The sequence below is a fragment of the Pollicipes pollicipes genome, unplaced genomic scaffold (genome assembly GCF_011947565.3).
Source record: "Pollicipes pollicipes isolate AB1234 unplaced genomic scaffold, Ppol_2.1 Scaffold_5724;HRSCAF=6776_pilon_pilon_pilon, whole genome shotgun sequence".
NCBI lineage: Eukaryota > Metazoa > Arthropoda > Thecostraca > Pollicipedomorpha > Pollicipedidae > Pollicipes > Pollicipes pollicipes.
In genome coordinates, this window is record NW_023596746.1 from 43106349 (window position 1) to 43177534 (window position 71186).

The 71186-nt window shown below is 55.5% G+C and overlaps 2 protein-coding genes across 8 annotated transcripts in view; one reads left to right on the forward strand and one right to left on the reverse strand.

Moving 5' to 3' along the window:
* Positions 1-3618, forward strand: part of LOC119103285 (glutamine synthetase) — a 12025-nt gene extending 8407 nt beyond the window's left edge. Inside the window, exons 7-8 of the mRNA XM_037226749.1 lie at positions 1532-1671; positions 2333-3618. Coding sequence (XP_037082644.1) covers positions 1532-1671; positions 2333-2481 — 289 coding nt within the window. The 3' untranslated portion in view covers positions 2482-3618. The remainder of the gene's footprint in view (positions 1-1531; positions 1672-2332) is intronic.
* A 3743-nt stretch (positions 3619-7361) lies between these two features.
* On the reverse strand, positions 7362-43461 carry LOC119102567 (endophilin-A). Of its 7 annotated transcripts, none has more exons than XM_037225966.1 (12): positions 43335-43461; positions 33641-33765; positions 32973-33075; positions 30285-30398; positions 25482-25615; positions 21927-21993; positions 21458-21487; positions 13301-13401; positions 12216-12447; positions 11096-11194; positions 8801-8916; positions 7362-8581 (listed from the first exon to the last, which is right to left on the reverse strand). In XM_037225966.1, the coding sequence occupies exons 2-12, from the start codon at positions 33752-33754 to the stop codon at positions 8459-8461; spliced, it is 1233 nt and encodes a 410-aa protein (XP_037081861.1). In that variant the 5' UTR covers positions 33755-33765; positions 43335-43461; the 3' UTR covers positions 7362-8458. The 7 variants fall into 7 exon arrangements, with proteins under 7 accessions (XP_037081861.1, XP_037081863.1, XP_037081862.1 ...); XM_037225968.1 differs by having other exon boundaries at positions 43429-43450; XM_037225967.1 differs by lacking the exon at positions 43335-43461 and adding an exon at positions 39505-39541.
* Between the last annotated feature and the right edge of the window lie 27725 nt (positions 43462-71186).

Consider the following 71186-nt stretch of genomic DNA (forward strand, 5'->3'; position numbering starts at 1 on the left):
TGCTGGGGTCGGACAGCGGCGGTGTTTTGGGCACTTGGTTTGGACCGGATAGTGACGGTGTTTTGGACAGATGATAGGGGCCAGACAGTGGCGGTGTTTCGGACAGATGGTAGGGGACCAGTGGAAGTACAGCTGACCCGTGGTCTATAGCCGGTCACCTCAATGCCCTGGTCGTGGAGTACGGCGGTTCAGTGCAGCATCAGGCGTGCCGTGACTCGGAAGAAGAAAAAATCACCTTGTGGTACAGTCATCTGGCTAGCTACCTTTCTCTGCTCAGTTATGGACGCTCAAGCTAGCTAGGGTTTGTTCGGAGACCGCGATTCTATTCCACCTGGTGTGGCCTGCCAAAGAGTTGTGTTTAGTTAAGTTTGTAGAAACTTACAGCACACTCGCTGTATTTTGGAGCATTTATGCCACATATTTTCTATGCCAAAGCTTCCTTTTAGCCCTTTAACATTTCTCCAGAACGTCGGTTGAACACTCTTGTTGAAAACATGCAGTATACTCGCCATATTTTTCAGTATTCATGTCATATATTTCCAATCCCAAAAGTTTCTCTTTACTCTTAAACAAGTCTTCAGGATGTTGGCTTTAACGCTCACTACATATCACTACGGGACTATATTATTACGCAATAGAAGAGCGTGCCAGATAATTCCAGCTTCAGTTTGGCAGCGTCGTAGTCAGAATGCCGTTTTTTTTTATTTACTTCGTTTTGGTCGTAGCTCTTCACGTTACGATCACAAATAGAGATAACGTCAAGTGCAAAGGTAGCAATGGTGTTCGGGCGTTCGGGAATTTCTGGCGTTGAAAAAGGGCTCCGTTGTTGAAATAAGAATGTTTTATTCGTCCTTCAAAAACGCGTATGGTGAGGGCAATCCTTATGACGGTATTAAGCGACCATTTGAACCATAATTCTCAGCAGGACGCCACTCAACTGCTCCAAATCGTCACCTTGCATTTAAGTAGTATGTCTCTTGCTTTCAGCTAAAGATCGCTGCAGTGTACTATGTCAAAAATAGTTTAACACAGCTGATGTTATTAGAGGTCTGTTTTCCATGCGGAAGTTGCCTTGCAGTAACCGTTCATTTTTCATGCTGTGAAAGAAACATCTTAAACCGGTGCGAAAACAACTATGCAAAGATGCCGCAGTACTGTATTCCAAGGCGGGCTTAGGCGATCCAAATGGTGTTCGCTGCATTTCGGTCCTAACCGACGCCTGGACAAGAAGAAGATATCAAATATCAACGCCAGCCACCTGATCTATATGGGATCAGTCAGGTGTGGGTCAATGAAAGTTACCGGAAGGCAAACACCGTGCGCGGTACTCAAACGTGACGTCACATCTTGCTATTTTACGGCGGCGTCTCTCAACAGGCCCCAGGAGCCCCGACTCCATGCAGCTTGTTGATTTCCCTGTCGTGGCTGCGCTGTTTGACCTCGGGGCCATCTCCCCCCCTCCCCCCCCCCCTACTCGCTCGATCGAGCTCCGCGCCCCGCCAGCTCACGTCTTTCGCCCGCGTCCCGACAGCCACATCGAGAAGGCGATCGAGGCTCTGGGCGCCAACCACCAGCGCCACATCCGCATGTACGACCCGAAGGAGGGTCGTGACAACGAGCGGCGGCTCACCGGCCTGCACGAGACGTCCAGCATCCACGACTTCTCGGCGGGTGAGTGGCGACCGGCCGGCCCTCGCTGTCGCGCGTCTGCTGAGGCGACGGCCTCTGCCGCTCTGCGGCCAGCTGCTGCTTTGGAAAACTGAGCGCAGACCAAGCTGCTGCTGTTGAGCCACCGAGGCTGGCCAGAAAGCTGGCGCAGCTCCGTTATCTCTGGCATCCAGCCGTCCCGAAAGAGGGGGGGGGGGGGTGCACCCGTGTTGTGGTCGGCAGTCCAGACAGGCGGCCATCTCCCCGCCCCGCTGCTACAGGAGTCGAGGTCAAGGACTCTGCGCGAGCTCCTTTTTGTCTGCAGTGGCGTTAGACCCGCACGCTGAGCCCTACCGCCGGCGAGGTCAGGCGGAGCTTGAGAGTCATTTTCAAGGCATCGCCAGCGCGCTATCTCCAACGCGCGGTCGGCGACCCGAAAACTTGCTTGTTTTACCGTTCGACCACCCATTCAGCGGTGCCATCTGTCGCATTTGATTTGCTTGCAGCTGAACTGCTGCTGATGTTAGTGGCTACTTGTCATGTTGACATGTTTGTGAACCGGTCGCACAGGTCAACATACCTTGCGTTCATCCACTGTTTACGTCGCCCATGCTGCTGCCAGCTGAGCCGCTACTGCTGCCGCCACTACCGTCTGTGCCGACCGTCCGCTCTGCCCGCCCTCCAGGGGTGGCCAACAGAGGAGCCAGTATCCGGATCCCGCGCCAGGTGGCGGAGGAGGGCCAGGGCTACCTGGAGGACCGGCGGCCCAGCTCCAACTGCGACCCATACCGGGTCACTGAGGCCATCGTTCGCACCATCTGTCTGAACCAGTAGCACAACACGACGTCCTCCCCATCAGAGAGGCGCGGACGAGACGGGCCTGCGAGGCACGTGTGCGGAGGGCATGCCATTGACACGGACCCCCAGGGCCCGAAATGACACCAGTCCGCCGATGTTTATATGCAGCTACAGAGACATCATCCGCCCCCAATTCCCTCATTCTTGCTTTATTCTGCTTCCTCGTGACACCCCGTTTATCCGGGACAGGCTACATGCACCAGCCATGAGAGTCCCCAAGCGCCCCCTGGTGGAGGCCCGTCCGAGCAGCAAGCACAACTCCTGGGGAGGACTCCCTGCGCGGGCCAAATCTTGGCGGCAGGACCCCCAGGTGCGTGTAGTCGTGCCTCATCGCTACCCACTCTTCTTCATCCGATAGGCCTGAAATGGTCATGGCTAGCCGACTGGACCCTAATCCGAGCGACCAAATCCGACAGAGACTCTCACCATCATCTGCGTACGTGTGTTTCCGCTTTTTGAGGTGATACTTGAAAGGATAGTGAGCATTATGTAATATGTTGCAGCTTAACAGCCAGGCAAACGGGAACTTGCAGTGACCAGTGGTGGAGGATGAGACGAAGTTTTGCGAACAGCGTTTCCTTTCATGCTATCTGTGCAGCGACTGACCGCATTTTACAGTGCCAATACTTGTGTGCGTTGTTTTGGTATATAACACTGCATCCGTGGTGATGAAGAGGACATAAGCTACGCATAGCTTTGGTGCATGCACCACTGGATGAATCGGTTTATATGCCGCTGGTGGGGGCGTCTGAAATGATTTGGGAGGCACGGTTCGCTGTAGAAGCGTGAATCTCGTCGATGGATACTTATAGCAGCGTTGCTATCATATCCTCCATGTCCCTTAGGTCCCCCTGGTGTCTAGCACCAGAGATAGACAGTCTAGGAGCAAGTGCTGTGCGTAGAGGTCCTTTAGGCTTCCCACCCATTCCGGGGCTTGTCATTACCATTGGTTCAAGACGCCCGGACGGCGTCATGTTCTGTGGTGCGTCGTAGTCTTAGTGCGGCGTGTGAACATTTCGCCACCGCTCTGCAGTGTATGTCCAAACCGCAGTGATCGTGTCATCGCATGTTTAAACGCGTCAAGTGGAATGAATATATGAATGGTCCCGGTCATTATTGGTGGTCAGGCTCTCCAGAGGCTGATGCTGATGAGACCCAGAACCCAGAGGGGGGTGTTACCGAGGCTCAGAGCCCAGAGCGCGATGATAATGAGGTTCAGAACCCAGAGAATGATGCTACTGAGGCTCAGAGCCTGGAGACTGATGCTACTGACGCTCAGAGCCCAGAGAGTGATACTACTGAAGCCCAGAGCCCAGAGAGCAGTGCTACTGACGCTCAGAGCCCAGAGAGTGATGCTTCTGAGGCTCAAAGCCCAGAGCGCGATGATAATGAGGTTCAGAGCCCAGAGACTGGTGCTACTGAGGCTCAGAGCCCGGAGACTGATGCTACTGACGCTCAGAGCCCAGAGGGTGATGCTACTGAGGCTCGGAGCTCGAGAGTAATGCAACTGAAGGTCAGGGCCCAGACAATGATGCTACTGAGGATCAGAGCCTAAAGACAAGTGACTTGGATGCAGTTATACAGCCGGTAGCACGAGCTCGCTGTCCAACATCAGATATTTCCATTCTCAATAGGCTGATGCAATGACAGACGATTCTTATTCCTGGAAGATATAAACTCAATGCAAGTTCGTTTCAGGCGAATCTGAACGTAAAAATCAGAGCTTGTGTGGTCATCAGAAAAAGCTTTAACGCCCCCCCCCCCCGACACTTAGGGTAATGGGGTGGTTATTATGGCGTGCTCCCACAGTCAGCTGGGCCGTTTAAGGGATGTTCCACCTTTACAGATATTGAAGCAAGCATAGGATATGATGAAAATATGTTCATTTATTTTACTGGTATACTCTTATGTGGAGAAGTCTGCTATTACCTGTTATAAGCCAAGCTTTAGTTTTCTAGTTCCATCATCAGATTCCAGGACCACTTTGCATTGCTGTACAGGCCATTCATCAATCTAAAAACCGCATAGGTGAAATATACGCCAGGAATATCTCTGCATGTAAGATTTTGTGCATGAAGCGTTCAAAGGGACTTCTTTCGAGTGCATCATTATTTTCGTCCACTTGTTGGCTACGCCTGGTGTTGGCCGCGGGCCCGACGCTCTGCGGCTTCCGGATACTGCAACGCCTGGCGTCGAGGTCTTTATTGCTAAGATATGCGAGCGCTTGCTCAAAATTACGTTACGCAATTTGCATCACCAATAACGATTCTGGCGAAATGTTCAACATGTCCAGACAAACATGGCTTGACCATGTTAATGGAAATTGTTGGACCATTTTTATTTTCAAGCCACATTTGCGGGGCTCTTGATATTCCTGCACAACCTAGACAAAAATACCGACAAAGTTTCAGCGTTCTATATCGGCTTAAGAAGACCACTGGACTATTATAAAATGAAGAGCGCCATCGATTCATTTGATGCAGTCATTTAATGCATGACCTTTTCGGTTCAGTGACTTTAGAAACTTCAAGCAGAATTTATCTTGCGGTGGCGCCAGGCCTTCATTTCAGTTATAGAAGGTAAACGCGTGTAATGTATATATGCATATACATATACATACATATATATATATATATATATATATATATATATATATATATATATATATATGTCTAAGAACACAATGCCTCCACCAACAAATATCCCATACGACAGTTTTTTCCGGGGGGGGGGAGCTGTCACTTTCAGGGGCCCTTTGTCAACCATGTGCCCCCCTTGCCAAGGCTCTGGCTCCGTTTTGTGAAAAACGGCAAATCAGTGTGGTCGATGTTTCCAGATTGCATCTTGACGCTATTTTAAGACGTTGTCCTCTGCAAAAACGGTAGGCTGGGTCCGTTTTGTCCCGCTCCGTCTGATCCCTGATGGATTATGGTTAGGCGACAGCTGGGTTTGACAGGATAAAACTCGGTAGCATGAAGAGCACCTCGGTTCCCTTCATCCTGCCTTGCAGCATCTTGATTCATTGTCCCTCATTCCTCGCGTTCCTCACGTCTCCCGAGAGCTCAGCAGCTTCTTAATCTTTGTGTCTACTGTGTGACCTAGATCTTCGAAACGATGGCCCACTGAGCGTGCGACGCTGTCGGCAGTCTTGTTCTAGAACGAAGCCTTTCTGGACTCGTGTCCTAATTTCGGCGCCCGTTGAATCAGCGGACACCTCGGCTCCGGTGTGTGCCATGCCCTCTTCAGATCGCAGTCGGTGCCGCCTCGCCTCGCCGGCGCTCTCAGGTCACCGAACTTGGAGCGGTCCCGACTGGAGCCAACTGATGATTCAGTGCGAACATGGGTGGTGATTGTCCATGTCCATGTACTGGGCCCCAACAAAGGTGGTGTCGCGTAAGCTGGATCAAAGGTAAATATTTTTATGCCTGTGTTTGCGGCTTCCTAGTGTCTGTGCTACTAGTCACCATTGTGATGTTGTTTTGCACATGACTAGGGAAACGGAGCGGTCGGGTGAAGGCAGCATAAAACGGGCGTCGTGTGTTCATATCTGCTACAGGTTGGGGTGCAACGTCATGAAACACCCTCAGAGGACATATCAGATGGCAAACAATCCGACATCACTTCATCACTCCAACATTGCACAGCGGTAGAAAAATGGACTACATGTTCATACAATGGACTACAAATGGACCAAGCTCGGTTTTCCCCGCCCGCCTGACGCCAGTTCTGCGCATGCTACGCTTGAGTTCGCCACTTACATTTTGAGGTGACTTGGTGCTAGACTACTGTTCATTTCTGGATGAGTTAGCGAAGAAGCCAAGTTTTCTTGGAATATGCGTACATTCCCAAGTTGAACGGCGCGGTCCCGCGTGGATGCCATGCCTCCTATTGGTGTTTTTTTTTGCGCCCACTGATCACAAATTGGTGTAGTGTCGTGTCAAGCTATATAAATGACAAAGCATTTACACGTAAGTTCAGTTCTAACAGGATTGTGTTGCTACGACTTTTCGATATCACCATGATATTGCACCCGGAGGCGAGAACGGTGATGCGCGTTGCATACAAGCCGTCTTTAACCGCCTCGGGGCTGTTCAAGGCTTTAGTCAGATCTCATAGACCAGAACAGACGGACGGGACGCCAGCTGCGCAGTGTAGCTAAGGGGACCTGTCTCGCTTTACTGGCGGACAGCATCCTGTGCGACCCGCAGGTGAGTCAGAAGTTGATCAGAAAACGATCAATGTCGCCCCCAAAAAAGACGCTGGTGCTTAAACAGAGATCGATTGCACTGGGAACACCTCACAGACGTGCAGCTGTTACTGTCGCATGCCCCCCCCCCCCCCTCCCCAAAAGCGTATATTGCAACCTCGCCGCATTTGCCACGAGAGCAATCATTATAAATTTGTTGATGTCGCCGATTAAATTGTCAGGACGGACCAAGCCCAGAGTTTTCTTCAAAGAAGCAGGACCTTGAGCTATTGATTTTCGGCACGAGTTGGGAAAACTTACGGCGACAAAACACTACCTTCAGTATACCAGGAGGTACCGGCCAAATGACATTATCTGACAAGCAATGGTGCTATCGGCAAAGCCCCTCACTTCAAACTGTCCACGCACGGCTACTCGTGACCATGAGGTCGGCGCTGTTGGCTCGGCCGGCGGCCGGGCCGTCGGCCAGCGCCGCCTCGCGCTGTCTGCTGGCTCAGGTTCGGTGCCGCATCAGCGGTTCCGCGCTCAACCGCGTCGTAGCCGTCGTCGCAGCGGACAGCCGCGTCGCACCGGACGTCGCAGCGGATGTCGATTCGACGATTCAGCCCGTCGCTGTCTGGACGAACGTCCGCCGCCTGTCGCCGGTCGACACGGGGCCCGTCTCGGGGAGTGTATTGCCAGACATGGACAAGGTTAAACGACTCTGCGCGCGCGCGCGCCATCGGACACCGCCCTAGCGGCGAGCGTGTCGTGCGGCAGGCGCCCAGACACAACCGACGCCCAGCACACTGTGGAATATCGACGAGACTGCTCGGCTCCGCCGCCGGCGACGGAGCCAATCGGAATACGGGGCGCGCAGAGGCGCGAACGCACGCGACAACACAGAGAGACAGAGAGACGGAGAGAGCCGTCGGGAGACGAGCAGACAGCTGCGCCAGGAGACGAGCTGACGGAGACAGGGTCTGTCGAGGAGACCGACGACACAGAGACGGCTAGGCAGAGAAGTGGGCGACGCAGGCCCCCCGGCGACAGCAGCGGCGCACACTAGACGCGAGATTCTGAATCACCAACGGGGAGACGTACGAGACGCGGGCTGAAGCATACACATGTACACAGACTAGCCAGAGACAAACTGCCACAGAGTCTGGGAGGTGGCGCCGGACCAAAGCTCCGAAGATGCGCTCGCAGCAGAGCGCCGCAGACATGGCGATGAGAGCGGACGTCATCGACAGATAAGCACCGCAAGCAGCACAGCACATTCCAGAGCGGTTCTTCCATTGAACAGTCTAACAGTTAACACTCATAGATATATTGTAGATTTAAGCTTGGGAAATGGTTCGAAATGCCCCTCAGACACAATTATTCGGATCTTCCATAAACTCAGAGATAAAGATCCGACATGTAGCAGCGGTGCCAAAAAAACGGCAACTCATAAGCGGAGCACGGCGTCATGGGAAGCTACAGTTCTGTACTTACGGGTTTCCCGCAAAATCATAGCAGGGTCAACTGAGCAAAGGCTTTCATCCACACTTTGATACGGTGTCAAGCAACCAAAGGCACGCCACACCCACACGAGACGTGGCTCCCAAAACATCGCCGAACGCCTCTCCTACCCACCGCCGTTCGAAATCGGCCAGACCACAACATAATCGAAAGACGCATCGCTAGACTGGTCTGGAGCAGGGCGTTTGGCGAGCGGCGCTCAGATGACGGTGGCGCCGCCCCGCGGTCAGACGGTGCCGCCGCTTAGCGAGCTAGCGGCACCAGCACCGTGACGTAGGACACCGGGAAGTAGCCGCTGCGGCCGTCCAGCGTGCCCTCCAGCCAGTTTTCATCGATCTGCTGCGTCAGGGAGATGACGTTTCCCTCCTGGAATTACCGACAAGACGCACTGATTCCAACCGCACCCAGCACGCATCCACAACACAGAATGGTCGCGCCGAATCTGACGTCATCGGTACGAACGGCGACCGCGACCAAGCTTTGGCGCGGACATGCCTAGCATTTTCAGCGAAATCAGCCAGCTGGCAGAGCCGCCGCGCGCGGCCAGCCGCCCAGCGGAGTCCGGCCGCGAGCACCGCCGCGTACCTTGAAGCCCAGCTCGCCGGCGTTCTCGGGCTGAAAGTCGTACAGCGCCTGGGCGCTGGGTCCGGTCCGGCTCGGCGTTCGCGCCGGGGAGCGCATCGGAGACGGCAGCGGCGACGCTGCGGCACGGCACGGCTGTCAGCGGCGCCGGCCACACCGGCGACCGCGGGCGCGGGGGCAGCGGCCCCGCGGCGCGGCGCGGACTCGCACAGAAATACGACGGCGGGCACCGTCGCAGACGCAGGCATGGGGGCTCGGCCCATGACCCAGAACACGGACCGGGGATAGTTAAGACGGACGGCACCCAGGTGGCGTCAGTGATAGCCGCCATGTCCCGACACGTAAGCAAACGTGCTCACGCACGCAATGACGTACGTAGAGAAACCGCAACGCACGCTGTCGCACACTTTCACAAGGAGGAGAAATCCATTTTTCCTCACACATCCTAGCCACTCCTGGTGGTAGGAAGGTGATCTAATAGTCAACGTAGCTCAGTTATCGCTCAAGAAAACACACAGCACCACCGCAGATCAACCCGCTCTCGGGGTTGAGCGTTTACAGAACAGTTTTTAACAAGATCAAGAGCAACGCTACACACGACTTTGAACGTTTGTCCACGCCAATGTACAACAACCGTTTACCCACAATTGTTTCCAAGGCGACGACAGCTAAAGTGCGGGACATCGGCATAACGGCAGCTGTGCCATATGCCGCAACATTCTGCTCAAAAGACTTCCTCACACTGCGACGCGGAGGCCCATGAGTTCCAGCTCAGTCATCATTAACTCCAGCGACGGCAGATCACGAAAGTTATGAACATAAGTGCCGAAGCTGAAAGTTAAGTACACCGAAGACAACGTTGAAAGCCACGTATAGCCCGAGGACCGCAGCGTCATTGCTTGTGAAGCGCCAGCACGCTACGCTAGCTGGCAGGCCACCCTCCAACGCCGGATGCAGACAACAGTGAACTCTACACAAACAGACATCTATGGGACAACCGTGTGAGAGCATCGCATCAGGTGCGACCTTCCGACGCAGGCAGAAGGGGTTCTCCGCGACAAACAGGCCACGACAAAATGCATCGCAACATCGAGGTAACACCAACCGCCGGCAGCGCGATCGAGTGTAGCTAAGGCTTTCTACTGCAGACTCGAAAGGCTACGGGCTACATCAAGGGCAGGCCGATGCGACGCCGACCGGCCGCCGGCTGACGGCGGTCGAAACGCCTGACCACGGGCCATGTGACGCCGCCCAGCGGAGCACGGCGAGCGGCAGGTCCGCGCAGAGGGTGGAAGGCACGGTGCAGCTACGCCTTCGTCAGTGCGCGCCGTGCGATCTAACGACGGCTACCACTACGGCCCGCGAGCTGGCAGGTGCAGACTACCGACGTTACTGGAGCACCCCCGAATGGGCTGCCGGTGCCGCATCAGGGACCACGGCTGCGGCCGTCAGTACATGTCGGTATTCCTACGGGTGCTGGTGCACAGAGAGAGGCGTGCGGCGGACGTGACCGGCTGCCGCGAACCCGTCCAGCCGGCGGGGCGTTCTCAGTGTGGCGACGGCCCGGGGCGCCGGTCAGTCAAGCTCGGAAGGACAGGGGAGGGGTTGTCGAGGTTCGTGATAGCCCTCTCTCTCTCTCTCTCCTCTCTCCCTCTCCCTCTCCCTCTCCCTCTCCCTCTCCCTCTCCCTCTCCCTCCCTCTCCCTCTCCCTCTCCTCTCCCTCTCCCTCTCCCTCTCCCTCTCCCTCTCCCTCTCCCTCTCCCTCTCTCCCTCTCCCTCTCCCTCTCCCTCTCCCTCTCCCTCTCCCTCTCCCTCTCCTCTCCCTCTCCCTCTCCCTCTCCCTCTCCCTCTCTCCCTCTCCCTCTCCCTCTCCCTCTCCCTCTCCCTCTCCCTCTTCCCTCTCCCTCTCCCTCTCCCTCTCCCTCTCCCTCTCCCTCTCCTCTCCTGCGGTCCCTCTCCCTCTCCTCATCCCTCTCCCTCTCCCTCTTCCGCTCTCCCTCTCCCGCTCCCCTCTCCCTCTCCCATCCTCTCTCTCTCTCTCCTCCATCTCCTCCTCTCTCTCTCTCTTCTCTCTCTCTCTCTCTCTCTCTCTCTCTCTCTCTCTCTCTCTCTTCTCTGGCTCTCTCTCTCTCTCTTCTCTGGCTCTCTCTCTCTCTTCTCTCTCTCATGGCCTCATCTCTCTCTTCCCGTTACCGACGGAGAGGGCGGGGTATGACCTCCCCATCATAGGACGAAGCAGCCACCGCCAGGGGCGGACAGGATGGCTTCCGAGCTCCCGGAAGGGCGGGGCGGCGTTACCGGCAGGGGACGCTGGCGGCTGGCCGCTGGGAAACAGCGGCTCCAGTCCCTTGACCGAGTCCGGAGTCGGCAGCGGCGAGTGCTGCGGCGTTCGCGTACCTGTCCCGCCGCGCACACCGCCGTCAGCGCACCACCCACGCACGGGGACCGCGTGCGGCGGCGGGCGAGAAGCCGACCACTCCGATGGGAGGGGGGGGGGGGGGGGCGGGGGCCGCCGGGCGGAAGCCAACCACGCGGTGGTTGGACGGGTTGCCAGACAGACAGAGGGCTACTACCACACTGTCAGCAAGCACGCGTGGAAGAGAGCTGACGATGAAGACAGACACAGGAGGCCCACACACAGAAACTGCAGGGCAATCAAGTTTCACCGCCGAGTCTCACAGGGTAAGAATACAGCTGAGCAATAATTAGGGGAAATGCCTCAGGAGCGTACGTCGTGATTTGCATGAGGAAGACAGCGTGTCACGTAGAATGCATGTGGACGGGTGTAATCGACGGTATGGGTAGAATAGTTGGTGAGCGTGAGGTTAGGAGCCGAGGGGCGCGGGCTAAGTGATCGGATACAAACGTGATGTGTTACAATTGGATTGAGGCTGCAGTGAAAAAGACTAAGTGATGAGAGCGTGAATGACTGTCAAATTAGTGGACAACTAAGACATACATGTGTGTGTGTGTGTGTGTGTGTGTGTGTGTGTGTGTGTGTGTGTGTGTGTGTGTGTGTGTGTGTGTGTGTGTGTGTGTGTGTGTGTGTGTGTTGTGGTGTGCGTTGTGCGTGTGCGTGTGCGTGTGCGTGTGAGTGTGCGTGTGCGTGTGCGGTGCGTGGTGCGTGTGCGTGTTCGTGTGTGTGTGTGTGTGTGTGTGTAAATGAAGGACGCACGGGTCAGTGACAGGCGAGTACCTGCGATGGTGGACGAGTGCACGGCGAGGGAGTTGCCCAAGCCGACTAGTCTGTGAGCTACTAGCGGTCAATAGCATCCAGCGCCGAGCGCCGTTGGGAGCGGCGGTCACGGGAGGAACGCCCACACCGCAGGACACATCACCCACACGGCACCAGCGAGCGAGCGAGAGACAGCGGGACCATACGCCCTGCGTCGCCCACTGCCATCGGACCGGCGCTCACCGGTGAGCCCGGCGCCCAGGCCGCCATTGGTGCCGTCCGGCCGGTAGATGGCGCTGCTCGCGATCCCCAAGTCGGCCAGCGTCTTCGGCTGGAAGTCGGGCCGCGGCCGCGCCACCGCCTCCTGCTTCTTCTCCAGCAGCGTGTCCTGCAGCGTGCTCAGAATGTCGCTGCACTGGCGGTGGTAGTCGAGGAGCGACTCGGCGAACGTGGCCAGCTGGCTGATTTGCTCCACCTGGCGGCGGCGGCGGCACACGGCTCAGCGCGGCGACGGCGGCGGCGGCACACGGCTCAGCGCAGCGACGGCGGCGGCGGAGGCACACGGCTCAGCGCAGTGACGGCGGCGGCGGAGGCACACGGCTCAGCGCAGCGACGGCGGCGGCGGCACACGGCTCAGCGCGGCGACGGCGGCGGCGGCACACGACCCAGCCCAGCGACGGCGGCGGCGGCGGCACACGGCTCAGCGCGGCGACGGCGGCGGCGGCACACGGCTCAGCGCAGCGACGGCGGCGGCGGCCACGGCTCAGCGCGGCGACGGCGGACGGCGGCGCACGGCTCAGCGCAGCGACGGCGGCGGCGGCCACGGCTCAGCGCGGCGACGGCGGCGGCGGCACACCGCTCAGCGCAGCGACGGCGGCGGCGGGACACGGCTCAGTGCGACGGCGGCGGCGGCGGCACACGGCTCAGCGCGGCGACGGCGGCGGCGGCCACGGCTCAGCGCGGCGACGGCGGCACGAGCGGGAGATCAGAGAAGCTATGCTGCCACCGCCCCGCCACCGTGATGCCTGTTGTACACTGGGCTGCATTGGGGTACCACGTGTCCGGGGGGGGGGGGGGGGGCATCGAGTTCGCATGGCTCATCTCTCATTTCACGTGCTAGAGAAACTGCGCGGCGCTTAATTTTACACGCCCAGAAGGCACACGACACACACAAGTGGCAAGATTGTCGGCGCCTGAGCAACGGCGGACCACCTGGTGGCCTAACCGATCACGTCTGCGCAGCGTTTGTGCCAGAGCCGATTACCGTTCCAGTCTTTCCGTTCAGTCCCTAGGCACACCCCTCATCTGAGCCAGGCGGAGAGACTCACGTCATTCTCCAGCAGGTTGTGCATGCTCATCTGAGCCAGGTGGAGCGACTCGGAGAACTTCTCCTCGGCAAGGCGAATCTCTTCGTCCGGAATCTGCGCCCCTGCAAACGACGGTCACGTCATCGGCGTCATCAGCGCCTTACGACGCACTCCGCCCCCGGGGCTGCATCGCGTTGCCTACCTCTCATCCCGACAGGAGGGGCGGGCACCACGGGGAACCAAACTCAGTCCGTCTGGTTTCCCAGATCGACGGCAACATCACTGCAGACGGACGGTGCCACCAGAGCTGGACGGGTCGGCCCGACCGAGGCGGACCGGCGGCCACCGCCGCGCCTGCAGACGGACGGCACCGCCAGAGCTAGACGGGTCGGCCCGACCGAGGCGGACCGGCGGCCACCACCACGCCTGCAGACGGACGGCACCGCCAGAGGTAGGCGGGTCGGCCCGACCGAGGCGGACCGGCGGCCACCGCCGCGCCTGCAGACGGACGGCACCGCCAGAGGTAGGCGGGTCGGCCCGACCGAGGCGGACCGGCGGCCACCGCCGCGTCTGCAGACCGCAAGGCCGCATGGAAGGGGAGCCGCTCGCCTGCGGCATAGTGTCGGTCGTCGCAGCAGGAGCAGGAGGGTCCCATCAACAGGTGACCTCATGGCCCGGTACAGCCGCCGTACAAAAGGCGGATGATACATGTGTGCGCTACGGATTACGAGGTGGCGCGCGTCACATCAAATCATGACACAGCGCCGACGAATGCACGCCTGATAATTGGGCCAGCGTAGATAGTTGTAAGCCACAAAACCCCCAAAGTCAAGCGCCGCAGGGAAGCACTCGCGGCTCCTGCGCGACACGGGTGGGTTTGTGACCAGCTACGCAACGCCGCGCCACACCAAGCCCCCAAATCACTATGCCCAATAAGGGCGCATTAAACAGCGGCGCATAATTCGCCGTAACGTCGGACCAGACCACGCCGTCTGTTTTATTCAACCTCGCCAGGGGCAGAACCGCCATGGCGCTCCAGCCCAATCAATACCATGACCTTTTGACTGGTGGGGTTGGCTGGCGGGCCGTCGATTTGTTACTTCAAACCCGGCTGACTGAGTCCACGCCTGCCGAATTTGACGGGCCGAGAACGAACGGGCCTGGACGAGCACACAGACTGCGCTGTCGCCTCCCACCCACCGGCTGCAGCACGAAACCTGTCCGCCAGAGTGCCTCTGGCTGCCCGAGTGGGGCGGCGTACCTCTGGCTGCCCGAGTGAGGCGGGTGCCTCGGGGTGCTAGAATGAGGCGGGGTAGCTCTGGCCTCCGGAGGGAGGCGGAGTGCCTCAGGTGCTGGAGAGAGGCGGGGTAGCTCTGGCCTCCGGAGGGAGTCGGAGTGCCTCATGATGGGAGAGGCGGGGTAGCTCTGGCCCTGGGGGAGGCGGAGTGCCTCAGGGTGCTGGAGAGAGGCGGGGTAGCTCTGGCCTCCGGAGGGAGGCGGAGTGCCTCAGGGTGCTGGAGAGAGGCAGGGTAGCTCTGGCCTCCGGAGGGAGGCGGAGTGCCTCAGGGTGCTGGAGAGAGGCAGGGTAGCTCTGGCCTCCGGAGGGAGGCGGAGTGCCTCAGGGTGCTGGGGAGAGGCGGGGTAGCTCTGGCCTCCGGAGGGAGGCGGAGTGCCTCAGGGTGCTGGAGAGAGGCGGGGTAGCTCTGGCCTCCGGAGTGAGTCGGAGTGCCTCAGGGTGCTGGAGAGAGGCAGGGTAGCTCTGGCCTCCGGAGTGAGTCGGAGTGCCTCAGGGTACTGGAGAGAGGCAGGGTAGCTCTGGCCTCCGGAGGGAGGCGGAGTGCCTCAGGGTACTGGAGAGAGGCGGGGTAGCTCTGGCCTCCGGAGGGAGGCGGAGTGCCTCAGGGTGCCAGAGACGAGCGGCGGTGTGTTGCAGCGACTGGCGCTAGATCGATCGCGGGCGCCGTGCGATGAATGCTCTTACGTCTGTTCTCAAACACAGGCACAACCAATAATCGACCAGGGGCGGGCAAAAGCTAGAGGGAGCGTTAATCGGACCACAGCCCAATAAGACACCATCAATGGGCGGCGCTCAAAGGGCGCAGATCCCGCTCCGCTGATCCGAATGCCGGCCTCGTCTCACAAAACGAATCACGGCAGAATTGACGACTCTGGATATCTGACGTCCGCCGGCCAGCTCAAGAGCGGTCATTCAGCGTCCCCGTCACGGCCGCTGAACCGTCGACGAGTGGGATATCGAGCAGCTCGGCCGCTGTCACGGCCAGTTCTCAGCCCGAGCCGGCCGCGATCGCCGTCGGAGCGGAGCCGCGCGGCTCGCCTGCCAGAGCTCGTCTCCAGCGACGTACGCAGCGAGCCGCGAGCGACCGCTTCGCTCCGTCCGCGGGGGCGAGGCACGGACGGGCGCGCCGCGGGAGCTGCCTCTGAGGCCGAGTCGCCGCGACGGCGACACCGATGGCAGGGCGATGCCGCTCGCCGACGAGCCCTGGCGATCGCGTCCCACTGGAGCCGCCGGCCGAACGCTCCGCGGGCGCGCGGCAGCGGGGAAGGCGGCGCGGACCGGACCCCTGCCGTGCGTCCCACTGGTGCCGCCGGTCGGGCGCTCCTGGAGCGGGCGGCAGCAGGGAGGGGGGGGGGGGGGAGGATCGTGGCACATACAGGACCCCGATCGGCGGCGGGGTACCTCAGACTGAGACGACGGGAAAGTCCGTCGGACTATGACGTGCAGCCCTCGTGGAGGTCTCCCTAGCGGCTGTTGACCTACATTCTGCATAAAGTAGTGGGTAGCTATCTTGAGAGCGGGGACAAGCCATAAGCCCCAGCACGTCTCTCTAAGCCCTCATCAGCATGGTGAGGGCTCGAGGCCAAAACATCTGTTGATCCCCCGCTCTTATTCGAGCGGTTCACTGCCCCTTACGGGAAAATAGGCCAAAATCAGGCGGCGGAGCTCTGGCGTCTTTCAACTAATGTTAGGGCCGGGGGCGGGGGTCAGGAAAAGGTCAGCACGCGACAGGGCCGGACCAGACCAGGCTAGACCGCGAACTTCCAGCTGACATGTCATCCCAGCCCTATTGTGAAACGCGACGCTTCCCACTGGAGTATGAAGTTTTCATTCGCTCGCCTATCTCCAGCACCAGGTTTAATGACATTCGAGCCTTTTCATCTTTGCCAGGCTCAGAATGCTACACGTGCGTAAAGCGATGCACAATAGTCGTTCAGAATCGTTTGCTGACGCATGAATGCGATGGCAGCAACTGCAGTACTCCCCAACTCCTGTGATGAGTCGGAAGCCTCGAGCATAAGGTTCGACGCTTGGAATGAAAGGATAGATAGAAGCCAATCAAGAGCACCGACATACAAAATACACCACAGCTTGCTCATAACATCATTCCTGTTGGAGCGCTCTGGTAGTATGCTTATTCCAACTAACATGCGCGCACAATGCAGCCTGCGACGTACCTGAAGCTATTGCCGCTGGGCGGGAGCTCGCCATCGACTTCAGCGCGGCTCCTCATCAAACATGCGTTCCAATCCGAGTCTCATAATACAAAAATATCGTACACGGACTGATAAACAATGGCAATGCCTTCATCCACTGATGGCAAATGTCTACATGTTGCGATAAACGCGCGCCGTACATGACAGTGCAATCTTGCGTTCAAAATGGTGACTACAGCATACCTGTCATAACGTATGACATAGCGGAGAGGACGGCGCCATAGCCTTACGCCAAATGACCTCGACCCATGACGTGCGTGTTCTAGTGACTGACATGATCCGTTTTCTGCTACAAAGAAGAACACGCACATGCCACCGCCGGCCATTTTCCACGAACGTGGTATGCACATAAATCGACATCCAGGCAAAACTAAAAGCGGTCTTGTAAGTGGAATAAGGCCTATCTGGCCCCTTCAGTCAGACAGGACTGCAGTAGCACCTGAATAATGCCACCTTCGACAATGGTAAATGCACCCATGCAGCACGGGAAGAGACGTTGCCTTGTCACCAGCACTTAATTACCAAGCAGTGAAATTCCTAATATGCCCAGGACGCGGCACGCAGACTACCAGCCATATTATCAGTTTCAGAACACCGACGCTATCACCATGACGACCCCAGCCGGGGATGCGCACTGAGTTTCGTTAACCTACACATCGTAGCTCAGCCACGTACCAAAAACACCATACCTCCACGCTCATACCAGGCATAGCGATAACATACCCGGTCAGCAGGGCCATGTGGACTACCCTGGCGTTCCGACGAAAACCAGTTACGAATCCTCCATCTAGGGCCGGAGATCGGAGAATGGTTCATTCTTTGTCCGTGGACCTCGGGCGGCCGACGGGAGCCATCGCCAGCGCCGCCGACCGCGGCAAGCGTCGAGGAGCCCCCGGCTGTGACCCCGGGCCGGTCCGTGGACCTCGGGCGGCCGACGGGAGCCATCGCCAGCGCCGCCGACCGCGGCAAGCGTCGAGGAGCCCTCGGCTGCGACCCCGGGCCGATCCGTGGACCTCGGGCGGCCGACGGGAGCCATCGCCAGCGCCGCCGACCGCGGCAAGCGTCGAGGAGCCCTCGGCTGCGACCCCGGGCCGGTCCGTGGACCTCGGGCGGCCGACGGGAGCCATCGCCAGCGCCGCCGACCGCGGCAAGCGTCGAGGAGCCCTCGGCTGCGACCCCGGGCCGATCCGTGGACCTCGGGCGGCCGACGGGAGCCATCGCCAAGCGCCGCCGACCGCGGCAAGCGTCGAGGAGCCCTCGGCTGCGACCCCGGGCCGATCCGTGACCTCGGGCGGCCGACGGGAGCCCATCGCCAGCGCCGGCCGACCGCGGCAAGCGTCGAGGAGCCCCTCGGCTGCGACCCCGGGCCGATCCGTGGACCTCGGGCGGCCGACGGGAGCCATCGCCAGCGCCGCCGACCGCGGCAAGCGTCGAGGAGCCCCCGGCTGCGACCCCGGGCCGATCCGTGGACCTCGGGCGGCCGACGGGAGCCATCGCCAGCGCCGCCGACCGCGGCAAGCGTCGAGGAGCCCTCGGCTGCGACCCCGGGCCGATCCGTGGACCTCGGGCGGCCGACGGGAGCCATCGCCAGCGCCGCCGACCGCGGCAAGCGTCGAGGAGCCCTCGGCTGCGACCCCGGGCCGATCCGTGGACCTCGGGCGGCCGACGGGAGCCATCGCCAGCGCCGCCGACCGCGGCAAGCGTCGAGGAGCCCTCGGCTGCGACCCCGGGCCGATCCGTGGACCTCGGGCGGCCGACGGGAGCCATCGCCAGCGCCGCCGACCGCGGCAAGCGTCGAGGAGCCCCCGGCTGTGACCCCGGGCCGATCCGTGGACCTCGGGCGGCCGACGGGAGCCATCGCCAGCGCCGCCGACCGCGGCAAGCGTCGAGGAGCCCTCGGCTGCGACCCCGGGCTGGGCGCCGGATGGCCGCCGTCGCAATGCTGGCCCGCTGGCAGAAATAAGAGCCTGCCCGGGAACGAATCGACTTGTTTACCACCTCGGCAAGTGCGGCCCAGGCCGGCCGGCGGCGCCGGAACACAGCACAACGGAACGGACCGCGCGCCCACGTGCCGAGTCAGAGACGGAGCCGACCGCGAGCTGGGGACGAGCGAGCGCGCTCCGGAGAGGCGACACCGCGGGGACCGCGTGTCCATGGTGACATTTAGTGCCCAGAGCGACGCTCCTTCCACCAACGGCGCGCCAGCTTGAGGGCCGACGACTGCATTAGACGGCTGGGATTACACACGATCTGACGATGTCCGCCGAAGCAGAGCTTCAGGCGGAGAAGAATTCAATCAACGGGAGCAGTGAAGCGGGGACGGTCAATACAGGCCAGACTTTTAATGACTTTGCGGTACTTAACTCACTACGAGCCTGCTGATGCGCATGCGTGTGTAAACGGCGGGGTGGAGGGGGTATCCCATTCTGGTCTTCTTTAGCTGCGCGTGGGAGTGCCGAGCAACACGGCGCGCCAAACTCGGAACGCACACCGGAATGATCTAGTTTCACCTCCTACCCCGGACCAGGCGCCGCCGCTGAGACACCGTAGCAGCGAGCGTGCTAGGGCCGTCCTCAGTGTCCCGCCGCCAAATGGACCGTCGCCGGTGTGATCAATAGCCAGCGTGCCGGCCGAGGGTGCAGCCGCCAGCCCGCCGCCTGGTGTCAGATCCATACCCCGCGGCGCCCTTCAGCGCCACGGCCCGGGCGCTCCTCGGCTGGCGGCCGGAGGCGGGGGCGGCCGGCGCCAGCCGTCATCCGCGGAGAAGCCCCGCGTGGCGTCCGTGTCACGGCTGCGGTGCATGACACAGCACGGCACAACAGAGGCCAGGCGCCGGGTGGACGTTATGAAGCCGGTAGTCGGTGTTTTAGACACACGTGTTTGAGGTGCTCCAGCATGACGCAGGAGTGATTTGCTCATATGACGTATAGAAAAAAAACTTCTAAGCTCGATGACCGCCAAGTGGATCAGTTCCTCGTCGGCGTATCGTTTTTTATTCCAGCAATATCCCTGTGCGTGACAAAGCTCATTATCACAAATGTGTGTTGGCTGTGTGCAATGGTTTCTTCCACAATGGTAGGGATGAACACTTAAATGTGGACGCTTACCGATGCAAACTTTTCGAGAAGCTGGTTAACTTTTTAACCGATAGAAAGTTAGAAAACGTTCCATGGTAAATTTTCGGAATGTTGGGATTAACTTCCTCACTCAATTTTAAATGGACTTTTAAATGGACCTTTCCACGCGAATCATGGTTATTGGGTGACTACGGGAGCCCATCTCGACAAATGTCTGAAGGTATTCTACAGCGCAGTTGCTGATAATTGTAAACACGGTAATGTAAAAAGCTATCAGCTAATGCCGAAAAAGTCAAATTATTGTTAAGCATTCTCAAACTGTAATTATTTTCCGATGTAACTAAGGAAACTGCTCATTTGGGCAGATTGGCCAGGCCCAAATTCCCTTCTCTGCCGTTTGCTGCACACTGGCGAGCATCCATAAGTAAAGGTGGAGGTTTCTCTGACAGCGTGAAAACGTAGTCAACACGCATGGCCACTGGTATCAGCATGCACCAGTGGATACCAGTGTGAATGGGCCGGAACAGCCAGCACCACTGGTCACCCATAGCAGCAGAATACACGGTTTCCTCATTCCCATTCCTCAATTCGTTGCGGTCCTTTACCGGAAATAGGCTTTGCTTTGTGCGACAAAAGTTTCGAAAAATTATGGAAACAGAATTTTCCGTGGAAAATTCCCAGGCGGCAAAACTAGCAACTGGGAATGTTCCACTGGCAATTGTCACCAGACTTTTCGGTGAACATTCCCCTGTGATAACTTCCGAACGAGCCAAAATTTCCGGAAATTCACAATCCCAAGTTTACACTGGCAAACAATAACGAACGGTCTTGATGCGGCTTGTTTCGAAACGATGCCACGCACTTTCGCCACACACTTATAAAAAGGGAGCTAACGGGCAGACATCCGGAAGCTGAGACGGATGCACGCGCTTCACGCAGTGCTGGAGCCACGTGGACGCCGTCAGGACTGATCACCCCAACTTATCGCGTTATTGGACTAATTGGCACGTGCGCGAGCTGGCAGCAGACGTCATCATCCCCAGAGCGTAGGCATACCCAGGCCCACAGCCCACGGCACTAGAGAGGGTACCGGCGGCAGCGAGTGGAGAGCTGGTGTTCGGTATAAACACGCCACACGGAGACGGTGCAGGAGTGGTGCTCTGGTGTGTACGCTGCACACGGCAGCACATCAGCGCAAGCGAATGGCTACTGCCCAGGGTACCGAAACTAAACACAGGCGACTCACACAGAGGTCTAGCAGCATGACGGTGTGCGCCGATTCCAAGGACAGACATCCCACACAGACCAGGGCCCACCACCGCAGTAATGTGTGCTGGTTCCAAGCGCAGACACGACACCACAAAGCAGACATGACACAAAAGGGAGGTGCTGGAGTTGTGTACCGGCTCCCAATGCTGACAACTCGCACACAGCAGGTCCCAATAACGCGTGACGGAGCGTAGCTCCGCGGCACACACGCTCCACACGGAGGCGGACCCAGCGACCGGCAGCGGCACGCTGCCCCAGCGCGCAGGCCCGGCGGCCGGCAGCGGAGCCTGACAGCGGCGGCCGCCGGGGGCTCACGTACCTGGCGTTCGGGCGGGGCTCGCCGAGCGGCCTTGGGCAACAGACGGAAGAAGAAGAAGAAGCAAACAGACGGCAGTGTCAGTGACGACAAACGACCACACGCCCGGCCAACGAGTCGGCACCAACCGAGCCGGTCGGTGACGGGGGCTGACACGGAGCTTGTTAGCATTGCGATTGTAAACCCCGGAGCTTGTTAGTGAAAATGCCGCCAGGGATTAGTGGTGAGAGGCATGACAATGTTGCCGCTTCCGAGCTGGTTAGTGGGGACACCGGCGCGTGAGTTATTCGGACAGCTCATCACGCCAAGCATGGGCGGCCACGGAGTCCACACAATGAACCACGGCCAATCGCGCGTGACAACGGCCAGGGTGTAAGGACGGCAAACCGCGACCAGATGCAATCACCGGGAGCGACTCGGCCGCGCGCGGAGGTTCCCGCTGCCAGACGCCGCCGCTTGGCTGCGCGCTTACCACGGTCTCTCCTGCGACGTTTGCAGTCAAAGTCCAGGCGGCGCCCCTGCAGCTTCTTGCGGTGGTGCTGAGGACGGGGAGGGCCCGCGGCCGTGAGCGTCTCACAAGGCGTGACACGGTGAGAGCGGGTGGCGGTGAGCGTCGCGGCGGCGCGCACACCAGGTGAGCCACGGTGAGCACACATGAGGCGACAGCGGGAGGCGGTGAGCGTTGTGGCATCGCACACAAAGGTGAACTGAGCTCTGGCAGCGGCAGTTACCAGGATAGAGCCGGAGCTGATCGGTGACCGCCGTCGCGCTCCAGTGGTATCAAAGTGCGTTCTCAGCGGCGCACCGGGACACCAGGGCGTGTCGTAGCGACAAAGCCTTTACTCATGCGGCGCACCTGAGCGACAACACAGCCATACTCCGACAGAGCCTCAGTCAGTCCCTTGAGACGATCAAACGCGGCGCCCCTGATCGCCACCACGAGCGCCGCCCCGGCCCTCTGCCTTCGCTTGTTATGCAGCACGGGCGGCAGTTAGCATAAGCCGCCGATGGTGCCGAATTCGAATGCCACCGATCCCAACAGCCAGCGGACGCCACCGACAGCTGGCCGGGCCGCTCCGACGCGCCGCGGCTGGCAACTTCATATCATATGGCGGTGACGCTTCATATCTCACGGGCGCCCAGCGGGAGTAATACCCACGGGGCGCCGCCATATCGCGCCGAGCGCCCAGCTCATCTCGTCCGGGCGCTCGCCTGTCAGCGGGTGGCGCTGGCTGGAAGCGGCGGCGCCGACTGGAGGCGGCGGCAGCGGCGGTGGCGGCTCGATAGGCGGCACAGGCGTGAGTCATGACGGCCGGGCAGACCCCGTGGGTCGGGCCCGGGCGACCAGCAGTGCGGGCCGTCTCACGCGGATGACAGGCGCACTGGCAGGCGGGCGACTGCACCTTCATCGTGACTGGTGTTTAGGTGGGCGCTGGTGGCGTGGAGTCGACGCCTTCTGATGTCCGGCTGCGGCCACCTTCGGCGGCTCCGCCTTTCGCAATCGGCTTGGGGGGGGGGGGGGCGCATTCAGCCTCGAGTGAGGCTAACAGCCGGATAATTGAATACGGATGGTTAAACACAACGGCGATCAACATCACGTCCAATACGCCCTAACTTTCTCCTTATTGCCCGGCGATTCTCACTTGATTTGCCTGCTCCGTCTCTGGTCACTGCCTATTCTCGTTTGACATGGACGTTCAGCTGACTTGCATACCCAAGGAAAATGAGTAGAACATAATCCGGAGAAACCAATGGCGTGACTGGCCATGCTGCACAGACCCGGCAGCCACCGCCCAGGGAATCAAACACAGTCGCGTCCCAAGCCGCGCAGGAGGGGCTCAGCGTCTGCACCGGCTGTCTGGTGGGCTGCATCGCCGCTGTGGGACGGCCCGAGCGCCCCCGCTCCAAGAGCGGCCAGTCGCGCTGAGATAGAGCCGCATCGACCGACCTACTTCCGGTCGCCGGGGCGTGCCTAATGTCATCGCAACCACCCCTCTCCGGCGGCGGCGCCCACGCACGCACGAGCGGTGACGTCACTGGTGACGCTGCGCCGCGCCGGCGCCGCCGCAGACGCGGCAGCGTGGCGGCCGGGCGCGCGCCGGACGGCCCGTAGGGGACGGGAGAAGGATCGCTCTCGCCTGCCCCCCCCCCCCCCCCCCCAATCCCCAATGCCCACTCTGGTGATGACAGCTCAGGCCGGGCCAGCCAAGCCTTATCTTGCCATATTTCCAGGAAGGGTGCCCATGGGACTATTGAGTAGAATACATCCAACTGGTCCAGTTAGACACATCGATGGCGTTGCCAACGGAACGAAAGGTACAGCAGCCGCCCGAACCCGGCCGTTCGGCAGCCAGAGGCCGCCGCCGACGGATCCTGCCGCCCCCACTTCGGAGTCCTCGGGGCGACTCGACAGTCAGATTGCCTCCCGTCCCGCCGCTCACCACCGCCGGCCTCGACATTGCGTCCGGTGCCTCGCGGCCTCGCCAGCCTCGATGCTGCGTCCGGCGCCTCGCCGCCTCGCCTCGCTTCGCCGGCTTCGACGCTACGTTCGGCGCCTCGCCGCCTTGCCTCGCCTCGCCGGCCTCGACGCTACGTCCGACGCCTCGCCGCCTTGCCTCGCCTCGCCGCCTCGCCTCTCTTCGCCGGCCTCGACGCTACGTCCGGCGCCTCGCCGTCTTGCCTCGCTTCACCGACCTCGACGATACGTCCGACGCCTCGCCGCCTTGCCTCGCCTCGCCGGCCTCGACGCTACGTCCGGCACGCCGGCGCGTGTTCATTGTGAGCGACAATGACAGCGCTGGGGGCTTTGACGGCGCATGTGATTCTCTTGCCGCATGGATCTCCCGCACCGGAGACTGGCTGGCGCCGCATGGGTCTCCCGCACCGGAGACTGGCTGGCGCCGCATGGGTCTCCCGCACGGGAGACTGGCTGGCGCCGCATGGATCTCCCGCACCGGAGACTGGCTGGCGCCGCACGGGTCTCCCGCACCGGAGACTGGCTGGCGCCGCATGGGTCTCCCGCACCGGAGACTGGCTGGCGCCGCATGGATCTCCCGCACCGGAGACTGGCTGGCGCCGCATGGGTTTCCCGCACCGGAGACTGGCTGGCGCCGCATGGGTCTCCCGCACCGGAGACTGGCTGGGCCCGCATGGGTCTCCCGCACGGGAGACTGGCTGGCGCCGCATGGATCTCCCGCACCGGAGATTGGCTGGCGCCGCATGGGTCTCCCGCACCGGAGACTGGCTGGCGCCGCATGAGTCTCCCGCACCGGAGACTGGCTGGCGCCGCATGAGTCTCCCGCACCGGAGACTGGCTGGCGCCGCATGGATCTCCCGCACCGGAGACTGGCTGGCGCCGCATGGGTCTCCCGCACCGGAGACTGGCTGGCGCCGCATGGGTCTCCCGCACCGGAGACTGGCTGGCGCCGCATGGGTCTCCCGCACCGGAGACTGGCTGGCGCCCGGAGACTGGCTGGCGTCGGATGACGGACGTTACCCAGTCGAGCCCGACATGTCTGTCCCTGAAGCCGGGCTCGTGTCTCACTCACAGACCAACTAAGGCAGGCGGGCCGGTGCCGACCCAAAACGGCGGGCCACCGGGCGTGACGGACGCCTGCGGAGCGGGCAGCGGTGGGAGCCGGACGGACAGTGCGGCGTGATCTGAGACGCACGGCAGCGCCGCGCTGATAATCTGCACCGCAACTGCCGTCAAGTCCACTCTGGTGATTTCGCCGATGTCAAAAGTCGTGAAACAAAATATTAAGGGAAGATCCAATCTGATGGTGGGGATTGGGAGAACCTTTAGTGTTTGTGAACGTGAGGCAGTGCTGGCATTAAAGGAAGTGGTCGGGCAGCGCGCGGCACAGCTTTGGCTGTGAAGCTGACCGCGTTTCTACGGTCATATTCGTTCCGCCTACAGCCCCGGCCGTAATGACGAAGAAAATGACCATCTATCTCCATCCCTCATGTTTTTTTCTCCTGCGCCGAATATCCGCCTCGTTGCTCATGCCGTCGGCGGCCCACCCACCATCACTTCCTTGAGGTCCTTGGACTGCAGATGGTGGAGCGGCTCCAAGAAGCTTTGCTTCATGTTGTCGTCGAGGGAGTACTTGATGTCGGCGATCTGCTTCATGGCCTCACCGGCCTCCACCATGGCCTGGGCTGGAACAGCAGAAGGCCGGCCGCCAGTCAGTCGGGCACGTTCGGCACGCGTTCATTGACAGAGGCCGCACTGCCGGCTGCCGAGCCGGCCCCACTGTCTGTGGAGCCAACAGAATAGCACGGCTGAAACCGAACGCCATCCACTGAACGTTGCACGCCTTTCGCACCCACTTTTTGGACATGGACAGCAATGTCCAGGCACTGGTTTCGAGGATCATCAGTCAGCAGAGCCAAACGGTGGCGCGTGGGCAAGGTTGGTGGATCGAGACACCAGTCGGACGTAATTGTAAACTTAAGAAAAATCAACATCCAAAAATGTTCTTCTTTGCTAGAGCGGCCTTGCCATTTCGGCCTTTATATGGCGTGATCCTGACTTGATAACGACCAACATTTGAAAATGGCGAGTGACCGATATATATATATTGGCATGTTCAGAAAAAAATTTATTCGCAATGACGTCGATAATACCATGGACCCTCGAACAATCAGCGTCACGAGCGAGCCGATACGTCAAGTGACGCATCTGCCAGTATGGCGCCGCCACCACTTTCTTGAGCACCATAGAGCAGGCTCACAGCGAGCTGCAGTAGCGTATGAAACACTGGCTCTGTTCGAATCTGACTCATGCATCTGGCATGGCAGAACGATACTGCGCCATTGGTGAAATATCAACATAAAACATTAATCGCAATATCAAAGAGCATAAATTTTCACAAAAACGCAAATACATAGTCTTGAAATGAGAGGTCACTCTTCCGCGGATAAAAGCTTGAAACAGTACTAAATATGTTTTACAATTATTGTCAGCCATTGGGGGCGTAAATTGAAGTGGCCGAAATACGGGGAACAGTCAGGCTGCGGGGGCAGGCTAGGCCAACCTCATCGGCTCAGCCCCTCTTCCTTCCACCAACCGACTCTAGAAAGTGACGCCCCTGAGTGTACAGCTGCTTGTTGGAGGGGAAACCATGTTCAGTGCTATTTCACTGAAATGAGTAATTCAAGCACAGATTCTGCAGATTTAAATAATTCAGATATGACAAACAGCAACACGCCAATGTCCATTCATCAAATCTTATTGCAGCTTTAAAACCAAGGAAATACACAAAAAGGTATCATTACAGCTCAGTGGCAGCGACAGACGGCTGTCGCACACGCCTTTTCAGCACAGTTACTCCGTTCATCTTCTATTGCCGTTCAAAACAGTACCTGCTATATCATCATCTATGGCTCACGGCTATCAGCCACATTGGCTTCATGCACATTCCATCCGTCAGCCCCAGATGCCTCAGAAGGATCACCACCAGTCTCACCACGTCCCAGGTCAACTTCAGTGGCGAAAGTTCCGCTAACGAACATAGTTCTCTGACTGAGCAGCGTGTCGTTCCCGCCCGAGCCGAGGCAGGGCGGGGAGGCGCACAGCTGGAGGCGCTGAGGGCGCCTGGCTGCCGTCTCTGCCTCGCCCCAGATCGCCTCCACCTGGCAGACGGCCGGCAGCCTCCGGCGCCGGCAGCTGGCCGTGATCCAGCCGCGCGCCGCGCCCAGCGTCGAGCAGCGCTGCCGCGCCGAAGGCTGGTCATGGTAGCGGCGGCGGCCGGCAGCGGCACCGCCCCAACGCATGACCCAGGCTCGCGACACGCCGGCGTGGTGTCCCAGCAGGCGGCGCACGAGGCCCGTCTGTCTGCCGACGCGCACGGCCGCCAGCCGGCCGCCAAGCCGGCGGCAGCGAGCGCTCATCTCGCGCCGCGGGCCCACCGTCGCCGTCACCAGCATACAGCTGGCGTCTAACATCGTCCAGGCGGCGTCGGCCGTGCCATTGGGGCAACGGCGCACGGCGAGTGTGTCGGCGAAGTCGGCATGGTCGAGTCTCAAGTGCAGGCGCAGCAGGCGGCCCCTGAGCTCCTCCTCCTCGGCGAGCGCCGCGATGAGAGCGTCGCTCCTCGCCACGAGTGCGCCAGAGATCCGCGTCTTTGTCTGCCGGAGCGCGGCCACCCCGGCCAGGTCGGCCCCGTGGCCCGACTCGGAGCACGCAGGCCATTCGTGTCCGTGCGGAACGCTGCAGACCAGGCTGACGTTTCTCACCTGGCTTCACTCCCGGCACGCTCTTATGGGGCTCTGATATGTTGTCCGAAAGAAAGACGAAGTGCTGATCCGACTCACGCGCGTGAAGCAGTGCCTCGGCCTCATGTTTGGAGCTTAACGTGGCTAAATCGCCGAGATTGTAAAAGGAGCACGTGGTTGCTGCCTCCGAAAACGTCAAAGGTCGAGGAAGCGGGAATATGAAAGATTTTGTTGTTATACATGTTTGACGGATGGGGTGAAGAGCCGAACTCGGTCCACACCGGTGAGGTGCACGCTTCGGGTGTGATTCACTTAATGGCACACTGATCACCAATACTAGCATTCCAGAAAACAATGCAGGAATTCCACAGCTTCGCATTGTGGCGCAGTTTAAGAACTCATAAATTTGCAGAAGGCATCAAAACACTCGAAACTCGAAACACATCAAATCACGGTCACAAACTCAAATCCCATACTTAATTAGTGAGAAATACCTGCGCAATTTGTAGTGGTAGGTGGGAAAAATATTCGATATGCCAGAGTGTCGGATTTTTAGGAACCACGATTTTTAAAAAAAAGCAGCGTTGTGCTCGATTTGTTCGCAAATAAGCCAGTTTTCAACTTCTCGTGGAAAATCACCCCTGGATCTCCAAAAATAAAAACACTACTGATGGGACACGAAGGTTAATACTGATATGTTTTTCATGCTTAAAAAAATGTCGAACGACGTTCGTTTCATTAGCATCATGTTCCGAAGCACACTCCAAGCCTTAATATATCGACTTATTTTGCATCGAGATTTTGCAATACATGGGTATGTAGAGCAGGAATACCTTTCGCGGAGTACTTCCCAACATTACACTTCTTTACAGCCATGAGTTGATCCCGAATTATTAACGTATGACGAGTTATGGCTCAGTGTATCGTGTGAACATAAATGTTTTCGAATCTATGATGAAGATCATGGCACCAATGTGTCATGGACCCATCTCTCATTATGTTGGCAAGCTCTTTTTGGAAAACAGAGTTAAAATGGGAACTAAATTTCAATTTTTAGGCGATCTTCAGGGTGTCCTGTTTTATAGAACAGTTGCTCGCCTGACATTCACAGTCCAGTTTCTCAGAGGAAACACTCGGGTGGGACTGACAGCTATTTATACAGTGTCCACAGGCCAGCTTCGGCAGCTTCGGCCGGCTTCTCAGGGGGTATCTATAAACCATTAAAATAACCACTTATTTCTAGTAAGTTATGTCACACCGTGTTCACAGCTAACTGTAGGCAATTCTGGTCAGCATGCTTCGGAGTCGCTCATAAGGCTGCTGACTTTCCAGCAGCTATCCTTTGGTAGTTACGATGCACCTTCTGCACGCTTTGGGGGCTCACAGTAGATTTACGGAGCTCGAGGGCGAAATCCAAATACATTCGCTTTGCAACGCGGCATGGACCGACACGTCGGGCGCAGTTGTCGTGCTCCGCTACAACTTAAGTGCGCGGCTACAACGCATCATCAATCGAGGTGCTGAGCTCGTTAAATCTGAAGAAAATGTTGTCTTAAGTACCAAAAGGCGAGGAAATCTTGGCATTTCATGCAAGAGCACGATAACTTCAAGCGTTTCTATCACGTAATGGGACGACGAAAATTAGACTTCCGACATTTTTCAAACGGACTGGGACCACAATTATTTTGTTTTCCAGTCACAGGAAACATTGTCCGCACTGAACAGTGAATACACAAGTTCGGCCTGGTGAGGAAAATGGATGCAATGAAAATAAGGGGATGCATATATATATATATATATATATATATATATATATATATATTGGAATATTTTGGCAGAATTCTTTCTTTGATACATGTTTGATTAAAAATAACTGCTGACTCAGCATTAACGAGCTTTTTGATGCATCGTTCTAGCTTCCGGGCCTTTGACTTTGCGTCATCGCTTAGATTAAAGATGGTTCGTACAAAATTACTCATATATTCATCACTCCTTCCATTCTAACGTTTCGAGATCTTATCTCATCTCGAGGAAGAAGACTAAATTGCAAAGAAAAAGTTTGAGTTTTAAGGGATGAAAAAAATTGTGCACTATGTTGGAAAACATCTTTTAGTACGGAGAACATAAATGAAGCACAACTAATTGAAGTAAGACCTATATATATTATATATAGATTATATATGCATATATATTTATATATATAATATAATATATATATATATATATATACATATATATATATATATATAAAGTTATATCATATATACTTTACGCCATATTTATGGACTTCTGTTCAACTCGTCCCATGGCTGGTGGCAACTTATCTCCGGGAATAACTAACACACAGTTTTGCATTCGCGCCAACATTCTGTGCGTCGGGCGAAGAATACATTGCATACCACATTTCTTGCGCTACAGCGTCAATCAACAGTCCACCTACATCGTCACATGGCTCCGCAAACGGCACCATGTGTCGCATCCACTCGTTCACACTCACACAACCTACTCTTCCCTACATTCCGTGTGCACACCAAACCAACATCGCAGCACGTCGCGTGGGCCCGCCTCGGAGCGCGCTTTGTGGGGGGGGGGGGGGAGGGGGCAGACTCACCGAACGGCTCGTCCTCGTCCAGCTTGCGTCCGAAGGTCACCATGCACTCGCCGAGCACGCCCTCCGGCTGCGGGTAGGTGGCCGCCTTGGCCTGGCCCGACAGTTTGGAGATGCCTGCCGGCCGAGAGAGTCCGTGAGCCCCGCCGCTCGAGCAGTCAGTGGCATCGGTAGCGGCACGGAGGTCCGCTGCCGTCCACCCGTTCGCCGACAGATCTGGTCGGGCGGGTACCGGGCGGACTGGCGCTGATTGTGACGGCGGTCTAGGCACGGAACACGTGAAGCACAGGCCAGGCGACGGAAGACATGCGCGTTACGCCAAAATGGAGATGACATCACATGCTGTCGTCTGACGCAGTGCTTCCTTTCTACGCAGAAAGCGTAAAATAGCGCGACACGACCATTGCAATGGGTTCCATATCGGATACAAAACAGACACAGAGTGCATAGGCCACACTGTGCTGTCGAGCCATTGTCCACGTCCACGGTGATAATTCGCATCTTAATTCTGACGGTGCTTTTCTGGCCGTTCTCAGGTGTCCGTCACGATCACAGACACAGTATTGTAATTACGGGGCTTGAAGCTGTCAGAAACCTCCGATATCACGATATGTGTGTATGTACATGCTCACCGCTTCAAATATTCTCAAGCCTTTTTTTGTTATAAAGCAGTACCTGACAACAAAATGACTAACTGTCCCAGAAATTGACTGCAAACTGAAGTCGTTCACGTTCGATTTCGACAAAAAATCGAGCAATTCTTCAAGTACCGGGAACCCGTTTCCAACATTCACTCAGACTGGGCACATTGTAGCAAATTGTTTGGCGTTAATTTGGTAGCCTTGGCTGACTATTCAGCGCCCAGCCTTGACCACTCGCATAGATGGCGTGGCCAACAGAAGCCAATCAGGCAGACAGGGGTGCTAACGACAGGCCCCATCCGCCAGCCAATTTCCGCGCATGTCGCCCCAGTCGTCACCGCCCTCGCCCAATCAATGGCATCAGCCCCGGCTTCACGGCGGCAGCAGCCACCCACCGGGCCATGGCAAGGCGCGCCGCCAAAAATAGGCAGACCACGCGTGGGCCTGGCAGAATGCAGGGCCGGCGACGCTGTGGGTGACGCGATTCTGCGGGGAGGACGGCCGGCCGCCACCACAGCAGGCCACTCCCAGGGACGCTGAAAGCAGTCATCATCCGTCTGCCTTATGGGGCACATGGCCCTGTTCCTGAGCGAGACTTTCCCGACCGAAAATAGAGCCCCGAAGACGATAATACGCTGAACTAAGGCGAACTTAATATGGGATTAGCGCGCCAGCAGGGCTCAGGCACGGAAACTATGCATTGGGAATTCTCAATACAGTTCGAGAGTTGACATGCCCTGTGTCGGGTTCAGTGTCCCACACAAGGACTGCATGCACGACCTAACCAGGACCTCATCAGCATAGAACTAATTCGACGGCGGATATAAGCAGACCAGTGCGGGTGCTATGCAGCCTCGTGTGATACCGCGGCAACAAATGAGGTCATGCAGTCCAGAGAGCCATCTGCTGTCAGTTTTAATGACCCATTTGCTTCCCTGGTCCATAACCCACTTCGCGCCTGCCCCGGGTATCTCCCAGATTGGGAGGGCAGGGAAGCCACATCGCGATGCTCCATAATGAGAACAGCAACGCGGCTTCAAATACATACCCACGTTCGCAGCCCCGGACCGGAGCCGATAGCCGCGGAAGCTTGTTGGAGATGGGGAAGGCGAGGGGGGGGGGCAAACATGATTTGTATTTCGTTTGGCTCCAAGCCCATCTTCGGGTTAATGCCGACCGCTGTCTGGAGTCGGAGCCCGCTATATATATATATATATATATATATATATATATATATATATATATATATGTAATCGCAGCAAGTTGTATGCCTCACGCGCCCCAGGGTAACCGCAAAGCACTTAAATAGGTCGCATGTCCGCCGCGCCTCATTCGAAACATAACCCGGCAGCGTTGTGAGATGAATGCAAGTTGCATCAGCCAATATCATAGACGACAGTGCAGTGGGTACATCTTACCTTGACATGTGCATCCAACGATAACATAATCATTACCAAATTGCGATTGAGTTTCCTCCGCGGAATCAATTCCAATTTTAACTCATACGGCAGAGAATTCGTTCATACTACTATTCCGCACAGTCAGAACAGATTTAGATCATTTTCGAGTACACCCCAAGAACATGCGACCCGATCACGAAAGCGATCCCAATGGGGTCCACGCCATGAACCCCACCACGGCCTGCTCTCCTGACAGGCAGTCCTGACAGGCCATCGCCAGTGTTGGGCCTACGCCTGGCGCCGGGCCGTACAGGCCGCCGTCGGCGCCGCTCCGCCTGGTGAGGACCCGCAGTCCCACTCCAGGGAGGGCAGCTCAGGAAGCCGTACAGGCCATCGCCGGCGCCACACCGCCTGGTGAGGACCCGCAGTCCCATTCCATGGAGGACAGCTCCCGGAGCCGCAAAGGCCGCCGCCGGCGCCGAGGCCACCGATGGCGGCCGGCGGCTCTCAAACGGCCACCTCTAACGGGCCACGCGAGTGTGCACATGTCCTTACGCCGAGCAATGTGTACAGAACGACGCTGTATCCTCGTTCGCCCTGCAGCCAAGGCGAGTGGCAGAAAAGCCCTAGAGTCCGCCAACAATACTCACCCTTTACGGCGGACATTTTGGCCCGGGACGCGGGATTCGGGTGTAGGAACTCCTTCGTCTTAATCTGCAGCTCTTCCACCAGCTCGCAAGTGATGTCCGTTTTCTGCAAGTGGGCGATGCTGTTATGTGCTGTGATTACACGATAAAACCCGTGCTAGACATTCTCTGCTCAAGAACAAAAGGCTCCAGTCGCTTTAAATACGGACATTCGCCAAAATGACAAACTTATTGCAAAACTACCAACGAAAAAGAGGCACAAGAATCTAAAAATGAACAAAAACGTATATGTATTATGATTATTTTCGTAACATTACATGCTCTTATAAATTCGGGTCTACGATACCCGTATAGGAGAGAAAATTGCCTATCAGACGAACTATCAACATAATGCAAGTCGCAGTCCTCCTGGCGAACTTTGTCCAACGACAACTCGTTTCCGGTACACATCAATCCTGACTCGATATGGCCGCCTGTTCCGCGGCAGGTTAAGCCACTAAACAACTCTGCCACCCACGGCCCGTATTATTTCTAGACCTGCATCGGGTGCGCGACCAGGCGCGCTCTCAGGGGGGTCAGCTCACTCACAACCAGGCGCGCTCTCAGGGGGGGGGGGGGGGGGCAGCTCCCTCACAACCAGGTGAGCTCTCAGGGGGGGCCAGCTCACTCACGCGCTCCATTTCCGTGAACTCGTCGTCCAGCTTGGTGCCCTCAGCACCGCCCATCTTCTCGGTGACATACTGATTGGCTTTGTTGATCTGCTTCTTGAATCCGGCGAACGCCATCTTGGTGGGACCTGGGACAGGACAGCCTGCGCTGACAGCGGACACAACTAGGAGCGCAGCGGCGATATCTGGCGCGCTGGCTTCATGACCAGCGCAGGTCATTAAACGTATCGTCTTGGTGCACTGCATCGGCATGCTACAGAGCTCATTCAATGGCAAAAACGGCTGGTATAATCAAGCAATTTGCTTTGGGTAGAAATGTTCGGCCAGGTGGAAACGATATGCTAAAATACGTACAGTCAAAGGACGAGGTATCTGGGTGACACGGGACATGGATCTAACCGTTCATAAAATGTCAACGACCTCCCCCCGGGGCGTCGTCTCCACTCCTGTCCGCTCAGTCAGACCCTTCTGTCAGAGCATCCCTAGCGCCTCGCCCAATCAGCCGGCCGCGGATGACCTCCCGACCTTTGCGCAGGACGGCCGCCGCCATGTCGCCCGTCTTCGCCGCCGTCCGCCGTCGCACGCTGCCACTAACTGTCGGCCCCGACGCGACGGCACGGCTGGTGGGGAGGGGGCTGGCGGCGGTCCAGCGGCGCCGGCGGGGACCTTCGAGGAGGTCGTGCCGGCGGTGACGCCGCCCTGGACCGGCGTTGGGCCCGCTGCGGTCTGCCGGGGCGGGCAGGGGCACGCAGCGCTGGTCGGACCACGGAATGAGCGCCAGTGGCGACACGCCGAGCGGCCAGCTGGCTGAGACCATGGACACCTGCGGCGGATGCCGCATTCGTGCGCGACAGCTCCTGCATGCTGAGCGTCATAAGCGGAAGAGACTTTCAAGTTCTCCCACTGCGCGCCGAGAACGCCATTAAGTTCGGACGGAGAAGGAATGGATCCGGGCCTCTACACAAACCACAAGACTCCACTGCGTAGAAACGAAAAACAACAGTCCGCTGCCGACGGGCGGCGCGCTAGCCCGGTCACGCGACGCCGGCAGCGGTCGCGGCTAACGAGGCCCCGCCGGCGTCGGCGCTCCCCCGTCTGCCAGCGACAGTGAGCCATGAGACGAGGACAGCCGTCGGCGCTCCCCCGTCTGCAAGCGACAGTGAGCCATGAGACGAGGACAGCCCCCGGGCGGAGCACCGCCGGCGTCGGCGCTCCCCAGTCTGCCAGCGACAGTGAGCCATGAGACGAGGACAGCCCCCGGGCGGAGCACCGCCGGAGTCGGCGCTCCCCGTCTGCCAGCGACAGTGAGCCATGAGACGAGGACAGCCCCCGGGCGGAGCACCACCGGCGTCGGCGCTCCCCGTCTGCCAGCGACAGTGAGCCGTGAGACGAGGACATCCCCCGGGCGGAGCACCGCCGGCGTCGGCGCTCTCCCGTCTGCCAGCGACAGTGAGCCATGAGACGAGGACAGCCGTCGGGCGGAGCACCGCCGGCGTCGGCGCTCCCCGTCTGCCAGCGACAGTGAGCCATGAGACGAGGACAGCCGTCGGGCGGAGCACCGCCGGCGTCGGCGCTCCCCGTCTGCCAGCGACAGTGAGCCATGAGACGAGGACAGCCGTCGGGCGGAGCACCGCCGGCGTCGGCGCTCCCCGTCTGCCAGCGACAGTGAGCCATGAGACGAGGACAGCCGTCGGGCGGAGCACCGCCGGCGTCGGCGCTCCCCAGTCTGCCAGCGACAGTGAGCCATGAGACGAGGACAGCCGTCGGCGCTCCTCCGTCTGCCGACGACAGTGAGCCATGAGACGAGGACAGCCGTCGGCGCTCCCCAGTCTGCCAACGACAGTGAGCCATGAGGCGAGGACAGCCGTCGGCGCTCCTCCGTCTGCCGACGACAGTGAGCCATGAGACGAAGACAGCCGTCGGCGCTCCCCAGTCTGCCAGCGACAGTGAGCCATGAGACGAGGACAGCCGTCGGCGCTCCTCCGTCTGCCGACGACAGTGAGCCATGAGACGAAGACAGCCGTCGGCGCTCCCCAGTCTGCCAGCGACAGTGAGCCATGAGACGAGGACAGCCCCCGGGCGGAGCACCGCCGGCGTCGGTGCTCCCCGTCTGCAAGCGACAGTGTGCCATGAGACGGGGACAGCCGTTGGGCGGAGCGCCCCCGGCCATGCGCGGACCGCGGCTGGGTCGCCATCTACGGCGGCGTCTCGCCGCGGAGCGGCCAGTGGTGACGACAAATGCGTCACGGCGCGTGACTTCAGCGGGGGGGGGGGATGGCGCTTGTCTTAACCCCTTGTCAAGAAGCAGCAGGCTCGTGCAGAGGCTATGCTCGTCCACCAGGGGACGTGGTCACAGCCGGGTAGCTGCGACCGACCCGGCCCGTCGCCAGGGTCGGCTTCAAGACATGATGATAATGATGATGATTTGAGTGTTTGGGCGCATCGACTGCAGGTCATGCAGTACGCCTAGTTATCACCTTATGCAGGGCCGCAAACCAAGCAGGTGTATCAAACAGGTCACCCTGCTAAGTCTTGATGGTCAGACATGGCATCATGATGAAAAGATGACTGGAAAATCTACAACGCAGAGACTGCAACACTTTACCAGACTCGACATCACGCGAACAATCCCCTAAACAGCGACATAGTGCGCGACTGTGGGCGTTGTGTCCGAAGAACTGCACCCTCGTTGCAGGGACTTTCCTAGTACCGCACGGCGCTCCTCTCCCGGATCACCAGCTCACGTAGGTCATCGCCGTTCTCTGTACGAGAGACGTCTCGGCATGGAATGGGCGGAGCGGGGCGCGGGAGCGTCCAGTACGAGCCACGAGACCGACATCGAGTGATTTCCACGCGTAAGCCCGCCCTCAAGCGCTGCGCGGGCCGCGACGGCCCGTCTCGACCGCAGCCGCAGCCGCGCGGGCAGCGGCCGCTGACGAACGCCCCTTCACCGGTGCTCCAGCGGGGGCAGCCATGTCGGAGCCGGCACAGGTCCATCGAATCGATGGCACAAACGTGGCGGCGACGGCGGTTGATTACCGCCAGGCAATTAACCAGCGCTGAAGCACCGCTGGAAATTGTTCGATGCCTATGCCCAAAACGCGGCGAACTTCAGAACATTTCAGGATGGGAGCACGGGCGTAACGAAAATAAGTTAAATTCCAGGCGTGCATTTCCGTACATTCGCTGCAAATGTAGAGCCTAAGCCTCACCTGCGTTTAGCTGCTTGAACTCAAGTGGCGTTAGCGTCGCTGTAGTATGCACGACTGACACAACGCGGCTGACGCGGTGGGCATCATCGTGTGTTTCATATACGGGGCATTGTGCAAAACACACGATTTTTCACCTTGACCACGTTCAATTTTACGCAACGTGAAGACACGTGCGGTCACGTCACGACACAGGCAAGGGCAAAAACGCTGCAAATCTAGGAAGATATATTGAATTGTGTGCTACACAGGCATAGGCCGGCGCCAGCACGACCAAAAAGGCTGCAAAACTCATACAGGATACATTATTTTGTGTTCACGAGCCTGAGCCAATGTCACCCAGGTATCCACTCATACTTCGGATATTTTTCCTAAACACCTTGCGCAGCATCTTATGTTGGGATTATCGCCAATAGGCATATCTTCCTTGCACCACACGTATGTTTGGCCAGTATCAAACATCGATTCTCATTGAGGGTGGATGTCGATCCCGACACCACGCCGACAGCAAACGTCCGGCTGGCTACACGGAGCCACTCCCCCCTCCCCATCCCTCCGTCACGCGGCCAAGGGACCGAGGAGCGTCGAAGAACAGGTGGTCCTCCCGCCGAGCCGGCGCTTTTTGTGCCGCGCGTCTGCAACCCAGGCCGGCGCCCCCGGTCAGCCCACCGGGGAGGGGAGCAGAAATCGACACCAGAAGACGGCGACACAGACAAACATAAAGCCTCCAAAAAGCTACCAAAAAAGACGGCTTCTGCCTTTTTTGAGCACAGGCGACCTATGTACGAGGGGAGTGAGCGGACAGGATCAGTTATCGCAAGCCGTGGCGGACAGGGTCGGCTGTAGCAAGCCGTGGCTGACACCGTCGGCTGTCGCAAGCCGTCGCAGACAGGGTCAGTTGTTGCAAGCCGTGGCGGACAGGGTCAGTTGTTGCAAGCCGTGGCGGACAGGGTCAGTTGTCGACAGCCGTGGCGGACAGGGTCAGTTGTCGAAAGCCGTGACGGACAGATTCGGCTGTCGCAAGCTGTGGCGGATAGGGTCAGTTGTCGAAAGCCGTGGCGGACAGGGTCAGTTGTCGCAAGCCGTGGCGGACAGGGTCAGTTGTCGCAAGCCGTGGCGGACAGGGTCGGCTGTAGCAAGCCGTGGCGGACAGGGTCAGTTGTCGCAAGCTGTGGCGGACAGGGTCGGCTGTAGCAAGCCGTGGCGGACAGGGTCAGTTGTCGAAAGCTGTGGCAGACATGGTCGGCTGTCGTAAGCCGTGGCGGACAGGGTCGGCTGTAGCAAGCCGTGGCACACAGGGTCAGTTGTTGCAAGCCGTGGCACACAGGGTCAGTTGTTGCAAGCCGTGGCGGACAGGGTCAGTTGTCGAAAGCCGTGGCGGACAGGGTAAGTTGTCGCAAGCCGTGGCGGACAGGGTCAGTTGTCGAAAGCCGTGGCGGACAGGGCTAGTTGTCGAAAGCCGTGGCGGACAGGGTCAGTTGTCGAAAGCCGTGGCGGACAGGGTTCGCTGTCGCAAGCCGTGGCGGACAGGGTCAGTTGTCGAAAGCCGTGGCGGACAGGGTTAGTTGTCGAAAGCCGTGGCGGACATGGCCGGCTGTCGTAAGCCGTGGCGGACAGGGTCGGCTGTCGCAAGCCGTGGCGGACAGGGTCGGCTGTAGCAAGCCGTGGCACACAGGGTCAGTTGTTGCAAGCCGTGGCGGACAGAATTAGTTGTCGAAAGCCGTGGCGGACAGGGTCAGTTGTCGAAAGCCGTGGCGGACAGGGTCAGTTGTCGAAAGCCGTGGCGGACAGGGATCGGCTTGTCGCAAGCCGTGGCGGACAGGGTCGGCTGTAGCAAGCCGTGGCGGACAGCGTCCCGACTACGGCGGCGGTGGCGGGCCAGTTGGATATCCGCCGTATAGGCGATAGTTCGCGAAAAGATGAATACATGTACGCGCGAATAAGCATATAAAATCAGTAGAGGCGGTGCCTGTCCTCCTCGAAAACGCCTACGATGGGAGACCCACGTGAGCTACCAGCTCTCATCGCTGAGGAATATAGCATACCCGCTCGCGTCATTTGTCACTCCAAGGCTAACGAAGGGAATGCGATCATAGTCTACTTACACCCTACTGAGCTATTGTACCATCTGCACGTTCGGCCTCCCGAGAAGTGCTGTGCTTGTATGGCGCAGACCCTCTGCGCCTCCTCGCTGTTCAGCACAGAAACCAGCCCCCCCCCCCCCCCCCTCCCCATCACTCCCTCCAAAGCGCGGGTCTCTGCAACAAGCGACGGGCTCTACATTCGCCGTAACCGACGTGTCTCGCGGTTACCACAACTCATTAGTCTCATGGTTACCACAGGCCACCAAAAGGCACCGCCGGTAATCCGCTGGCTTCGCAGCTGCCGCAGAGCACAAACGGTGGCACCGGTCGCCGGCACCTTACAGCTGCCACGAACGATCGGCCGAGGATTGCCGGCGACCAGCACGTCCCGTACAGGCCCGCTGACCGGCACCTCACAGCTGCCACGAACGGCCGACCGAGGCTGCCGGCGACCAGCACGTCCCGTACAGGCCCGCTGACCGGCGCCGGGGCACCCGGAGCCCCGCCGGTGGCGCCGCCCCTCCCCGCCCCCCTCGGGGGCATCGCGAGCCGCACGTGCCACGACCACACTGACCTGCTTGCCGCCGCGTCCGCCGCCGCCCGCTGGGGCCGTGCTGATCGGCGCAGCGCGGCCGTCAGCCGTCCCTCAGCGCGCGTCGACGGCGACAGCGGCCCCGACAGCGCGTCGGTGTGTCGGGAGCGGCGCCGCGGCCGCCGATCGATAGGCCCCGGCTGCGCGGCGCTCCGGACGGACCGGATCGGCCCGGCCGGTCACCAGCCGTCTGACCCCGCCAACGGGTCACGAGGTACCGGCTGACCTCTCCCGACAGGTGATGGGGTACTGTCCGACCTCCCCGGCGGATCACGGGGTACTGTCTGACCTCCCCCGGCGGGTCACGGGGTACTGTCTGACCTCTTCCGGCGGGTCACGGGGCACTGTCTGACCTCTTCCGGCGGGTCACGGGGCACTGTCTGACCTGTCTCGATGGGTCACGGAGCACTGTCTGACCTCTTCCGGCAGGTCACGGGGTACTGCCTGACTTCTTCCGGTGGGTCACGGGGTATTGCCTGACCTCTCCCGGCGGATCACAGGGTACTGTCTGACCTCTCCCGGCGGCTCACGGGGAACCGGCTGAACTCTTCCGGCGGGTCACGGGGTACTGTCTGGCACGTCCAGCAGGTCAAAGGGATACAGCCTGACCTTTCCCGATGAGTCAGGAGGGTACTGTCTGGCCCCTCCGACGGGTCACGGAGTGCTGTCTGGACCCCTCCGACGGGTCACATGATGCTGTCTGACAGGGTACGGAGCGAAGCTTTTTACCCGCTGCTTCTCAACTGGCCTCAAATATCGAAACAGTACCCAGAAGATTCCGGTCTGCCCCCGAATCCGCCAATACCGGAGGATCTGGGAGGCCTCTTCTCTCGGAGGCCGCCTTCCCACGCCGGCGACTGTTCTCGGACACGCAAAAAAAACCTCTCACGCAGCCGGCCGGCCGTTCTCGGACTCTAGCCTCTGACGCCGCCAACGATCTCTCTCGGACACGTGCTGACCTCTACCGTCGTCACCGCGGTGGCGCACCGCGGTCCGGAAACGACCGGCGCTGGCATGTGCTCCAACAGGTCCACCGGTCCCCTCTCTGGCCGGAGCTTTCGTCACTGGTCACTGGATGTGCGTACCACCTACGTCCTGCACGACCTATACTGGCACCATCGTGGTATATATATATATTGGGCTTCGGTCCTTTTGTCAACATACAGAACCTCTGTAATATCATTATTTACATCACCTGTCAATGACTGAGCCAAACACGCCGACCGTGCAAGGCCCGGTGGAAGCCGAGCGGCCTCGATCTCCAGTGAGACGCGCTAACCACTCGCTACTTACGAGTTGGAAGTTGGCACCCAATTCGACATTCTTGTGACTGCAGCCCATTCGAAACAAAAACTTATCTGACAGCCTTGCCAAACTTTTTAGCTAACCACCCACTCGTCCTGATTTGTGACGTTCGTTCGTCGTCTCCAGAACCACGCAACGACATCCGAACACCGACTCATCTGTGTTACACACATGTAAACGCCTCTGAGGCGCTGAACGATTTTTTTTTGGGGGGGGGGAGCACACTGAACAGTTGGAAACTTGCTATCCGTAGATCCGTGGTGGTACTGGACCAATGATTACCGTCGTCCTTTCAAGCACCCGTCGGTGCGTTCATATGCGCCCCCTTCTTTTGCCCACCACTGAGACCTTGTCAGCGCCCGTGACGCCACCTCGACTCCAGCCCACCACCCTTGACTCCAGCCCACTACATTTGATTCCAGCCCACCACCATTGACTCCAGTCCCACCACCTTTGATTCCAGCCCACCACCCTTGACTCCAGCCCACCACCTTTGATTCTAGCACACCACCCTTGACTCCAAGCCACCACCTTTGACTCCAAACCATTCCTTGTGGTGCCCATGATGGGAGTTGTGAGATTGCAGCGCCGTGGCTGGCTCTGGTGGCCGTGCAAAATCAGCTACTGCTGTACCAGAATGGTCCTGTTTGAGCTACAACTACTACAATCGAAAGAGAAACTGTAGCTGTGCCAGTTGTAGGTTGGAGCCAATGACACCCATGGTGGGTAGGTTGGTGTCCATGCAACACAGACTAGTGCCAGCAGTGTGCTGGTGAATTGTGTTCTTTTGTTAGATGTTGCACCTGTGCCATGCTGTCATAGCCATACATTAACCAGTCATCAATCCTTTTGTGCTGAAGCAGCACATACCAAGGTAGAGCTCATAAATACACTGTTAGAACTGTCATGTGGGATCCAAATGTATGGTATGTGGAACCAAACTATGCCAGTCTGATATGAGAAATAAAAGAGCTCTATGTCACAAACATAAGCGGGCTGTCAAGCACATGTATTGGGAAGACTGTAAAGCATACACTGGAAAAATAAGTACCTGACAATGAGTAGACTTATGTCCCATGTGGACCTGTTCTCCACTGGCCTTTTTCCAACATTCAGTTTGGCTTGTTTCTGTGCAACCCAAAAAATAAAACCAAAAAATGGAGGAAAGGTTCTGCCTTAACCTTTATATAATAGCCTTTGATGACCAACAATTGACTGAATAGGGCAAACAACTGCAACCTCACCATTTAATAATGTCCAGCCTCATGCCTCAGGAGGATGATAGTGGGGCAAGCAGATAGCCACCCTCTTCCCAAAAATATGTAACAATGTAGGTAAAAAGTGTTTAATGGGAAGCAGCAAGAACATAGATATATGTGCTCTGTAGAAAGAATCTAAGAAAAAACTTGTCTGTCTTGCCAGAGCAGTTTGTCTGGCCATTTGCTACAAATATAACTAAATTGCATTGGACTGGGGATGGTGCAGAGCCCTACAAGAACTTTGGAGACCTGCATTAAAACATTAATAGCAGATAGTTGAGGAACAGAGCAGTTGAATCTGATTGCCCTTTCCTGGCTCAGCATCTAAAGGGAGTTTAAGACCCATCCTTGAGGATCTCATATACACTGCAGTTGTAAGATCCCAGCTCATGTGATTTCACTGACCTGCAAAGTAATGCAATGCCACAGGTCAGGTTGAATGCTACAACATTCCAAGATTTCTGTTAAATTATGTGTTCATTTTCACTTATCATGATATTCAAACCAAATAGTATTGAAATATTAAAATTACACATGTCAGTCTGTCAGATGAAAGAGAACATTTTAGCCTTGAATCAGTTTACAGATTCAGCCATTTTAAGCAAAGACATGCCATAAATTTGAAAAGCTGTATTTATATGTGAATGGGTATATATAGTGTGTATATTGTCTGCAAATATTCATTCTCTCTTCACTATAAGCCACCTGGATATATACATGAGTTGGATTAGTATCATCACAAAATAAGTATCTTTCTGCAGCCATGTAGTATGTGACATGCATGTTCCATAGATCATACTTGGTCATAAATTAAAAAAGAGCTTCAGCCTCACTGCAAAACAGCACATGTTTTGTGAGTGAATTACTGAGCTGAGCAAGCTACAACAAGCTTCTATCATGTTGTGCCTAATGTGTACATTAGTCATTGTCAGGGTCATGATCAGTCATAGCCATTGTGAGGAGTCTATTTTGTACGTTTTGTCTAGCATATATACTGGTTAGCACAACCTAAGGGTGGCATGTGGATTTCATTGAATATTGGCTCACAAGGATACAAAATGACAAGTGATAATCTTCCTAGCTTGTGTGTAGAAGGCTAACGTTTGACACCCAGTTGACGGCGTGGTCTCTGGGCACATCTATAATCAATTAAGTTGCTTGTTCTGAATGGATCCTGCATGACAGGATAAGGAAAATGTCCCACAAAACCTTCCAGAAGACATCCCACAAGCCGAAGCTACAACTTACCAGAGGCTACTGATTCTTTAACTCATGATTAACATAACATCGAGAAATATGACCCAAACGCCCTTACTCAGTGGTAAAATGTCACTTTTGATACCTGCAACGCCTGTGGAGGTAAAACTTCGCTGGCTGCACGCGTGCATTTGCTTTCTAAGTCGCTAGATACTTTTTTGAAAAAATATCTCAAGATCATGTTGGGAGTTCTGTTAGCTGGGAATCACTGGAAATGCTGCCAGTTTGCTGCCAACTCGGAATGCAAAATGCTACTAAATGCTGGAGCGTACTGCATGCAAATATGGTGCATTATAGATTAACGTTTATTCATCCTCTGAAAAAGTCAAAATGTCGCGTAGGGACAGTTTTTGGGGCCAAAGCAAATGATTCAACGGGTCCTTTGAATGGAAACGATGCTATACTTGATTGCATTTCCCATTGTGCAAGGCGAGGGGCGGAGGTTGAAGCGGGTAAGGAGGAAGTTCTTTATTTCCTCGCAGTCAACCCCAGTATGGCAAATATTCACACTTCAGAGACCCTACAGGATCAACATTAGCCTCCAGCACCACCAGTTATGGTTTCAAGGGTCCTTCGGGCCCCTCAAGACCTTGTAAGGGCCTGATTTGACGGCCCGAAGAGCCCGAAAGGCCGGCCGGAGGTAAGTATTCAGGGGCGCCCCAGAGCTGGGCACTCAGATGCCAGCCAGAGAGGCCCTGCGCGCTGATCTGAGGCTGCCTGAGTCGATGCTTTCGGTCAGGCACCACCAACGACGCACAATCGGCGCGGTGTCGGCGTGGGCCTGAGGGCCCATTCCCAAGGGCCCTATTGGAGGGCTTAAGGGCACGAAAAACCGGTCGGAGCCTTATTTCGGAGCCCCGGCCTGCTGGGATAGGCCCTGAAATGACAGTTAAGAGCGCTTTTGCGCTGATCGGAGATCATCTGAGTCTATATGAGCCTATATACCGGTCAGGCTCCACCAGTACCGCACAGTCGGCTCCGTGTCGGCATGGGCCTAAGGCATGGGTGTCGATTTCTGAAAATGATGGGAGGCCAGATTCGTGGAAGTCGTCATAAGGGGACAGGGCCAAAGACTTTAAGCACTTCAGGTCTAATGTTCTGGTGATGAGTTAAATATATATATATATATATATATATATATATATATATATATATATAGTGTGTATATATATACTGTGCCTACACATATTTGTAAAGGGCATGTGCGTCAGCAACCATGCATGGAAGCCCCGCAGATTGCATTTGCTTTCTATAGAGACCTTGTTTTGTGAAGTTGAAGGAATGCAGTTACAGTTCCCTCCTGCAAACTCGAAAAATGAGTTGGCGTATAACTTACCATCATGTACTTTGGATTTTTTTGTTTGTATTCATCCGTTCACAAGAATCGTCCAGTGTCCACAAGATACGTGGCTAACGCAGCCCATTTATGTGCATGTTCTTAATGCACCAAAATGTTATCGATAAAGCATATGCATTTAAGTGAACAGTCAATGTTAGCGATTTTATGTGCATTGCTATTAATATCTATTTCACCCATAAGTTAAGAGCATGGCTTTCAACATTTCCGCAAATAAGCTTAGGCTGATGCCCCCTGCTAAGAATTCCTTTCCTCACTCTTTTCAATAAACACGAAATGCAAGCCCGCTATACGTCTGCGGGACACTATTCCAAGCTGTTGTACTTCTGAAAGGAAAGCATCCCTCACCCGTTGCACTTCGAGCGTGTGAAAAATGGCACACCCGTCATATCAATGCTGTGCGTCATGCAGGTTGGTTGCAACAACGCTGCTAGTTGAGCTGGCCTTTCCGTTGCCGTGGGACGATATCTACATACGCATACTCGGTGCTCAACGAGCGTGCCGACGCAGAGCCGCAGCCAGAGTCTTGGTAACTGTGGAGTGGGACACAGCGCCGACCCAACCTCCCCCCCCCCCCCCCTGTGCCCTCCCCCCCCCCCCACCACCAAAAGAAGTCATCGGATACGTCCCACTTGATTCCGAGGGGAGCCCTGTCCTTCTCAAAAGCCAGGAATGACTAGTAGATGCAATGCTGTTTGTATTTTGAAGTCGATAAACGGAAGGAACCACACCGATGCTATTCATTTTATAGTGTTTCAGTGGACTCTTCCTTAGCTGATAGCACTCATGGACTGTACCGGAATTTTTCTGGGTTGTACAGAGACATCGTAAACGCAGATCTTAGATCGAAATAAGGTCATAAATTTGCATTCACGTTAACCTGTTTTTGGCCTCAGAGTGCTTAACTTTGTTCAGAACCAAGATTACTTCGGATACCGTCGGATACTTCTAGCAGGGCTCTTTTACTAAAGTCATCTGTCCCTTTTATACACGGTCTTGATACGAAGCCAAACAGTCGGTTCCATGTCCGTCTGGACCTTGGGCCCGTTTCGCAAGTGGGAACGAGGCGGGGCCGGCAATTTGCAATGCTTGGAATCCCTGACACAATGACGGGTTCCTGTGTCTGTTGGGGATCACAGCTGCTAGCAGGGGTCCTGTTTTGACAAGTGACCCCGAGTTGGCAGGGTGCAATGTTTGAGAGGGGCCCGAAAGGGCCCAAAGGGCCTCTGGAGACCAAAAATTAAGGCCCAATTGGAAGGTTGAAGGGTGTAAAGAGCTGGCTGTAGGTCACATTAAGGACCCTCGCTCGCAGGGCTATGATCTCAAATGTAAGTTAGAGTGCCTTTTGTGCCGATTGGGGACCCCCGACGCAGACATTCCTCTATTTCGGCCAGAGGTCGCCCGCACCGAACAGTCGACTTCGTGTTCGGTCATAGCTCTTGGGGTCCAGTTCCCAAGCAGGGAGACGACCGGGCCCGTAATTTGCATTAGCTGTAACCCATGTATCGTTCCGGGGCCCACGGTGCCTAACGGGGTACTCTGTGCCAATACAGGGCCTCGAGTCGGTCAGTGGAATATTTGCTCACCAGGCACGGGGACGGGACTCCAAATGACAGAGCGCCCCTTGCGTTGGTCGGGCACTCTGACAATAAAAGAAAGCGTGCGAACCTGTATTGAGTGTTAATGTTGACACAACGGAAGGGTGCTGCGCTAGTCATGGCCCCCAGTACCCAACGGTGGGCCCTCCAACTCCATTCCAGCATGGGCCCGTTGAGCCATCCTGGAGTGCATGTGCCAATTATTGGACCCCCTGCGGCGGCCAGGGATGTTGTTGCGTCAAAAAGGATTCATGCGTCGATTCGGAGTCAACCGAGCTGATCATAAGGCCTCCACGTCAAGAAGTGGACCAATGCGATTTTGGGCATCCTTTAAGTGCTTCCAGATCGGCCAGGGGACGCCGCCCCGTGTTACCAGAATGACAGCCGGAAAACACACCGGGGTGGGACAGAATGGCCCTTCAGCCCTTGACCGCGAACAATACTGTGTCCGGTAATGGTCTACTTAAAAATCCATTTCCCGGAAAAAAATGAGGGGTCTCATTAGTATTGAGTAGAGGGTGTCAAAATTAGTTTAAAAAACGCCTAAGGCCATCCATGTTTGCCGCAGAACGTTCATTATTTTGCAGAAGCGACGTTGAAACAAATGACATCAAAAGGATTCAGCCTGCGCGTCCAATCTCGGGAGCAAGGACATCGATGGTTTGGGTTGCAGTTCTCGTAAAACCGAACAGCGTTGGTCATTGCAAGTAATACTAGACGGTAGGCGCCGCGCGCGCGAGAACGACCGTCGTAAAATACTGGTTCTAGATGTCTTTCAAAATGTATTTGTAATGTTCAAAGTTTAATCTGGGCGTATCTTTTTTAGCCTTATGTTTTCTGGACAGTATTAGGAGTTACGGCAGCACGAAAAATAGAGATCCAACTTACTCTACGTATACCCTTCTAGTTTCACCAACAGATTCCAGTAGCACTTCGCAGTGATGTTAAGACCAGTCTGTTCTTATCATCAGACATCAATCTAAAAATCCCACCGATAAACTACACGCCCTGAACTGCAATGCGGTACAGGATAGCACCTAGTACGATTATCCGTGAAGTTAACCATTATTCAGCGATTTATTCAGCGACGAGATCAGATTGCTCTGGAAAAGGTCAGAAGGACAACTGTGGCATGGAAACAACAAAAATGACCCTCATTTTACAATACCATGTGAACTTTGGGGTCAAAAGCTGGGTCAAAGGACGGGGAACCCGATATCACCCTAAAATTGCCGGCCAACTTGAAAACTATAGGCATCAAAATATTGACAAGCGCAAGAGCTAGGCGTCTGTCAAGATGTCTTGACCTCTCAACGTCATTTTTCAAGGTCAAACGCGGACTCGAAGGATGGAGAACTCCATATCACTCACAAATTACACCCCGATTTTCAGCTTACAAACATCAGAATATTCACCACAAAACACTAGCGTCCGTCAAACAGTCTTGACCCCTCAAGATCATCCTTCAAGGCCAAACACGGACTCGAAGGACGGAGAACTCCGCATCACAAAAAAATTACCAACCGATGATCAACTTACAAATGCCAGAATATTCACCACAGAAAGAACTAGCAACCGTCAGACAAATCTGGCATCTCGAGGTCACCTTTCAAGGTCAAACGCGAACTCAAAGGACGAGGACCTCCATATCATCCAAAATTACCGGCCGATTCTCAATTTACAAACATAAGAGCATTCACCACAGAAACAATTAACGTCCGGCAAAAAGTCCTGACCTCTCAAGGTCATTCCTCAAGGTCGTACTTGGGCCTTAAGGACAAGGAGTTTTATATCACCGAAAAATTACGGACCGATTTTCAGCTTGCAAATGTCAGAATATTCACCACAGAAAGAGCTTGCGTGCGTAAGCAAAATCCTGACATCTCAAAGTAACCTTTCAAGGCAAAACGCGGACTCAAAGGACGGAGAACTCCATATTACCCAAATATTACCGGCCCACATTCAACTTACAAATGTCAGAAATATTTACCACATATAGAACTAGCTTTCGTGGACAAGTTCTGACCTCTCAAGGCCATTATTCAAGATCAAACGCGGGCTCAAATTCCTGGGAACTCCATATCACCCAAAAATTACCAGCCGGTTTTAGACTTGCAACTGTTAGAATATTTGCCATAGAAAAAACTAGCGTTCGTGAAAAAGTTCCGATCTCTCAAGATCATTCTTCGAGGTCAAACGCCGACTCAAAGGGCAGGGAACTCCATATCATCCGAAAATTACCGGGCGATGTTCAGCTTGCAAGGGTCAGAATATTCACCACAGATAGGACTAGCGTCAATAAAAAATTCCTGACCTCTCAACGTCATTGCTTAAGGTCAGTCCCAGGCTCGAAGGACGGAAAACTCCATATCACCCAAAGATTACCAGCCGATTTTAACAAGCCACTATCAGAATATTCACCACAAGAAAACTAGCGTCCGTGAAAAGGTACTGACATGTCAAAGTCATTTTCTCAAGCCATTCTTCAAGGTCAAACGCAGGCCAGAAGGATGGGTAACTCCATATCACCCTAAAAATTACGGGCCGATTTAAACTCGCAAACATCAAAGTATTCACCTTAATATTAGCCTTGAAGGAATCTTAGAAACTTGATCTTTAAGGGTGACCTTGCAGAGGTCAGGGCATTTTGATTGACGCTAGTTTTTTTCTGTGCAGAAAATTCTGATGTTTGTAAGTTGAAAAGCAGCTGGTAATTTTTGGGTGATATCGAGTTCTCCGTCCTTTGAGTCCGCGTTTGACCTTGAAGGATGACCTTGAGATGTCGGGACTTTTTGACGGACGGTAGCTCTTGCGCTTTTGAATATTTTGATGCTGATAGTTTTCAAATCGGCCGGTAGTTTTTGACCTGATTTCGGGTTCCCGTCCCCTGACCCCATGTTTGACCTTGAGAGGTCACGACTTTCTGACAGACGCTAGTTCTTTCTGGGGTGAATGTTCTGATATTGGCAAGTTGAAAATCGGCCGGTACTTTTTGGGTGATATCGAGTTCCCCGTCCTTTGACACAGCCTTTGACCTTGAAGGTCACATGATATTACAAACTGGTGGGCATTTTAGCGTTATCATGCCACAAGTTGACATAAAGACTCTTTCACAAAAATCGGAGCTCGTCACTGAATAAATCGCTGAATAAATTGCTAACTTAACGGACATCTGGTTCGAGGCACATCGATATCGTATTGAACGCGTTGGATAGAGATTGGCATCTAGAGCTGGATTGGGGCGGAAAAAGCAAAATATGTTCTAGAGCTGGAAGATGGCGGGAATAGTAAAATAGATGAGCAATCGGGACAATCGCTCCTCCACCCACCGATGTGAATTTGCCACCAAAACCAATATGCCAGTACCGCAGCTTGGCCAGATTGCTGAGGCCTCTGCAAAACTAGCGGGAATTCTTAAAACCACAAGATATCCAAAGAATTATGTAGAAAAAAGTCTCTAGCGACTTGGAAACAAATGGACAACACTTTCTCGGGAGTATTTAGTACGAACCATTAGTAAGAGGGGAAAGTGTTAAGTAACGATTGGTACTCAACGCCGCTGCGTTTACACGCGCTGATACTAAGCAGTGCTGGTAGGTAACTCAAAGCCCCGTCAGCGGAAATAAGGCTGTGCACAGGTGAATCTCATGAATTTGTTTTGCTTGACAGGGGAAGAAAACCTTCACCATTTTGGGATTCCAATCCCGCTTGATCGCAAGTTGCTTCCTAAGAGGTGGCAGGGTCGGTCGTTTGGTTGTCAGCTGCGAGTATGGGGAAGCGGTTTGGAAACATTCCTGGGGAAACTTCTGCATTTTTACAACATAATCATCTGCCGGGTATGATAGCGATATATCCTGCACTCCAGGATCTTGAGAAATATGTCACCATCCGTTAAGTGCAGAGGATAAGCTGCTAACGTGGAAGGTCTGCTAACGGACCTCCTTCACGCTCTTCTGCCACCAGGTGGCGGGTGCCCGGCGTTCCGGCAGCAAGGTACATCCGAACGGGGGTGGAATGCCAATGAACGGACGCTGCGTGCATCAAACGCTTACCACTCATCACTGCCTACGAGTCTAAACTTTCACCTCTTGACACGGTGTGAGCGGCAGTTACTGAGCCGTTGAACAAGCGGTCTGACCGGCTGGCGGCCGGTCGGCCGATACCTGCCCCTGGTCCAGTAGCGGACATCCCGTCAAGTTAGATACAAGACGGCCTTTACTGCTATAACCGTAGCTCGTGTGCATGTGCGTGAAAATGCCCGAGCTGTAACGGCCCTCTCAACGCTTTCTGGGCCCAACACGAGCAAAATGAGGAACAATTTCGGCTGGATTGTTCACAGTCCAGTAAGGGACCCCTCCCCCTCAGGCTGGATGCCAGACCGGCCAAAACGGCACTAGCCACGTGCGCACGCATGTGACGCATGGAAACATGTGGCGACCATCCTATCGCCTTGATGATTGAGCATGCCATGGTGCCAGCGGTCTGGGATGCTCGTGGCCGGCCACCCAATGATTGCCTCCAGTCTAACAACGGACCTCCCGGCTGATTAGGTGCAAGACCACCCAAACTGGTACAAACACAGCGCGTGTGCGTGTATGCTTAAAAATCAGAGCTGCAGCGACCATCACTTTTCGTCGTGCAGTTTCGTCACTTGCCAGGCCCAACGCACGCATTGCGCGACGCAACTTCGACTGAATTGCTCTAAGTCCAGTAAGGACCTCCAGTTCGGGTTAGGTGCCCGATCGGCCAAAACGGCACAAACGTGACACTTGTGCACGTGTGTAACATATGGAGACGTGTGTCGACCAATCTACTGCTTTGGTGATTACAAATGTAATTGTACCAGTGGTCTAGGGCGACAGGCGGTCACACGATGTCACTCAGATGTCACTCAGAGCCCTTTGGTGATTACAAATGTAATTGTACCAGTGGTCTGGGCGACAGGTGGTCACACGATGTCACTCAGAGCCATTTGGTGATTACAGATGTAATTGTACCAGTGGTCTGGGCGACAGGCGGTCACACGATGTCACTCAGAGCCCTTTGGTGATTACAAATGTAATTGTACCAGTGGTCTGGGCGACAGGCGGTCACACGATGTCACTCAGAGCCCTTTGGTGATTACAAATGTAATTGTACCAGTGGTCTGGGCGACAGGCGGTCACACGATGTCACTCAGATGTCACTCAGAGCCCTTTGGTGATTACAAATGTAATTGTACCAGTGGTCTGGGCGACAGGCGGTCACACGATGTCACTCAGATGTCACTCAGAGCCCTTTGGTGATTACAAATGCAATTGTACCAGTGGTCTGGGCGACAGGCGGTCACACAATGTCACTCAGAGCCCTTTGGTGATTACAAATGTAATTGTACCAGTGGTCTGGGCGACAGGCGGTCACACGATGTCACTCAGATGTCACTCAGAGCCCTTTGAAGAAAAAAAAACTGAAGCTGCCACTCGCATCCCCAAAAGCGATAGAATAGTCTAAACATATGATCATATTTCACACACATGCACTCGTATTACGTTTGTATCGGCCTGCGCGGCCTTGCAGCTAACTTGCCGGGGGGTCGGTTGTTGGACTAAGCGCAATTATCGACCGGCCGACCATCAGCCGCCCGGACCGCTTGTACAATGGCACGTTCTATCACCAAAGCAATAGAATGGTCGACACATGTATCTGCACGTCACATGCGGGTATGCGTGCCATGCTTGTGCCAATCTGGCTGGGCTGTTGCAGGCAATTAACGACCGGCCGACCGCCAGCTGCTCTTCATTGGCATTCTGCGCCCGCTTGGGTGCACCTTGCCGCTGCATCGCCGGCCGTGCGGCCGGCGGGCGCCCGCCACCTGGTGGTCGCCGAGCGCGAGGAAGATCTCTTGGCAGACCTATGCCGACAATATGTTCCCCGAGGCCCTGCGGTCCAGCGTGCATCAATATCATACCCACCCAGCAGACAATACTCCTTGGTACATGGGGTGCAAAAGTTTCTTCGTGCACGTTTACAAACCGCTTACCCATATTATACATTGACCACCAACCGACCTACCCTGCTCTAAGGCTTTGGCCGCCTCCTAGGAGCAATTGGGAGTTGGGATTCCAAAATGGTGATGGCCTTTTTATTACCGTCAAACAAAAATAAATTAACGAGGTTCGATTTTAAACAACCACCTTAACGCTTCCCTAAGCCTTGCGCTACCGGTCCGCGTTTCGAAGTATCCGTGCGTACCAAACTCTGCAGCATTAAGTACCAATCGCTACTTAAAATCGTCCCCTCTTAGTGAGCACTCGTACTAAATACTCCCGAAGGTGTGGAATTCTGCAATATGCACGTTCCGAAGACCCGAATAAAGGCCGTACTGCATCAGCCGATGGTGTGACGTCACTGACGACATTCTGTATGGATTCAACACCAAGTACAATTTTTTCATTTTCATCATCTTCTTTTGTACTAACCCAACGAAAGAGCATAACGAAACGCAAGCACTGTCGTGCTGAAAGGAGGGTGCTGTGAGGCATTAGCTAAACGTATGATGTCACTGGTCATGGCTTATACAGGCTTCCCGTATGTCGAATTAAGGCCGTGGAGCATCAACGACATGACGACATGACGACACTGGTAATCGGCTGAACGTAAGGTGCAACAGGTCAAAGAGATGTCAATTTTTGCAAAATCATGGTGGGGGGGGGGGGGACAAACCAAAGGCTCCACAACCTACCCCTCCCCATTTTTTCTCGCCGGATTTAGCTCACTATATTTTGACCACTATATTTTGACGCGCCCAATTTGGGAGGAACTGGAATGGACCTGGACAATACTTCCTGCCGTATCACATTTACGTGGATCCCCAGCCACATAGGAATAATGGGAAATGAAAAAGCCGACGCCGCAGCGAAAGCTGCGGCGTGTGAGAGAAACCCAATACCAATTTATGTACCCGCTCGAGATCTGAAGACAGTCATTTCCAAATACGTCCGCAATACGTGGCAGCACATGTTCGACCGACATGTTCACGCTTTCAGGGAAATCAAGCCCCAACTGGGTGATTGGGAATCCTCCCATCGCCGAAGCCGCTTCCAGGAAGTCGCCCTTTGTAGGCTTCGGTTGGGTCATACATATGCAACACACTCGTTTTACTTGACGCGTAGGGATGTGCCACGGTGTGATAGATGCGGGGACCGGCTGTCTGTTGAACGTGTGCTCGTCTCATGCCGGCGCCTTGAGACGGAGAGGCGACGATTTTTTCCTCCAGCGCCCCTTCGTCGGTTACTCGGTCGAGACCCATGTGGTGAACGTGGGGATATATTCGCATTTTTAGCACACATTGACTTTGACGTTATTTTCACTCACCCCTCAGTGTAAGTGCACCAGTGATGCTACCTGTTATTAGTCGACAACATACTTATCGCGTCGTCGCAGAGGTAGATAACCGTCATCGAGTGGGCACAAAATGGCCCTGATGCCGACGTGCCCTTAAAAACCAAATCGCCACCACCACTCTTGTCAGGCCTGTTCTGATAAGCTGTTTGGGCACATTCTATCATTCTGGGGCCATTTACATAGGGTCGCGGTGTTTCCCATTCAGACGGAGGGCCCCACTCTCTTGTTGGAAGCCCTATTTGTTAACCTGCTCGGATACATTCGATCATTGGGGGGCCCTCTAAATTGGGTCTTGTGTATTTCCTACTTGAATGGTGGGTCCTACAGTCTTGACAGGGGACCTATATGTTAACCTCCTCTGACACACTGGATCATTCGGTGGTCCTCTGCATTGGGTTTTGAATGTTTCCTATTTGAATGGAGGGTCTTACGCTCTTTTTAGGAGCTTCATCCGTTAACCTGCTCGAGCACACTCGACCATTCGGGGGCCCTCTCCATTGGGTCGTGGGTACTTCCTATTTGAATGGAGGGCCCTACGCTCTTGACGGGGGCCATATATGTTAAATTGCTCGGGCGCACTCGATCATTCAAAGCCCTACACATTGCGTCGCGAGTATTTCATATTAGAATCGACGGTCCTAGCTTATGCTCTTATGAATGCACTTGAATGGATGGCCCTACGTTCTTAGCCGCCGATAGCCGCGGACCCCATTTATTGAGCTGCTCGGGCCGGTGGCGAATAAGGGCCCCTTTGGAGTCTTCCCCATCCCCCATCGGGGTGGGGGAAGGCACAGGACCATGCCCCATGGACCACGCCGAGGGGGCCTAAAGACTCCGAAGGAACCCATAAGCGGCCAGACGGACGCAGTTTTCTTACAACAAAAACACAACAAAATTGAATGCCTTTGGGTCCACAGATGACCAAGAACCATTGTTAGCAAAAGCAGAGTGTTCAGAAACAAACGAAGTTCATCCTTCGCTGATTGAGAAAGTGTTGCTTGGGGGAAATTTTGGGGCTCATTACTCCATCTAGAGGCAGTACGCTGGTGGTTGCCTGCCCCTATATGTACACTTTTCAAGTCAATCAAATTGCTAAGGAGCTTTCCACGTTGTCCTTGATCTCTTAGGGCGTTTTCTGGTAGGGCCCAATGTGCTGTTGGGATGCTGTCTGCCTCCATGCCTGAGCACTGTTTATTGATCAGGTTTTCCTTCATGGATTCTTCCTATTCGCCCGAAAACCTCTGCACACTATTTCCCAGGCCCCATCTGCCAGGGTACACTCAGATGCTCAGGGGCCCTTCATATCAATCTCGGGTTCTTTCCGCTTGCTTGGAGGGCCTTGTGCTGTTGCTAGGACTATTGTAAGGTAAGGCACGGAGGCACTCGATGCTCACGGGCCCTCTTCTTTGATCGAGGTGTCTCTCCCTTTGGTTTCATTTGCGGAGGACTTTTAGTCCTTCCGAGGCTCGTGTTGTGAACATACCCGTCCACTCGTGATCGCACAAGGGTATTAATTTATGGTCTTGGATTATTCCCATTTGCGAGGGTCCTGTGCTATGGCCGGGGCCTTATGTGTCAGTCTGCCGAGACACTACCGATCGTTTAGGGGCTCACCACGTTTGTCCTGGGTTCTTTTTGCTTGCTCTGAGGACCCTATACATGTTGACAGGAGTCTCTTTGTTGTCCTCCTGCGGCAACCGTGACCGCTCACGTTCCGGCCCTATTGGCCTTAGTGCCTTCGCCTTAACACGCGCCCGGGTGGCCGGCTAGATACCCTTCGCTCGAGTGGGGGTCATTTTGACCTCCTGAGATCTCAGGAACTAAGGGAGCTAGAGACACCAAATTTACGAGGTGTGCTGGCCGGTACGTGAACTCACACAGTTCAAAGTTTCAGGTTCCTAGGTCATGATCTCCAGGTCAAAAAAGGTCACACAAGGTCAAGTTCCAGGTTGGTCTCTCAAGTGCCCCCAGAACCTAGATAACCGTTTCAAAGCAAAAAGAAACATTCTCATTCAAGATCAGTAATCTTGCTTGACCATTTTAAGCTCAATATGACCAAAATCGTACAAGATTGCTTTGAGTTTTGCATTTGACTAAGCGACAAAGATTACCCTAGGCAGTATGTTCCTAAAACAAAATGTTGCGCTGGGTCATTTTAGGTCAATGACCTATTCTGACCTTAAAGACATCCACGGAAGATGTATGATGCGGTTCCTGCTATCAATAAACTCGAAATGAACACCAGAAACTATCTCATGCAGCAAGTCCTAGAGTGACAAAACAGGCTGGTTTTGACCTTGGTGTGACCTTCATACCTGATCTTAGGTCAATGTAATTTGCTCATTCGACTGTTGTGTTGCCTAAGAAAGCATCTCAGAGATGTATGACTTCGTCTAACACTCCGTTGTAAGATCAGATTGAATGATTCCCTAGAAATTGCCTTTGCTGAAACCATGGTCTGACTTTGGCCTGCCATAGGTCAGCGATCTTACAAGTTACATCTATATTTTTGATGCCAAACGATCTGCTATTCAGTTGTCTACAGCTATGCAAAATTTAGCACGGCTACGCCACGCCGTTCGAAAACCATTCTGAAAAACCTTCGGGGCGTCTATTTGACCCCCACCCGAGCGCGTGTTAAAGCAGCAGTCGAATACTCGTCGATGAATATTTACACGCAGTTGTCGAACGCAATTCTATATGCCGCCGCCGTCGCATGTGCCATTTCCATGGGCTATTGAGTGTGTGACACTTGCTATACTAATGCATCACGTTCTTGACATATTTTTAATGCTATGATGTGTTGTATTCCTTTATAACCAAGGAAAAATGATGCATGCGTTATCTTGAAAATTATTTTGAGCATGCGTGCTCGCACTTCAAAGCAACAAAAACCTCGACGCCGGGCGTTGCAGTCTCCGTACGCTGCGCGGCGTTGGTTCCGCCGCTTACACTAAGCCGTAGCCAATAGGTAGACGAAATTGATGATGCTTCTGAAATAAGTACTTTGGAACGTTCGTAGCGTTAAATTGTACATCTAGAGTGTATTCGGGGCCATTTCTGCTCCTGCGATTATAGATTGTTGATACTACCGTCTTGGCCTCCACAGCACAGCGAAATGGTGCTAGAAAATGGTGGTGGGGCTGGAAGAGTAAAGGTAGAGCCTCTATTTTTATGTTGCTGTCACTATCAATCTGTCGAGAGGATAGCCTCAGAGATTTTAAAAAGATTTGCACAGTGTAATCATCAAACTGTACCAATTCATCTTGAACGACAATCAGAAACATTATTTGACGATGGTCGTGGTTGCGCGCACGGCGTCCGCCCCTGGCGCTGCTTGCAGTGGCCAATGCTGTTCAGCTTTACGGAAATTGCATCCCTGGCTATTGCTGTCCCTGCTCCCGAGGTGGCGGGCGCGCAGGCTTAGACCTTTTCGTGTAATTTGTTACGCTACTCGATTCAGCAAAAGAATGGACGTTCTGGGGAAAACATGGGATGACCTCGTGCGTTTATGAGCTTATTTCGGCGCACTCTATACCAAACTTATGAGACCCCTTGTTCTTTTCCGTGAAAGGGCCTCTTGAGTAGATAGAACGCTACCGGGCACATCAATGTTCCCGGTTGAGGGCTGAAGAGCCATTCTTTTCCACCGCGGTGTGTCTTCCTGCTGCCATTCTGGCGATACGGGGTGGGATCCCTCGGCCGATCCGGAGGCCATTGGAAGGATGCATTATATCACATTGGTCTGCTCCCTGACGCGGAAGGCTTCCTGATCCGTGCAGTTGATATCAGATCAACGCAGGAACCCTCACTAACACGACAGCATTCCTTATCGCCTCAGGTGGTCAAATAATTGGTACGTAGACTCCAGTTCGGCTTCACGGGTAAATGCTGGGATTGGCTTATAGGGCAAACCGTTCGGTGCTAGGGGGTCTGACTGGCACATTACCCTTCTAATGACTCAGTGTACGCACTTATCATAAGTTTTCTTGTTTCCTTTCATTGTCAGAGGGTCTCGACCAACGCAAGAGGCCCTCTGTCATTCGTGATCCTGTCTCGCCTCTGTTGATCAAACCTTCCCCTGACCGACTCGAGGCCTCTTGTTGCCAAATGATATTCTGTTGGGCTCTGTTGGCCACTGAGCGGTACACGAGCCCCGACCAATATAAATCGTGGGCGTGACCTTGCCCTGGCTTGGGAGCTGGGCCCCCAGAGCCCAGACCAACACGGATGGTTCGCTGTAGCTGAGCTCTGACCGAAACAGAGAAACGCTATGTCTCAGGGGTCCCAATCGGTGCAAAAGATCCTTTCGCTGACGTTTGAGACCACGGCCCTATGGGCGGGGTCCCTAATACAATCTACAGCCAGCCATTCTGACTCTCTAGCCTTGTAATCTGGCCCGTGATATTTGGTCTCGAGAGATCCTTCGGCTTCTCTTCGGCCCCTCAACCCTCAAACACCGCTCTGATTCGGGGTCACCTGTCGCCAAAGGACCCCTGTTAGGCACTGTGGCACCTGACCGATTTTGGACCTGCGGGCCCTCAAATCGTCGGGGGGGGGGGGGCGCGTGCCTCCTGTGCCTCCCTGCCTGTGCTTCAGGGGTTCCACACTTAACATTACAAATAAATAAAAAACCTAATCCAAGAAATTGAGATGTACAGAACTGCAAGTTGGACTGAAGACACGTTATGTTTCTAGCACATAAATCTAGAAAATTTGTCTTTGGAGGAAAAAGTGAAAACATATGCATAATTGTTCAAAATTTTAGAGCAGAATAGAACATATGTCATAGAGACAAACAAAACATACCAATAACAAGTTTTAGATGTTCTTTATTCGTTCCGGCTACTTCGGTGATGAACAGATTGCTCCACAATTCCTACCTGAAAATGTTTAACACGTGCCTGGACGGCCGATTGAGTACCCTTCGCTCGGATGGGGCATATCTGACCCGCTGAGATCTCAACAAGTAGGATGGCTGGAGACATCAATTTCACAGAGTGCGTTGGCCTCTGCGTCAAATGATTTGTGTCAAAGTTTAAGGTGGCTTAGTCATGATCTTCGGGTAAAATAAAGTCAAGCAAGGCTAAGCCCCAGATTTTTATGTTAAGTGTCCCCAGACCTTATCATGCAACAACCATCTTAATGCCTGTTCTAAGCAAAACTTCACAGGTGCTAATTTAAGGTCAGTGACCTTGTATAACCTTCTGAAGGTCACCGTGACCGAAATCATGCAAGACTTCTTAGATTTTCTGCATCTGAATACGCGTTAATATTACGCTAAGCAGTACGCTCCTGGAAACAAAATTTTAACCTTGGTAATTTAAGGCCAGTGACTTATTCTCAACTTAAAGAAGTGTATAGAAGATATACAATGTGGATCTTGTTGATACTAAATTCAAAATGAGCACCAGAACCACCCCGTGCAGCCAGCCTGAAGCAATAAACCAGGCTGCTATTGACCTTATTTATATCTTTATACATGACCCTGGGTCAATGAACTTGTTGTTCAATTGTTGTGTTGTCTAGAAAATTATCACATACACGTATGTCTTCGTCTAACAGTCCGTTGTTGCGTCACACTGAGCGACTCCGTAGAGATTTTCTTTGCTAAATCCATGGCCTGACTTTGACCTGTCATAGATCAGTGACCTCACAAAGTACATCTAATATTTGCGTCAAACGATTCGCTATTCAATTTTCCACAGCTGTGCAAAATTTGGCGCGGCTACGCTGCATCGTTCGGAGATCATTCCGGAAAAACCTTCGGGTGCGAGCTCAAACTGACCTCCTCGAGCCTGTATCGAAGAAAGCATCAGATATGATAAAAATAAGCTCACTCATGACTATTGGGATACCTTTAAGTGGAAAAGCCTGCTGAGACAACAAATTTATCCGCTTAAGAAACATGCTCTTCAATACACCATTGTTTGATTACGTCATCGTACCTTGCACGATGTGTGCTCACGAACGCCAGTTATGAACGATTCGACAAAAGACCCAGGCAATGAAAAGCTCTTTGGAACATTTCAACTTATAAGAAGCCTATCTCCCGGTAGGCTGGTTTTGATAGTTGAATTATCACCGCAGTGAAGGAAATGAAATGATCGGATTTTATTTGTTACGAAACCCTGTATTGGAAACCACTTCATCAAAATTATGCAGAAGTGCAAGAAACGAGGATTCTTTTTGTGCTAATATATCATTATCATCTGATGCCGAAGAGCCTCGGATGTCAAACAGAACGATCACTGTTGCTGCCGGGTGTACTTTTACTGCATCACTGCGGGCGTTGCACAGTTGTTGCATCGAACGATATTCGTAAGTTGCTCAGTGCATTACCGAGGAACATTATTCACATAGATAAGACAGTAGAATTAGTTTTTTTCCTCGGACAAAAACCAGGAGAATGTTGATATTTCGGAAACATGCCTTTATCGAAACAATAGCAGAGGTGAATTTAAAAAAACTTTTTCTCCGAGGAATAAGGCTAATACTACTGTCTTATCTATGCAAAATATTCGGTCAGGCTGCTAGCAAACCTTGGAAAGCAGGCTTAGTGTCAGTGCCGTCCGGAGGTAGTTCGGTTAAGTGTCAGTGCCGTCCGGAGGTAGTTCGGCTAAGTGTCAGTGCCGTCCGGAGGTAGTTCGGCTAAGTGTCAGTGCCGTCCGGAGGTAGCTCGGCTGGCTGATGGTGGGTGAGCTGATCGAGCACCATTCAGCATGTTCACGCATACAGCTGTATAATCACATGGTCTTTTGCAGAGCCAGGGCAACCAGTAATGCTATTTCCATAAATATTTCATTTGCGTCGCGCATTGGCATGACTGGCGCACGTCTGAACGGTTTGTTCGGCGCACGTTTGAACTGAAGTTGGCGGAGTCCTCTTTCCGTACAGGGAATCAACAGCTTGGAGCACTATTCCACAGAATTGCATCAGGTTTGCAACACGTGATCACTGAAACCAATCGAATAAGGAACGAGGAAGCATTTTTGGAGGGCATGACGTTTGTTCTGTTAATTGAATCATGTGACCGAATTTTTTCCTGACCATATCCTGGCATTTTCTGATCCTATTTGAAACCACTTGCTCATGGCGTGGAGACATTTGCGCAGGCAGGGGACACATGGGGCACGTTTTCCCGTTAAGCTCCGAGTGGCCCGAAGGGTCCCCGGAACCTACCATTAAGAGCCCGTTTTGAGGACCGGAAGGGCTCAAAGGCCGACCGGAGGCCGCATTCAGGGGCCTCGATTCGCATGGACAGGCATCCCGATGCCAGCCAGAGGGTCCCGCATGCTGATCAGGGGCCCCTTGAGTCGATAAGGTTTTATACGTTGGTCAGACACCCCCAGTAACGCACAGTCGGCTCTGTGGCGGCATGGCTCGGAGGGCCCATTTTGCAGGCGAGAACAAAGCCGGAGTCAGCAATTTACATTGGTCGGAGGCGCAGCGTCTGTCAGCGCTCCACAGCGCTAACAGGCGTCATCTGTGGACAAGAGGCGCAAAGTCAGCCAGAGGCAGTGCTAGATGAGGGTCGGAAACCTAGAGGGCCCATCGAGTCCGACGATTAAGGCCCATTGGAGCGTCTAAGTGCACGAAGGGCTGATCGGAATCTTATTCAGGACCCCGGCTTGTGTGGGCGGGCCCTCAAATGACAGTGTGTGGGCCCTGTTCACCGATCGGGGACCTATCAGTCGATATGGGCCTATAAGTCGGTAAGGCACCACCAGCACCGCACAGTCGGCTCCATGTTGGTATGGGCCTGAGGGACCACTTTCTATTCAGCTATAAAGCCGGGGCCAGTGATTTACACTGGTAGGGACCTCTGTATCTGTTGGGGCTCCACAACACCAGAGGGCGCTGTTCTCGCAAGTGGCCCCGAGGTGACCAAGGGCAGTGTTCAATGAGGCCCGAAGAGGTGCCCGGGCGGCCCCTCGAACCGATGATCAAAAGGTTGGAGGGCACAGGGGCCCGAAGGACTCGCTATAGGTTACATAACGAAATCGCGAGCCGTAGGATCGTAACCTAAAATATCAGTCAGAGGTCGTCTTCCAGTCTTTGGGGAACTCCTGATACAATGCACATGTCTAAGCCAGCCAGAGAACACGAACACCGAACAGTCGGCTCCATGGCCGTCCAAGCCCTTGAAGCTGATTTCTCAAGCAGGAGTGAGGCCGGGGCCCGCGATTTGCAACATCCGGGGTCCCTGACACGATGAAGGCGACCTATATCGGTCAGGGGACACAACTCCTAACAGGGCCCAGAGTCGGAGCGGTGCTTGAGGGGCCGAAGAGGGGCGGAAGGGTCTCTCGAAACCAAATATCAAGGGCCCCATTGGAAGACTGAAGAGTTGAAAGGGCTCGCTGTAGTCCAAACGTCAGTAGGAGGATCTCTTGCACCGATTGGGACGCCTGAGACAGAACGTTCCTATATTTCGGCCAGTAGTCACCAATAACGAACAGTCGCTCTGTGGCGGTCTGAGCTCTGGGGCCCATTTCGCAAGCCGGGAGAAGGCTGGGCCCACGAATTGTATCGGTCGGGGCTCGTGTATCGTTCAGTGGCCCACTGTGCCAAACAGAATATTCTGTGCCAACAAGGGGCCTTGGCTGGCCAGGGGAAGATTTTCTAAGCAGAGACAGGGACGGGACCTCGAATGACGGAGGGCCTCTTGCGTTGGTCGTGGTCTATGGTAATGAAAGGAAACAAGAAAACTTATGATGAGTGCGTGCATGGAGGCAATGGAAGTGTCATTGGCCAGTCAGGGTCCCTAGTACCGAACGGTGGGCCATACAATGCAATTTCAGCATGGGACGGTTAAACCGAACTGAAGTCTATGCGCCAATTATTGGATCATCTGCGGCGATAAGGGATGCTGCTGTGTCAAAGAGGGTTCATGCGTTCGATCCGAGGTCAGCTGCGCGGGTCAGGAGGCCTTCCGCGTGAGGCAGCGGACCAATGTGATATAATGTATCTTAAGGGCCTCCGGATGGGCCAAGGGATCCCGCCCCGTGTCGCCAGAACGGCAGCCGGAAGACGCACCACGGTGGAAAAAGGCTATTCAGCCCTCAACTGGGAACATTAATATGCCCGGCAGTGTTCTTTCCTACTCAAGAGTCCCTTTCACGGAAAAGAATAAAGGGTCTCATAAGTTTGATATAGCGTGACGAAATAAGCTAAGAAACGCACAAGGCCATTCCATGTTTGCCTCAGAACGTGTCTTATTTTGCTGGATCGAGTACTAAAACAAATTACACCAACAGATTTGAGCCCGCGCACCCGCAATCTCAGCAGCAAGGACACGATGGCATGGGATGCAGGTTCCTTAAAGCCGAACAGCATTGGCCACTGCAAGTAGAGCCAGGGGCGGGCGCCGTGCGCGCAAGAACGACCATCATAAAATAATTATTTTGGATGTCTTTCAACGTCCAGTTCAAAGAAGAGATTGGGCGAGTTTTGCATCCAAAATTTTTGAAGTTGCCTTTTGGACAGATTAACAGTTACAGCAACACCAAAGATAGAGATTCTGCATTTACTCTCCCAGCTCCACCACCAGATTCCAGCACCACTTCGCGGTGCTGAAAAAGGCCAATCCGTTAGCAACATGAATCCAAAAATCGTTCAGTTAAAAGATACGCCCTAAATATATTCTCAATGTGCGATTTTTCGTCCTGAAGCGCTCATGGTACTTTTTTTTAGATGTTTCATTCCTTTCGTCCACCTGTTGCCCGCAGCTCAGTGTTAGTCGTGGAGCAGACTCTGCGCGGCCTGTGGAGAGTGCAACGCCTTGCGTCTTTTTTGTTGCTTCGATATCCGAGCACGCATGTTCAAAAATTGTTTTACATATATGTTGTGTCGCTGATCAATTTTAAATGAATTTTGAACATGTCCAGACAAACATGGATTGGTCATGTTGATGCAAATTGTTGACCTATTTGATCTTCAATATACATTCACGTGTTTCTTGATATCTCCTTACAAACCAGGATAAAAATTCTGGCAAAATTTCGGAGTTCTACCGGTTCTAAAAGAGTCTTCTGTACGATTGTGAAACGAAGAGCGCCGGCGTTGTATTTCATGCCGTCGTTTAACGCATGGTTTTCCAGCTTATTGACCAAATTTGAGGCAGCATTGATCTCGCGGCAGCCTCTAGCTTCTATTCTAATTATAGAAGGTAGAGATGAAAAACTGAAAAAAACACTACCCCGTTAACAAGTGGGCCGTATCCGACCACTCTTCTTTGGGGCCCACCATTTTCCCATCAGGGGCCTTTGTCAACGCTGGGCTCCTTTCCTTTGACAAGCCTCTGCGCGCCCTGTGTGGATGAAGGCTCACGTTTTGTGTTCTGTTGACTGAAACACATATATTTTGCCGAATGAAATTACGATGTGTTGAGAACGGGCCTGTTTACTGGTTGCGATAACCACTTATATTGTGGATGTTACATTAACATAAATACCTCACAAATCATATGAACACAAAGGGTTAACTTATACACCGCATTTACCTTTCAGTATGCAAGAGAGGTGCGACCGCACCCATGCCGCTTCACAAAGCTGGTGCGCTCTTGAGAGACTGACGCAAACTGGCTGGCCTCGATATGTGCTCGCCGCACATGAAATTTATATATAAATATAGGTAATTAAAGTGGCGAACACAGAGAGAGAGAGAGAGAGAGAGAGAGAGAGAGAGAGAGAGAGAGAGAGAGAGAGAGAGAGAGAGAGAGAGAGAGAGAGAGAGAGAGAGAGAGAGAGAGAGAGAGAGAGAGAGAGAGAGAGAGAGAGAGAGAGAGAGGGAGAGAGAGAGAAAGAGAGAGAGGGAGAGAGAGAGAGAGGGGGAGAGAGAAATACCTGTTCCCTTTTCGTAAATTCCACGGCTCTGGTTCCCAACCATCTTGATAAATCGACACCCGTGGCTTTGCGATTGAGGAGAGAGGCGAGTGGTGGGGAAACACTGCGGCCGGCGCGGCCTGTCTCCTCCCCTGAGTCTCAGCCCGCGCTGGCGCCCCGCTCCGCGCTGTGTACAGGTGCTTGGGCGGGAATCCCGCCATGACAGCCACGAGGCCGACTCCTGGCTGACCGCCGCAGCACCTTACAGCGATACGGGCTTTAAAAACACTGGGGTACCTGGTAAGATCTTGGACGAGGCCGTGACTGTGGAAAGTATGATTCCCTGCCGTCTGCGCAGAGCGCGCAATCCGACCTCTCCGTCTGTCCTGTCTGTCTGCCCATCCGGTTGTCTGGGCCGCCGGTCGCCGTGGCCCCGAGATGCCGGCGGTGCCGCGTGACCTCAGCAGCGGCTGCCGACCCCTGCGACGCTGCACGGCCCCGTCTCGCCGCGCCAGGGACCGGCGGCCGCTCAGGGAGCGCCTTTCTCCGCGCGGCGGAGGCCCGGCACCGTTCGGTTGGGGCTCTGCCATGCCGTGCACACCGGCAACCGCACGGCCGAGCAGGGGCGTCGTCAGCCTCCGAGCCCCGGTGGCACGCCGCGCTGTACCGGCCCGTGTCAAGACCGGCGCGCTGCCGGTGACCGGCGGACGGCGTGTGGACGCCGCGGCCGGGCCGTCTCTGCCCCACCGGGTGGCCAGCCTGACTGCGCCTCTGCGCCGGTGATCCGCGGCCGCCCCGGCCGCCGCAGTGAGCGAGCGGCTGACGACCCGGGCGGGAGCGGGCCGGTGCGCCCGAGCGGGCGCCGACGAGCCCGTGCGAGCTGAGACGAGCCCGTACAAGCTGAGCCGAGCACCGAAGAGTGTCGCGACAAGACGTGACCTGCCGCGGGAGGGGGAGAGCGCGGCGAGTGAGCGCGGTCCGTGAGGCGTGAGGTTACTCCCCCAGTGGCGGTCCCGCGCGATCGCAGCTGAATCAGAACGAGGGCGGACGGGCTGGCGTCCGTTGGACGAGCGGAGGGGGCTGATACTCCTCCCTACTAGCATCATCTCAGGTAAGACATCAGCTATGACCCCTGGGTGCAGCTCCTGCGGCGGCGCCGCGGCGGGGTGGCTGGTTGCCGCGGCCCGTGCAGTCGCACCGTTATGCAGGCTTCAGACCCGGCTGTTGTGGACCGCTGTTCGGTGTGGGCATGAGTTGTCACACGCCACGGTCCTTGCTGCCAGGCGGGGGCTGCGCAGACAGCAGGGGGTCGCCATCGGGCCCTGTTTGGATGGGACGTCCCGCCGCCTGGAGACGGGCAGACCGGTTCCTTGCGGCCGGCCTGGCGCTCCTGCAGACAGAGAGGCAGAGCCGGCCGGCCGAGGCGTTACGGCGTCAATTATGCAGTGGGGTGTCTGAATGAGTGCAAGGAACTGCGAACCGCCAGCCCTGACAATGGCCGCGGCCGGATGCAGCCTGATGGCCGTCTCGCCCATGCCGGTCCGTGTCGACCTCGTTACCCAGACAGCAGTCTGTGGCAAACCCTTCCTTTGGGCTGGGACACTTTGCATACCGGATCCTTGTAACATTTAAATATTGTGTCCAGGCGCCAGCAAACAAAAAACCTTTGCTTTGCTGCGTCATCCACTTACTGCTTCCTTTTATTTGGGTGACACCTTGTAGTTCTGTTTGAGGGCGGCGTCACGGATTTTGAGTTGGGGGACAGGATTGTCTAGCGGGCCTGAGTGTACTGTACTGAGTGTACTGCCTGTCCCCCGTACCAATTTGCCATGTGTGTCACATCTAAGTAATATCCAAATGAGGGTCTTATGATTATCCAGCAAAAGGTCTCGCCTTCCTAATATAGGACCTCCTGTATCAGTAAAGGGCCTCCTGAAGCATGGAGGGCCTCCTAATTCAGAGCAGGATGCTTGTGATTCTCAAAGGGATCTCCAAACCTAACCCATGGGCCTCGTTATCCCAAAACAGGACATCCTGATCCGGAACTGTGGCCACCTGGTGCACGAAGGTGGCATCCTGTTCCAGAAATGGAGCCTCCAAAAGGTTGAGGATGCCGTCAAACCCAGAAGAGGGGCCTCCGAGTTTGTGGGGCCCCAAGTCAGCAAACGAGCCTCTTGAACAGAACAGCAGTCGGTCTCCTGATTGCGCAGGTCTCCGAACTCTTTGTGTGCTTCCGCGGCCCGAATATAGCGGTCAGCACACGGGCAGTTCGGCAGCAGGGGTTCTTTGGACGCCGCCGGCTTTTTCACCCAGCATAGGTGGTCGTATTTTAGGATGACTTGTTCTACCAGTGCTAGAGCATGCTTTCTATTTAAAGACTGCGCGGCTATCAGCCGGAAGGGAGCCGAATGTGCCGCGTGCTCGATAGAAGTCGGATGTGTAGACATGCGGTGGTCCCTCCAATCGCGGTGATCCTTGACTGGAGCCCGCAGTGGTCCTTCTGATGGTAGTGGTCCTTGAGCTAGCAGCGTTCGCCTCGTTTCAGAGTGGTTTGGTTGCCTGGAACCGGAGAGGACAGGCCAGGCCCTTGGCTCGGAACGGAAGAGGCCCTTACGTCGTGTGGAGCGATTTGTTGGTCCTGAATGTTCTCGAGTCCAGGGAGGCCTCCAGACCAGGTCCTCCGTTGGTCGCGCCAGACGGTGGCCGCGCTGCGAGAGCGGACCCCGCCGCCGTCTGATCATATAGGCCAGCGTCGTCCGGGCCGTCCGGCCGCCGGCCAGCCGGCCGGCACGACTTGACTACAAAACAGGTCGGCGCGGCGGCGAGCGACTCCTGCCCCAGCCGGCCACCGCTGGCCCGGCCCGACCCGGCCGGCCCCACCGCCGAGAACAGACAGCCTTAGCTGCGCCAGCCTGTCTCGGGAATAACGCCCAGCTCACCGGGCAGGCCTCGGCGCTGTTACGCCAAGCTCACTTGGCAGGCATCGGCGCTGTTACACCAAGCTTACCAGGCTGGCCTCGGTGCTGTTACGCCCAGTTCACCGGACAGGCCTTTGCGCTGTTACGCCCAGCTCACCGAAGCAGGCCTTGGTGTTGTTACGCCCAGCTCAACGGGCAGGCCTTGGCGCTGTGACACTCTACTCACCGGGGCTGTCCTCGGCGCTGTTACGACAAGCTCAGCGGAGCTGGCCTCGGCGCTGTTACGTCAGCTCAGCGGGGCTGGCCTCGGCGCTGTGACACCAAGCTCAGCGGGGCTGGCCTCGGCGCTGTTACGTCACTCAGCGGGGCTGGCCTCGGCGCTGTGACGCCAAGCTCAGCGGGGCTGGCCTCGGCGCTGTTACGTCAGCTCACCGGGGCTGGCCTCGGCACTGTTACGTCAGCTCAGCGGGGCTGGCCTCGGCGCTGTTACGCCAGCCCAGCGGGGCTGGCCTCGGCGCTGTTACGCCAAGCTCAGCGGGGCTGTCCTGGGGGCGCTGTTACGCCAAGCTCAACGGAAGCTGGCCTCGGCGCTGTTACGCCAAGCTCAGCGGAGCTGGCCTCGGCGCTGTTACGTCAGCTCAGCGGGGCTGGCCTCGGTGGCGGAACAACGCTGGGCTCAGTCGACCGCACTCATGCTTCCTGAGTCGTGCCTTACAATAGTTAGAATCACTAACCGAGTCAAGCTTGATGAGAGCTCATGTTGAACAGCATGGTCGAGCTCAGTGGCCTATTTTGGCTCGCGGGGCCGGGTATAGGGACGTCACCGGCCACAGCGCACTGGGAGCTGGCAGACGGGTGTCGGCGCAGAGCTGTGGCTCGTGGGGCCGGGTACAGGGACGTCACCGGCCACAGCGCACTGGGAGCCGGTAGACGGATGTCGGCGCAGAGCTGTGGCTCGCGGGGCCGGGTACAGGGACGTCACCGGCCACAGCGCACTGGGAGCCGGTAGACGGATGTCGGCGCAGAGCTGTGGCTCGCGGGGCCGGGTACAGGGATGCGACCGGCCACAGCGCACTGGGAGCCGGTGGACGGGTGTCGGCATAGAGCTGTGTGTGGCTCGCGGAGGCCGCGCAGTGCCGAGGACACCTGACAGACAGCAGTCGGCCTCGGCAGCACCGCTGAGCACTGCTGACCTCCCCAGGGCCTGTTACATTCCACACGTCATATCTGGTTTGATCCAGATTGATCGGGCCTGTGAATGCCGCGGAACACCAGGGAACCCCTGCCGGCCCAGGGACCAGCTGCACGCGGCCGGCAGCGATCGCCGTCTGCAACTGCTGCGTCTGCTGCCTACCTCCGGGCAGCCCGAACCCGGACTTGGGGCCGACGAATAGCTGGGTGGTCAGGGATCGCTATAGTCCGTGGGCCTGGATCTCCCAGCTGCTCTGAACCTGGAACTCGGTACCCATCACCGAGGGACTGGACCATGGTACCTCCAGAGTTCAGAGCATACGAATGTTTTGGTTTTCTCTTTGACTGCATCGGCTCAGGATCATTCCAGGCTGGTTTGGTTCCTGGGAGGAAAAACAGCACAAAAGGGCGTCGCCAGGACCCTGTCGCGGACTCGCGTCAGGCGGAGTGACGTCAGGGACTGGTTCGACCAGTACAAATGCTGCGCTGACTCGACCGGTTCCGCTCGAACTGGAACTACTAGCCATTGTCCAGCGGCTGCAGTCATGATGCGCTGCACGAGTTTTGCGCACTGCACGAATAAAAAACCCAAGGCTACAGCAACGCTCCATACCAATTCGCTGGATCAGTAGACTCCGCAGTGTGGCCGCAACCGGTCTCGTTGTTGGATCGATTCAACTGTGGCAGCGATGGATGGAGTGATTTTGGCAGACACCGACGAGGAAGAAGGTATTCTAGAGCATGCAATGTAGACATTTTACACAGAGCCACGCAGAGGACAGAGCGTGACGCCAGAGCTTTCATAAATCGTGACTGGCGGGAGTTAGCTGAAGATACGCGCTGTCCTTTCCACCGCCGAAACTAGCGCTGTCTCCATCGCCGTCAGCTGACGCTGTCTTCATCACCGACAACGAGCGCTGTCTCCATCGCCGTCAACTGACGCTGTCTTCATCACCGACAACGAGCGCTGTCTCCATCGCCGTCAACTGACGCTGTCCTCACCACCGACAACGAGCGCCGTCTCCATCGGCGTCAACTGACGCTGTCTTCATCACCGACAACGAGCGCCGTCTCCATCGGCGTCAGCTGACGCTGTCCTCACCACCGACAACGAGCGCTGTCTCCATCGGCGTCAACTGACGCTGTCCTCACCACCGACAACGAGCGCTGTCTCCATCGGCGTCAACTGACGCTGTCTTCATCACCGACAACGAGCGCTGTCTCCATCGGCGTCAACTGACGCTGTCTTTATCACCGACAACGAGCGCTGTCTCCATCGGCGTCAACTGACGCTGTCTTCATCATCGACAACAAACGCTGTCTCCATCGGCGTCATCAGGCACCTTCGTCCATCGAGCCGCAGGCAATCACTGCCCGGCGGAATCTGAGGTCAGAACATGGTAAAAGGCTATCGACATTTAGATGGTCCCGCCTTGTTCACTTCGTGTGCTGATGTGCGTCTTCTGTCATCGAATGGCCTCAGTGATCTGACAGAAGGTTGCTGTTGCACAGCTTCATATGAAAAATGGCATAACAGGGTCATCTGTCAGACGTGTGAACAGATGTGTCGGCAATGGGAGGAGCGTCAGAGATCACAGTCCCCGTCCACCTTGCATGGCACTCAACAACAACCAAGGCGCCTTTATTGTTTCAACGGTTTTGGCCCTCACCATTATCGGCTTACCCTACTTCAGAGCACCAGTAAAATAGACTAGTATTTGTGTCAGGCTGGAATCAGGTATTTACGTCATAGATTTGCCCACGACTTTCAAAAACAAGAGTAAGGAATTTGAAATGAGCGCAGCCCTGGACTAAGCACGATTTGGTTTATTTCCGTCTCAAAGAGCCTTTCCGATGGCTTTACGAACGGGTCGCGAGCATTTACCAGGTTCAGCTTAACTGCCCAATCCGGACCAGACGGATTGCCCAGTTTTGATGAAACTTAGGCTGTTGTTGGGCATTCTCGGCCCCTTCGCCTTTGTCTACCACCCAAAAGCCTCCCACGCACAATCATCTCAAGACTGCAGTTTAAAGGGACCTGTCTGACGTTGTCTAGTCCGTCTATGCCCCGCAAGCTTCCATCGGCAGGTCAGTTTGGTAAAAAACGATGTGAAGATTTGCCGGTGGCCGAGCCGCTGGAGCACATTGCATGCAAAGTACTTCCCTGGGAGCCGTCCATTGTTTCAAGACACGTGCGCTTGCCATCGTCGTTTCGCAATTGGATCCGCCGATTGCAGTTGAGCGGACACTGGTAAACGGAGAGCGGTCAGTGTCGCTTGCAGTTGAGCGGACACTGGTAAACGGAGAGCGGTCAGTGTCGCTTGCAGTTGAGCAGACACTGGCAAACGGAGAGCGGTCAGTGTCGCTTGCAGTTGAGCAGACACGGGCAAACGGAGAGCGGTCAGTGTCGCTTGCAGTTGAGCAGACACTGGTAAACGGAGAGCGGTCGGTGTCGATCCTCGAATCCACGTGGCCTCGGTCAGCACGCATGCTCACTGCCGTGGTTTTATGCGCGGTGTAGCCCATCAGCGGTCTGTCACACCGTCTGGAGCCCTGTGTTTTCATGCGCG

Coding starts and splice junctions, on each gene's coding strand:
- LOC119102567 (XM_037225964.1), bottom strand. CDS start 34,187: ATGGCGGCGGCCGTCCTGCGCAAAG. Junction 21,994..25,481: donor AGGACCTCAAGGAAGTGATG/GTGGGTGGGCCG, acceptor CCCCGTCCTCAG/CACCACCGCAAGAAGCTGCA. Junction 12,448..13,300: donor ACAACCTGCTGGAGAATGAC/GTGAGTCTCTCC, acceptor CGCCGCCGCCAG/GTGGAGCAAATCAGCCAGCT.